Raw genomic sequence first — 72,089 nt, 5'->3', positions numbered from 1 at the left:
GAAGGTATTTAATGAAGCTGTCTGGATAGTGTGTGTCCAGTTCCTCAGACTTGGGAGTTGTTTGGGGTCCCTGGGGGAATGGTCATGGCCCCTTTGTCTCAACATTGCTTTCCCTCCTTTCGCATGCTGGGTTAATGTCCCTCCACTGCATTCTCATGGCATTCAGTCTTAGTGCGCACTTTCCAATGTTCCTGCTCTCTAGAAGATTTCAAATGTCTGAAACTGAAGTGCCTAAAAATCTTATTTTTGTATTTTAAAAATAGAATAAATAGAAACAAATGTCTTGAAAATTCCATAACATCCCCTCAGAGCTATTATAAGGCGGGCTTGGGCATCCCTCCCCTGCAGTGAAAGAATCACCGACATTTTAGCTTTGTGGCTACACATCCGGTATAGTCTGTAAACCTCTCCCTGTGGCAGCAGGGACTCAGACTTTGAGTAGCAAAGAGAGGAAGCTGTCGCAGGAATGGAGCTCACTGGCCCAGCTCTTATTTTGACTTTTTACATTTGGTTTTGTGCTGCCAGACACTGCTGCTAACCTTTGGCCTACAGTAGTTTTGACAAATATGGAGGCTGTTAGTCAAAGGAACTCTGTCTCCCCAAGAACGTGTTGCGACACATTGAACTCAGAGCCATGTCAGTTGAAACAGATCTTGTGCTTTAACAAGTACCTTGGATCCTTGGGAGAATAAACTAGTCATAGCTTTACAGGCCTTTTAGGGAAAGCTACTGCCGGGCGGCATGTTCTCGGCGCTTGGGAACACACAGCGCTGCTGGATGCCAAGAATATAAACAGCCAGAACAATATGTTCGGCATTTAGGAAATACAGCTGGAGCTAGCAAATGTATATGACAGAACTCACTCTGTGGCCAGAGAAATTTCCTCTGCACGTTTCATTCTCCTAAGGAGTAGCCGAACTGGAGGTCCTAACACGCGCTGCCAGCCCCGTGCAGTTTCGGATACGTGCGAATTGAGGGGCATTTATATTGACTTCATTTATGCGTCTCTTGTGTCTTTCACTAGATTCTAGATGTCTTACGGTAGAGGCTCACGTCCGAGCTGCTCTGTAAATCCTGCCACTCCACAAGGAAGGCCATGAACTCAAACAAATTGCTGGTAAGATAGAGCAAATGCTGTGACCAGACAAGCAAGAGTTATCAATTTCAGGATTAAAACGGACCTAACCTTTGGATTCAGAGTACTCTCTTCCTTGCCTCCTCCCCTCCCTACTTTCTCCCTTAAGTACATGTGGCCCTAGGAATCCACTTCCAAAGCTTGACGTTAGCACTTTTATCTGGCACATTTTCAGGGCATCATTAAATTACATTATAAGAATGTACATAGGTCATTTATAATTTTTTAATCTGGATGAAAAGTAATGTTCTAGGACAGGTGTTATTTCTACTCTAGAAATTGCCGCTTAAGAACACGGTTTCATTTTCTTTGCCCCTCATGCAGGATTCCTGCCTGAGACCTTTGGAGCTCCTGTATCAAGAGAATTGTAGTAAAGGGGAACAAAAAGAGTGAGCAGGGTAATGTTCCCTTCTTCCTCTCCATCTTTCAGCTCCTGTTACTAGTGGAAGAGGAAGGAAGTTCATCAGAAGTAGAATGACTTTGCACTGTCCGTAGAGCAGATAAAGTGTTCCTCCCCTGGCACTTTACATATGTTATCTCACTTAATTCCATGACAATTTAACAAAGTAGCTATCATTATTCCCATTTTACAGACAGGGAAACCAAAGGGCTAAAAGAGTAAATAACTGGTTCTAAGTCACAGAGTTACAGACCAGTGTTTGAACCCATCACTGTCTGATTGTGTAGAGCCCACCAGGTTGTACCCTCCCTGTATCCTGCTGAGTCCTTTGCCAACAGTTAGGGTGAACTGCTGCCAGATGCCCAGGAAGTTGTGGTTATGGTTACAGGCCATAATCCTGGGCAAGCATTAAGGAGGAAATGACTTTCTGATAGCTGAATTTGCAAAAACCTATAAAGCCATGGTAACCACACCGCTGATGACAAGGCCCAGGCAGGTATGAGTCCCCTAACCGGCAGTTATGATTCCCCCCCCTCAAATAAAGCAAACTTGAATTCCACACAGGGTTTCTCTATTGCAGCTGCTACGAACCAATAAGCTTTGGGGATCTGTGCTTTCCACTGGACCGGAAAGTGTGTCTGGGGATGAAAAGGAAGGTGAGAAAGAAAGGGGAGGAAGAGAGATCTATGTGTAAGGAATTTAATACATCTTTAAACAAAGAAGAGTTCAAAGAAAACACACCCAGCATGTAAAAGGGAGATGAGAAATGAGTAATGCTTTTAAAAAGTATTTACCTACGGGTGTCTGAGTGGCTCACTCGGTTAAGTGTCTGACTCTTGATTTCCACTCAGGTCATGATCTCAGGGTTGTGAGATCAAGTCCTGCGTCAGGCTCTGTGCTGGGCATGCAGCCTGCTTAAGATTCTCTCTCTCTACTCTGCCCCTCCCTTGCTCCCTGTCTAAAAAAAATAAATAAAAAATAAAAAGTATCTACCAAAATTTTTCACACAGAGAGCTGAACAACTTATTTTCAAAATTACTTCCTCTTCCACATACCATTTCTATATCACTTTCTAGAAATACCACAGTAATCACTGTCTCTGAAAGGACACTACACAAGGCAAGTGGACTGAAGGAAATGCAGGAAATGGTAGAAACACGGAGAAACAGGGCAAACATAATGTGATGAATCTTCTCTTCCGAAAATATAATTACTTTCAGGGTGACAAGATAGCCAGACTGATTTAATGGATTATTAGGAGTCTCGGTCTTACCGTTCTCAATCCTAAATCTATTTTCTGGGTTTGTATATATTGGTGGGGAAATGAAGATCCAGTTAAACCTTTGTTACATTCTCACTATGGAGCAAAAATTGTGGATGTAGCAAAGACTTTTATTCAGAACAAATTTTATTCCTGGACATTGTCTTTCTTCCAAGGCCTGTTTTCCAAAGTACTGCTAACATATGTAGACCACTGCATTGCATCATCCATTAATTCATTAACCACCATTTATGGGATGCCTCAGTGCATCCGATGTTGGGGATATAAAAGCAAATGACACGCTCCATGCCCTCAAGGAGATCGTGTTTAGTAGGGAAGAGAGACAACCAAATAATCACTATATAAAAGTTCAATAGTCAAAAGCTATACAAAGTATGAGCACATCCAGCATGAATAACTATCTTTCAGGCAGAAAAATGTCTTATGCTTTCCATTAGAAAGCACGTTTCCCTTGTTAAGAAAAATAAGTTGCTATCATTCAAATTATTAACCCCAAATTAATCAGTCTCTGTTTGTTGTTGCCTTGTAGCTAGAAAGGCTTTAATTCTCCATTACTGAAATCTACTGACACATAGCCAAGCCCAGTATAATACAATCCTTGGGGGAAATACCACATTTCTCTGGGCATGCAATTGAGAAAACACCATACTTAGAAGCTATGTCATTTTCATTGCATAACAATTTGGGGAAATCACATCAGGCACATATTTAGAAGGTATCCCATGGTAACCGTGAGAAGTTGCCTTGGTCTCACATAGCTGAACATAAAAATTAATCCCAGCTTATCAGATGTCTGGAAGGAACAGGGAGAGTGAAAGTTATCATATCTTCTTTGCATTATTAAATTAAACAGCTCTCTGGGCTTACATGAGCTCTTAGGGAGGAAAAAACCTTTTGTCCCACACTTGGTCCCACGGTTGTAGTAGTAGGTGTTCTTTGTGTTTGATTTTTTTCTGAGCTTTCATGGAATGTGTCTTGCTCATGCTTAGGGGACTATGGTTTAGTGGAGGCCACTCTGAACAAGCAATCCAAGGGCCCTCTCTGCCTTTCAATTTCTTCTGTCTCTGTCTTTCTATAAAATAAATACTGCAGTCAGTGATTCTCTTTCTTCATCACTCAAGTGGATTCTCTGTGCCCAGGCCTCCTATGGGTTTAATGAGGATTCATTGAGTAATGGGGCAAGAAAGCTCGCTGAAGAGAGGCTCTGATATGACTCTGTGGAGGCCCCCCACACGCCACATCAGTTATCTGTTTTCATCCACCAATGTACCCACTTCATTTATAAGGGAAGGAGGGAAGAATAGGTTTGGAGGCACAATCTGAGGGGAGAGAGGAAGTAGAGCATGGGGAGGAGGGGATAGCAACTGATCTCTTTCTGGCATTTTATACTGAATTGGTGTGCTGGCAGTTAGGTGTCTGGGAGCCAAAGGCTGGTGTACCCCTTTAATTAGATACTTGGAAGTGTGGGTGGGGTGGAGGTCAGAAACACAGGCAGGACTTCAAGAGACTGTGGGCAGTGCTCTTCTGGGGAAGAAGTGATAAACTGGGAAACAGAGTTGGGTGGAGGCCACAATTTTTTCCATGTTGAGTGATATCCTAAAGAATCTTCTAGCATGGGAACTGGTTGCCTTGGGATCATTCGTGATTACATTGGTGCTTTCCAAGTGGGCTCCTTGGAGTTGTGAGGAGACTTTGTGGTCAGTGGACAAGAGGGATTAGAACATGGGAGAAACTGGGTGGTCACAACTGTGTAATTGGACTGGTTTATGAACCCACATGAGGCACTTTTGAGGGGCCTTGAGGGACAACTACAGTCACTCTGAAGAGCTCTTTATTCATTCCACCCTGGAATTTATGTACAGTTTCCCAATTTTAAGTGTTGGCTCAATAAAATATAAATATGTTGGCTGAATACAATGTGTCTGCAGGTGAAATTTGGTCCATAAGCTCTCAGTCCATTACTTCTCCATAACTCATTAGAATTTCCTGGAATTTCCAGTTTTTTGATATGCATCCTGGAAGTACCATCAAATTATTTGTCAGATAATGTGGCTGGGACTGCTAGCTAACACCCAGCATCTTTCTTTCTTTGTATCAAAACCAGTATTGTATATGCCATGGCAGTGATGCCAGTTAAAAGGCTAAGTTTTCCACCCTCCCTTGTTGCCAAGAATAGACAGATGACAATTTACTGGCCAATGAGATATAAGAAAAATATCCTGAGAAGCCATCCTTAAAAATTGCTGACTCTGGGTGCCTGGGTGGTACAGTCCGTTAAACATCAGACTTTTGGTTTCAACTCAGGTCATGATCTCAGGGTCATGAGATCAAGGCAGCTTCTGGCTTTGCACTCAGTGCGGAGTCTGCTTGAGATTCTCTTTCCCTCTCCCTCTGCCCCCCTGTTCATGCTCTCTTTCTCTGTAAAATATATAAAACAAATCTTAAAAAAAAAAAAAAAAAGTTGCTGACTCATCTGGGAGGACATTTGTTCCTCTCCTCTTCCTCCTTCCTGACACGGACTGCAGACAAAATAACTAAAACTTGGGCAGCCATCTTGCCTCATTAAGTAACCCACCAGACAGAAGCTATGCATCAAGATGGTGGAGCAGATGGAAAAAGTCTATCTTTAATGACCGGAGACTCTCTCCCTACCTCCAAACTTCTATAACTTAAGTGAAAAAATTATCTTCCTAAACTGTTTTCCTGAGGTTTTTGTTATGTGTAGCCACCTAATTCATGCAAACCATGTGCTATGACTGTTCTGGAAAGTATGGCCTCTTTCTTACACACAGTTTATATTTTAGTTTTAAAAAAACATTATTTACACATTTGTGCAGAAAACATGTAAGAAGTTAAATAATAAAAAGTAGTGTTTGATAATTTAAGACAACAATGTAAGAAACTTCACCTGACGGTAGATTATTGTCAAACATATGGGAAGACCATAAAGGATGTGGGAATTGTACCTTTGGCTGAGGTGGTTTATGTTGGCCTGTTTTAGTAAGTGGGGTTTAGACATGGCAGCAGGGTCTAGAGACATTCGTGACGGCAATGACACAAGTAATGTGAGCATGGTAACAAGAAAGGGGGGTCCGTGTTTGTGAAAAGGTGAGGAAACTCTCAGCACGAGGGGAGTTGTGACAGGAATTAGTGCAAGGTACAATCAGTGAAAGAACCTGACAATGTCTAACCTAGAGCCACCATCTTTCATTTGTGCTACAGTCCTGTGTTGTTTTAGGGACCTCCAGCACATCTTTTCTCAGCTTTTGTCTCCTCAGATTGGAAAGTTGTGGTCTTTTTCTAATTTGCTTTCACAGCTGTCTCTCATACTCAGCCCCTTTCCTGAATGGTACCCAGTTTGCTTGTCTCCAGAGCAGCATATGACTCTTCCTGGGAAGAGCCCTCTTTCCTTAGAACAGGAAGAAGTCACATTTTCAGTGGCCTCCCTGACAACACCCAGCATTTGTTTAGTCTTTTTGGGTAAGCACAAGGTCACGCCCAAGACTCACAACCAGATGATCCTTCTGTCACTAAAGAAATGAAAGTACCAATAACAGACTGGTATTGGCAATGGCCTGGTGGTTCCTGGACAGAGTGTGGTCCACAAGCATCCCACGAAGGTTCTGGGCCTCTTTGACCGCATGCTCTCAGCCCCATTGCACAACCTGCTATGCTCCATTGCTGTGAAGGGGACTCAAGCCAGGCCATAGTTGGTCAGAGGTCCTGCCAGGACAAGGCTACTTGCATTACCCTGAAATTCCTGAAGGAATCTCCTTTGTTGTTGATGGACAACCTGGCCTGTTGCTCGTATTTCTCACTTTCAGGAGCTGCATTCGTAACAGGCAGAAATTGGGTAGAGCTTCATTAACATTCAGTAGCTTTCACGAAGCGAAGGATTGGAAAATGGGCCTCGCTGAATTGCCTTTTGTTAGCAGTGTGGAGATGCGGGCAAAGCGGGCAGTGTGGCTTGTCTTCAGCTCGCCTCCCCCCGGCCCTGGGCTTCTCCCCTTCCCAGCTACTCACTCGCCGGATGGCCCGGCTTTGATGGGCCACGCTGACAGGCCATTTCAGTCATGCAGCTAATGAAAATCATTCTGAGGCTCGACGTGCCAGGTCCTTCAGACTCATATCAGAAACCACTAGCAAATATCACTCCTTCTCTGACCGCCTTCTCTTTTTTTAACCTGTTTGCTTTCAGGAGGCATCTGCAAACAAACAAACAAAAACAAACCCAAAGCTATAAAAGTACTGATGAAAATGCCCAGTTTCATGCCCAGGTTTTCCAAGCCAGCAAGCCAACAGCCAGGAAACAAAAGGAAAAAAAAAAGAACACCTCGACTTCACCTTTCAGGGCATGGATATGTGAGGAAAATTTGGATTGCTGAAAAATCAGACAGTGGTCTATCGGTTACACACACATAAGTCACCCCAGGATGGACTGAGACAGACTGGAGTTACCTGGAAAACACACAAAAAACCCGGCCTGGCCAAAGTCCAAACACTAGAGGGCCCAAACAAAAGGATTCCCAGGGAAGAAGAGGCTGTAATCAAAGTCCTGACAGCACCCAGCCCCGATGAAAAATGACTGTGCAGAATTCCCATTAAGGATATTTGAAACCACGGCTCTTATCTCTCCCCGCCTTCCCTTTTCCTCAGCTGGGGACCTGCAGCCCAGCTCCGGCCTCCAGTCTTACCCTGTGATAGAGGCCAGCCTGTTCACTTAGGTCAGAGCTGGTCGGGGTGCAGGGATTAGGTTACCGCTCCCAGCTGATGGAAAAACAACAGCTTCAAAGCCACCTGCTTTGCCAGTTCCCTCAAAAAGGTCCACACCCAACAAAAACAATTCCGAATTCACCCTACTGATGGGAGCACCTGAAAAAAATGGAATGATTAAAAAAAGAAGAAGGGGGGAAAAAAAGGCCAATATCAAGTTTGAAGAAGGGAGCCTATTAGTAGGCTGGAACGCCTGACAAGATTTTGAGAAAAGATTGACGTAAAGAAAATAGTTAATATATTTTCACGAATTCATAGCCACAATAGTCTTATCTTTGGAGAGCTTTCTTTTCACAGCCACGCAGTGGCTGATTTTTCAAACACTAATTTCCTGTTCCTGGTTCTGTTCCTTGTGGGATTTATTAAAGGAAAGAAGAGTATAATCTTCTAGTTATTATGCAGTGGCCAGATAAATTACCTAAACATCGAAGTGAAAAATTTGCTTAGATTTATTACATACAGACACTTAAATTTTAAACTATAATGGTTGAAAAAGCAGAAATCTATCAGTTACATTCATGGGAATGTACATTAAGCATTCAACACATGGATTTTAAGAAGTAACTACAGGAAGAAAAGGAATATATGAGAACACAAGATTTAAAAGTATTTTCCAAAAGGCACAGCAGAGGTAAATTATCTATGCTAAATGGAAGCACGCTATAATAGGATACATATGAAGTAGGGAAAGTTATCAGATTATCTAAACCCCTGCCCTGAACCACTGAAATGAGAACCCACAGCAACTCTTGCTCACCGATGGAGAACACAAACACAGATTCTTTAAAATGCTTTTGCAGATGGATATTGTAATACGCAGTAGACTAGGCCATGTCACAATAAACAACCCCCACATCTTAGTGATTTAAAACAACAGAGATGTTTTTGCTCATGCTGTATGTCCATCACGGGTCAACGGGACTACTTTGCTTGCTTTGGTTGGCTTAGAACCCAGGCTGATGCCAGTCACAGGCGATTGTCTTTCTTCAAGCGTCTGGGGCGTCTTGCTATCTCTGGCTACCTCCTGGACTAATCACACTGTAGATTCACAACAGATTTCAAGACAGAGCCTAAAGGCAGATGCAAATTCTAAATGCCCAGATCATCGTTTGTCCTGGGAGTCAGCGCCCGACAAAAGTTAAAGCAATTGTGTCTTTCTCTTCTTTTCTTTTTAATACCGCAGTTTTTCTACATTCTGAGGATTATGGTGACAAGGATGATGTGGAAAGTAAAGTGCTTGACCTTTCTTTTTTTCTTTTCTTCAGTCATATTTCTCTCCTAGACCTTGTCCCATTGCCCATGTTTTGCTGACAAAAACAGGACACTGTCTGAACTTTTGGAACCTGTTTTCCAAAGTTTTCGGCAAATTGTTTCTGCCACATTTTCAAGATCCATTATATGCTACCATAATAGAGCCAGGCTCTGGTGCCAACAGATGGAAGAAGGTCTTTTAAAATTTCAAACTAGAAAATCATTGGAATTAATATTTTCTTATCAAAATGAAATAGGAAACGAAGACTACACTCCTTTTTTTTTTCTTTCTTTGGAAGGTGCAGGAAGTTAGGACACATTCAGCAGAGGAAGTCTTAGGACCTGCGAGTTTCTCATCTCCTCAGCACAAAATATGAGAATAAAAAGGGAACTTTGGATTTTCATCAGGCCAATTCAGAAATGGATTTGAGGCATGATATAATGGTAAAGCACTGTATAACATTCACATCAACAAGCTCTTAAAAAACAATTTGTATTGTAAGCGTGATACAGGTTTATTATGGAAAACTAGGAAATGATGAAAGATAAGAAAAAAAAAAGAACCAGTCATACTGCCAGACCCTAGAAATCATAATTGCAGAAATAATTGGTGTTAACTTTCCAACATTTTTCCTGCATCTGCAATTCTTACACGATTGAAAATACACTATAGAGGCTATAATTCTTAGTCCGCAAACTCAGACATACTTGGTATATCAACTTTCTTCTTTTTTCTAAGGCTCCAACTCATTTCTATAGCAAGTCCTTGCTCTCCCCACGAATCAAAATTTAATCTCCATCAACTTGAGGCAATGCTTTTCTTTCTAGGGTGTATCTGAGTTGACAGGGGTCTGTGATAATGTGACATCAAGGGATAGGAGGTGGGCACTTGGTCCTCAAGTAATCATCTACATACATCTCTGCTAAGAAATTTCCTGTCCCTGTTTGCCTTCTTTCTCTTCAGCTTTTAACGCTTCCTCCTAGGAAACAAAATGCCAGGATCCACCAAAATCTAGCTCTTACCAACTCCCAATTTCTTTCCTCTTAAATCCAGTGGTTCCTTTTTTCAGGTACGGGAATAGGCTGGTTATTTGCCTATCGCCTCTCGGCTCCAAACTCACCCCTTCTACACCCTGCTCTGTAATGCTGGGCTTGGAACTCTGAAAGCTGTAGTTCCCAGACTTCTTTGCCGCCTGCCTTTCTGCCAGTCCTGCCAACTGGCAGCAGCAGAGGGAACTGGAAGGCAGGAGGAAGGGAGAAGTGGCTTTCCCCCTGTTTATTGCCAGTCCTGTCAGTGTTGCCCAGGGCTGGCGATTTGTCCACCAGCAGCGGTTGGCTTGGACCTCAGCCCCAGCGTCCTCCAGCACCCAGAATCTGCCACAGGCCCCCTCACAACAGCCAGCAGTGATTGCGCGGTGTTCCAGCCTCCCAGGTCCGAGCACCACCTCCGTGAGGCCCTCCCCTCCAACAGTCCAGTGGTCCCCGCTCCCTGCTCCTACTGCCTCCAGATTATCACCTCGGAGCACTCCTTTGCTCTCTTAGCCCTCTGGCACCTGGAGAGCCAACTTCCAAAGTTAAAATACCTGTGAGAGGTTTTCCTCACAGGACCCCGGCTGATATCTGGGGGAGGGATTCTTCCTTCACTTAATCTTGATGTTTTTCCCTCAGAGGGAATCCCTCTATCAGATGTTGGCCTCCCAAGCATCTGGCAGAGGGGCTCCTTAAAGGGTTCAAGCAACTGACAACACAAAACCTACTTTCTAGCTTTTTCTCTTTCCAACCCAGTCATGCTCTTCTGGGCATAGGAACACAGAACTGACTATGAGCTGGAACGAGGGAGACAGAGTGATGGAAAAAGGGGAAATGGTTACTATGGCAAAAATCCTGGCAAATTGTAATACCTTTAAATAATGCTTTTCCCCTCTTTCCGTAAGCATCCTTGCATTCCTTTTCTTTGTTGAGCCCTGCCCAGATTGCAGACTCGCAAGCAACATAGACATTATTATTTTCAGCCATTAAGCCATTAAGTTCTGGGTAAATTCTTATGCACCTCCACTAACCAATACTGATTCTGTATTACGTGTGTGTGCTTACATAAATAGATCTCAGTAGCCTGTAATGTCTTGGTTTTCGAAGGTTAAAAGTAAGAACCTTCACTAAGATGACTTCCAGTGTGACGGTAGAAACTCCCGAAAAACGTAGTGGATTTAATGCACATAGAGCTGAAGAATCCGCAGCTTACTTTCTGAGGGTTTTTCAACTTTGTTGAGCACCCTGTTAAAATTCGAGTTACAATTTTTTCTTGTCCTGAATTATCAAGCAGTTGAACTATGTTTTCCCCCATGAAAGCTGATTTAAATACACAGGCTTATAAAGGTTATATGAAATTTAGTTCCATGGCTGCTTGAACCTAAAGAAACTCAAGATGGATGGTCTGTGTTAACTCTAAGCAACCATATGTATATGTATGGAACTGAAAAGCAAGTCTGAAATTTTATGTGCCCTTTAAAAGATAAAAATCTTCGGAGGGAAGCATGTTCCTGTCTTCATAAATAGCGCACCAATGGTTTGTGCACAGTCTCATAACAATAATAAATATTCCTCAAAGACAACGACACGTTTGCTCTTGATTTTCATTATTCCACACTGAATAACCACAGGGTTCAACAAAGTCAGAATGACGATGCAGACCAATCTGCAGAGACAAGCTGCAGTCAGTTTGCATTGCCTGCTTAACCCTCCCAGCGTCTGCAAAGTCAGGATTTGGGGTACTGCAAGGCTCGAGTGCATGGTAGGATGGGGGAGAGAGGTGAGAATAAAGGGAATTTAGAGATGTTACAATTGGTCTCAAATATGTACCAGAATGAATAAAGAGTATATTTTCAAAAAATGTTAATAGCTGTATGAAGAGCAAATGTAACAATAAATAAAGGTTAACTCAAGAATTCTATAAACAGGCGTACAAATTTAATTCACTTTACAAGAGGAAAATTAACTCCATACCTTTAGAAGTATAGAATAATTTCTTGAAGCAATTTTAAATGGTAATATGCCGGAATGATGGCTTAATTGCACAAGAATTCTGCTGAATTCATTGGAAGTCCCCCTGAAGAACTCAGTTTGAGAACTGGGGAATTCCATCATTGGTTAGAGGCCATCTTTGTTACTGTTGGAGGTGGGTTCGGTTTGGGGTGACTAACAATAAAAAGGATTCCCAGGTTTGCTAAAACGTCATTTGCAAACAGCCTTTGGAAGGGCAGTCTGGTTGGTGCTATGGGGTTAGAATTGGTGTAGAGTAGATTTCGTGGGCTGGGTGGCCTAGAGAGCAGCTGATTCCCACAGGATGCTCAGACAGGACCGACCACAGCCCCTTAGCTGCTTTGGAATTGCCCTGGACTCTAGGGGTAGAAGGAAAAGCGTTCCTTGGCCTCCCATTCCTGTGCTAGGAGGTTTGGCGCAATCTTATCAAATAGGTGTAATCTTAAACAGAATTACAAGACTAGCTTTAAAATCAGAACCCAGACATTTCTTGAACGAATGAAACACAAAATATATCTTTGGTATTAGAGTGAGATAAAAATAGTTAAAAATTTCTTTTTTTCTTTTTGTACTAACTTATGCAATAATATGTGAGGATCCTAAGTGCACAGCTCAATGAATTTTTGACCCATGAAAACAACACCCACGACAAGAGAGGGCAAGTTTTCTGTTTCGCGGGAGGTAGTGTTGTGCTTCTTCCCAGTCAGTACTCCCAAAGCTAACCACTATTCTGACCTTCAATACATAGATTAGTTTTACTTATTTCTGAACAGGAAAGGTATTTGACATATTTAACATAAATATCAGTAGTCACTCATCTCCCAGAGATGTCACAGCTAGTATATTTCTTTATTTCCCTCATTTACTCGTTTGTTCAAAACACTGTCTAGTACCAACTCTGTCCACCAGGCGTTGAGAATATGATATTGACCCATGAAGCATCAGTGTCAGCCCTTGGGAAACATTATAGTAAGTGGGAGAATACACACGGGTAAGCAGGTGATTATGGTGCTGAGTGGTAAGTGCTACCACAAGAGGAAGTACCAGGGTGTGGAATGTGGATAGGGGACTAGAGGTGGCTAAACAGACAAAGATGAGGACGCAATCATTAAAGAAGCACAGGGAACAGTGGGAACAATGCTCAGGGGTAAAGAGAGCTTTGACTATTTAGGGAACTGAAAGACAAAACATTACCTATGACTAGAAAAGGGAACTGGGGCCAGATCCTGGGGGACTTTGCAGAACACGATTCAGAGTTTCTACTTGGCTTCAAGGGCAATGGGAAGCCGCTGAAGCCTTTCTAGCCAGGGACTGTCATCATCACATTGGTTGTTTGTTTTAAAGCAGCACGTGTAAGAGGAAATAACAGCATGGAAAGAGAAATGGTTTGAAAAACAACTTTGCTTTGAGATTTTTGTGTGGGGTGAAAAACGTGAGCTAGCCCGCCTCCCACCAGACCCAGTTTTTATGACACTGTTTGAGCACAAGTGGCAAGCAAATGTGCAACAAAATATACCCCAGGAAATAGGCTGTGTCTAGAGAGCATGAAGCAATGTTTGGACGCCGTGCTGCTTGATTCCGTCTTAGTAGAAAGCCATCAGTGATAGGAGCAAGTCAAATCGTGGGCGCAGTGTTCACAGACGCAGATGCAGGGCTCCCTTCAAAGTCCCTCTGGTAAGATTTCTCCACTGCACCTGGAATTCTCTATTTCACATGTTAACTTTACCTAAATTGTTTTTTTTTTTAATCTACGTTTCTATGATGATCACCGACAGCCTGAAAAATCCAAGGGGAGAGTGTCAAAACCATCTTCGCTGACTTCTAATTTCTGGGTCCCCTTCTTTGAACCCCATATTTAGATTTCTGTTCTGAATCATGTTTTCAAACACCTGCCCTGACCTCTCAGAGTTCGAATTATCCAAATGGATGTCCAAACTAATTAGATCGACAGGTCATCACCAAAGTCCCCGTCTGCCCTGTCATGAAGACACAGTTTAAGTTGTTAAAGGCCTTGCTTCCTTGACTGCAATAAACTGAAATTTCCCTCTTTCTTAGTTGAATAGAATCCATTATTGGGCTTTTTTACCTTTTACGTCATATTAAAAATCTTTATAGTAGTATTATCATTCAACTTTTGTCATGGTTGAGGTATTTGTATAATACCAATGTGTCTAGAAACCAGTCTTCTTTATTACCCTGCTGACAAATTGTGAACAAACAGTTGGTAGGTAGATATTGTTAGAAACATCCTTGCTATGGAAACAAATTCCAGTATGATTTCATCCTAGTAACTAGTGATTTATAACAAACTCCATTGACGTATATACCTCTTTCCCTAACTGGGTCATAAACCTCTGGAGGACAAGTATGGGCTGAATTGTGCCCCCACCCGAATTCATATATTATAGTCCTAAGCCCCAGTGCCTCAAAATGTGATCTTCTTTGCAAGTATAATTAGTTAAGATGAGCTCATCTGGGTTAGGGTGGACCTCTAATCCAATATGACAGGTGTCCTTAAAAAGGGGAGAAATCTGAATATAGACATACATTCCGGAAGGACTTCATGTGAAGACTGACATTAGGCAGCCTCAAGCCAAAGAACCACCAGAAGTTGGGAGAGAAGCCTGGAACTGATCCTTTTCTGGTGTCTTCTGAGGGAGACTGGTCCTGCTGACACCTTGATTTCAGACTTCTGAACTTCAGAACTGTGAGACAATAAAATTCTGTTGTTCTAAGCTATCCAGTTTATGGCACTTTGTTACTGTAGCCCTGGCAAACTAATACAGCAAGGATTATGGCTCGCTCATTTCTGTGTGCCCCACAGAGAGTCGCGAATGTCAGCTAAACTGTTGTTGTAGTCATAGATCCCAGAAGACCCGAAGTTGAGCCAGTGAAGGCAATGACATGCCTAGAATTGGACTCTGGAAAATTTCTTCTTGTCTTGAGATACACACTGGGACTGACACCAGCTGCTGGTACCTCATGAGCAGACAGGCATATGATCGGAACATCCAACCATGCTCTACCCCACCCCTACTCTGAAAGAAGACCCCAAAGAAGTTCCTTAACGTCCATGATGGGGCTGAAACATCCACAGTGGGATGTTTTACAAGGGTACTCAGCTCCCTCAGTGTCCTGGGAAGCTCGTCCCCCTCAGTTCTTACAGACATATGTGTGGAATCAGATGGATCCTTGACCAGCATTAAAGGAATTTGTACCCTTTGCCTGAGTGCACCATTCATTCAGTCAAAGACCTGGTCCATTGTGACTCATGAGAAAAAGTTAATGAAGCCGATCTGAAATGAGCTCCCACTTAAATTGAAGGGAGGAGCCTTCCGCCCCCGAATGGCATGGGAATATACCACGGCTGGGGGGAGGGGAGGATCTAGATAGGACTAGTTTTCATTTTTTTGTTTTGTGAAGTCTTTTTTTCCACTAAATATGACACAAGTGTTGCTCAGACTGTCTTTGTCTCCACTGCACACCCCAAGGATGAGACCTGTCTTCTCCTGCACTGAAGTTGCCATCTGATTACATCTGATTATTTTTAAGTTCTGAAGTTGGCAACTGATTGGTGGAGATACACACACACACACACACACACACACACACACGTATGTATGTATGTATATATATGTATCTCCACACATACAGACAAGTGTGAAGTGCATGAATCCTAAGTGTGCAGCTCAATGACTTTTATATATATGGATACGCTTGTGCCATGGTCCAGGTCACCAAGATCTAGAACATTTCCAACACCCCAGAAGATGCCTCCGTGTTCTTTCCCAGGCTTTTACATGTATGACTTCCAATTAACCATTAATTATGTTTCTTAAACCTGCTAACAAAGAATGCCTTCTGCACATTTAAGAATCTATAGCACTTCACAAGAAATGTAAAATGTAAAATCAGGCCCAGAGCTTGCCGTGTTGCCTTTGTGTGATGTGCGTGGCGCGGAGTTTGCACCCTGGCTGCCTGTGGCTGCAACCTGCTCTTCGAAGATGGTTTGCGTGGACTGACTGCAAAATGTCTTCTAAAAATTGAACCATAATTTAAAATTCAGGTATTTCACATGAAAACTCAAATTTGGAGAGGGGGAAGGAGCTTCTCCTTAAAAATTGGGAAATTTTGTGCATTCCTTCTTAGAAGAAGTCTCCTGCATCTAGGCAATGGCTGCGCCCCTTGACATGACTGTGAAGAGAGGGGCCCCGCTTCTCTCCACCATTTAAGGCAATGTCCTCGCGTGCGCTCCTGCCCACTGACCTCGTGCATGTGTGTCAGCCACTGGGTCTTTGGGCCAGCTACAACTAGACAAAATGGTAAATGTAAGACGGACTTTTAGTAGACTATTTTCCATGCAGAGGAAAAAAAATACCTTCAGTACTACCCAAATATTTTTTAAGAAAAATGGAATCAGATTTTAAATTAATACATTATTTCTTATAACTTCATGTGGTGATTTATTTTCTGAAAATGGCTATTATTTATTATATACCATTCCAAATAGTTTTACACAAGCGTGCATGCACACACACACGCACACACACAGTGTTGATGTCTCACATCAGCATGCTGGCTAATGTTTAATTTTTCAATATAAACATCATACTGGAAGGCACTCATCTGTGGTGTGACCACAGCTTCAATTTTGTTTTTGTATCTTTTCTGCATAACTAGTTCCATTAGGTTTCAAACTGAAGAGTAAATTGACTCATCTTTTTGTGACTCCGTTTTCCAAAGATGAACTTGAATCACCTTGTCAGATCAATGTTAGACATGCCTGGTGTTGAACATTATTTCTACGTATATCTGAAAATGTTCTGTGAATGGCATTTGAAAGTATTGTCTGTCATAAAAACCTGAATATTTATGAAATAACTGTATTATAAAAGTTCCTCATTCAGATACAGTATAAAAGAAAATTGCCATTTTAAAGGAAAACTACATGGAATATAGCTTTTGAATGGAGAGTGTCTTGGCTTTGCTTTTTTTCTAAGCAACTTTTTCTCCTTTCATGTTTTGTACAAGCTCATAACAATTTTGTTCCAATCTATAAGATTTGTAATGTCACTACGTTCCATTTGTTCTACAACTTAAACACCCACATGTCAATGCTACCTTATCATCAAGGGCTCGTGAGCAGAATTTCTTTCTGAAATGTCAAATTATTGTTATGCAGCTCTAGAGTCATCAGAGGAGGTTAATTTGTAAAATCAATTAACAGACTTGAGAAGCATACAGACAATGAATAACATGGGAGAAAGAAGGTTAATAATACCAAATGCCTTCCGGAATTTATTTAACCATATTCGATAAAATTGTCATTTCACACACAGCCATATGCACACACATATAAACACGTGCACAAGCCACAGTGGCTTTATTTTTAAGTTGATATGAAATACTCTATGTGCTTTTATATACCCTTTGCGTATTACAAGGATAGTCTTTATCTCTGTCAAGTCAATATATCAGCACAATGACTGTTATTCAAACTTTTTAGTTACTGCACGTTGAAATGACATTTTTAAAAAACAAAATCTCTAATGGTAGTTTTAAACATGATTTTGATCCTATTCATCCTCTAGACTAGGAGGGAGAGGGTGATCAGCAAAATGCATGCAAGGTCTATAGCTACAGAACCTATACGTAGACTCCTTCACTGTTGGCATTGCCAAACCAATGGATATTTGCCTCCTCATTATGCCAGAAATCTCAGCATATATCGGATCTCTCCTTCTCATTCCACCCTAGTGCGGATTTCACAGTAAGAACATCCTGCAACCTCTCCAGCCTCCTTCTCCTTCTTCTGCTCCTCTTTACAACCACAATCCTCCAATAAGTTTTCCAAACTAGTTGTCTGTTTCCAACTCCTCTCTGCTCTTGAACGTCATCCTATTAGGTTTTCATCCTGGCCCGCTCCAGTGAAATGGTCTTCAAATCCTGTGATACAAAATCCAATGACCGGGATTCAATACCATTCCCTCTGTACTGGCTTTCCATGACTTCAGCCACCACAACTCTTCTAGTTTTCCTCCTACCACTGGCCCCTCCTTCTCAGTCTCCTTTGCTGGAGGTTCCTCATGTTCTGAGTCTCTACACAGGCCTCAGTCTTCAGACCTGGATCCAAACCCTTTGATATCCTGCCCCATGTCCTTGGGTTCACCTCTCTGCTCCTCGGCCTAAAGACTTTCTCCAGCTCCTTTGGCCTTGAAGGTACAGGGATTGAAAGCCCTCAGCAGTATCCTCAATGAATGAAGACAGAAATTGCTTAATAAATACTGCAGATTCTTGTCTCCTTGGCAGGCCAATTCTGAAGGGTGTTCTATATAGTCCCTCAGAGGGTCCCCAGTGGAATTGAAATCCAGTTGTCTTTGGTGGCAACCAGTTTATAAACACCCTTTATTCCTTTGGTATTTGGTTTTTCTTCTTTCCTTGTTTTCCTTTCCCCTCTTCCTTACCTGTGCTTTCTGGGGTCCCACCTTTCAGTTAATTTGTGTTCATTCAAGTCCTCATTGTAGGGTTATTTTCAGGAGAAATTCAAACTTTAATCTCTTTAATCTTTATTTCTTAGTTAGATCTTTAATTTCTTAGTTAATGTTGGCTCCTTTGGTGCCTGGGGATTCCTAGTACCAGTTCTTTAATATCAACATATTTTGACAACTCCCAAATGTATACACCCAGCCAGGTTCCCACTCATGAATCTGAGACTAGTATTTCCAGCCTTCGATGAGACATCTTTAGTTGGAGTCCAATAGGAAGCTCAAATGTAAACTGTACTGTTTTCTTCCCCTAAATATGTTCTTCTTTTATCTTTCCAATCTCAGTAAATGGCCCCTCATCTGTCAGGTTGCTCAGATCATCCTAGCAGTTGTCCTTGACTCATGCCTTTTTCTCACATCACACATCCAATCTCTCAAGGTGGCTCTACCTTCACAATATATGTAGAAACAGACTGTTTTGGTTTCTTCTTTACCCATTTCACCACCACTGCCCTGGTCCCACCACCATCATTCCTCATCCCCATTATCAAATTGGCTCCTAGCTGGTTTCCAGCTTCCACACTTGGCCCCTTACAAGTGACACAGCCATTGGAATGATCCTGTTGAAACCAAGTCCTACTATGTCACTCCTCAGCTAAAAATCTCACAGAAGCTTTCATCACATGCTCAGAATAGGAGCTGTAAGCCGACAAGACTCTCCATGATCTGGGTTCCTTCATGCCTCTGAGCTCATCTCCTACCACCTTCCTCCACTCTGCTTCAACCACACTGACCCTTTGTTATATCTTTACCACGACAAACACACTCACCTCTCATATCCACTGAGCGTATGATTTCATGAAACCTTCGTTTTTGCCATGCTGTGTGCTCCTGTGCACATCAATGTCTATGATAGCTATTTCTTACTTCGGGTCAAAGTTTCAAAAGAGTATTTGCCTAGACATTCACCTGAATCAGGTTGCCTTTGCTGATGAAGGATTGAGATTTCCATGAATTTATGTTTCAATGTTCTCTGAAGTAATCTATCCAGTATTTACATTGCTACGTACCAAAAACAAAAATGAAAAAAACATAAACTAAGTGTTTCAACTCCTGAGAAATGAGATGGTAATCAATTAGGCTGTTTAGATTACCGGGCACAGCACATTTCTCTTTGGGGTCTTTAATTCATGGGTAAAAAGACTATAGAGGATCTCCCCAAACCGTAAAGTAATTTACCCCAGCAGCGTCTTTCATCACTAATAGGCAGGTAGGAAAAGAAATGCCTGACCATTGGGAGAGCCAGTAGCACATATTATTTGGAGACATATAGGAAAGAGTAACTTTCCTAATTAAAAAAAGTATACAAAAACTTAAGTAGTACTAAAAACTTTCTATTGACCAGTGTCTTGAAATAAGCAGCCTTATTTTATTTTCTCCATGTAACTTTATTTAATCCCTTGTCAGACGTTACTTGTGATTTTCATGATGCTAGCCTTAGAGATGGCACAGTAAATATTGCACAGAAAACTCCCATCGGAAAACGAAGAGGAATGTGCTGATTTGAACAATGTTAGGAGGAAGGCTGAGCCTAGATGTTGGATGTGGGTTGAGTATCGCAAGAGGAAAAAAAAGCTACAAGAGATCAGAATGAGAGCAGAGGTTGGAAGATGAAGTAGGAAGGTGATTAAATATTCTAAAGGGTGATTTTTGTACCATCTTGGAGTTCAGTTGATATAAATAAATGGGAGAGCCTTCAGTGATTATTATTATCATCATTACTGTACTCATCTAGGAAATTATAGCTTATTTGGCACTTTATTCTTCATATTAATGATGTGAAGTTTCATGACAACCCACTAAGAAAATAAAAATGAAAATAATAAATCAGCCCGCGGCACTTAAAAGCCTAATGAAATCCAAACACTTCCCAATAGAAGATGACTCAGTGACACAGAATTGGCAGCTGTTTGTTGTTAGATCATTAGTTTTTACTGGCTTTTTTCCTATTTTAAGAAGACATCTGCAGAACCCTCCTTTCTCCCATAATCTGCTTGGATTTATTTAAAGAGACCTGGAGTGGAGTCATCAATTGGAAAAATAAGCGTAGAAGCATCCTTCAATAGCTTAACTACTTTTTTCCAGTGGGTTTTAAATTATAGCAGTTTTTATTGAAAATGCAGACTAGGCCCATTGAAGCAACTTTCTTTGCCCCAAGAAAATGGGAGAGGAAAAGCTCACCTATCTTAAACTTGTGTCAGGGAGGCACGATCACATTTTAATGACAACTTTGCCATACTGTAAATGGAGTGCAAAAATGCTCTGAGTAAATGCTCGGGGTAACGTCTCATCCCGGCTGGTCTCTAGCAAATGGACACTTCACAAGTGCCTCCTGGTGCTTCTAAAGCTGGGGGTACCTCTTAGTAGGAGGCATCTTGTCTGCTTGAGGGGATTTTCCCCTATAAATTGGCCCCTCAGTGGGTCAGCAAGGACCGACTGCATACGGATAATGGGCCAGCCATACTTAGCTTCTACAACCCACATACACATATTTTAATGTATTGAAATCGATGTTTCTTGCACCAGTTCTGCCCCTAAAGGTAATCTTTAAAAAGATTTACTTTATCGGGAACTTAGAGTATGTCATAAATTATCTTATCGAAGTTGGACAACCACCCTGCAAATGCTAATTTATCTGTGCGATGCTCTTTGCTGAACGCTCTCAGGCATTTTCCTGAGCACTCAGAATATGGCAGTGAGTAAGAGAGCTACAATCCCTCAGTGAACCTCTATTTCAGTAAGATGGCTGAGCAAATTGCAATTAAACCAAACAAATGAAACGATTTTCGATTATGACGAGTGATATGAGACAGAAAATAATAGGGCAGGTCAGGGAAGGCCTCTGTAAAGAGGTACTATTGAAGCTGATCCGAAACAGGCGGTCAGAAACAGGGATGGGAAGAGCCTTCCTGACTTACTGTGAAACCCGTGCAAAGAGGGAAGTGTTAAAATAGGAGGTATTCTTTTTATTTTAGGCAAATAATCTGGCATCTATTGATAGATAAAAGAATGGAAATTCAGAGAAATTAAACAATTCCCTCCAGATTGAACAACTAGCAAGACCTCCAGTCTCCTAAGCCAGCTCTGTCTGTTTCCAACATTCTTTCCACAAAGCTACACCCATTTATCCTGCTGAACATTCACCAGCTTTTTAGATTGTATGGACTAGCTCGGGATCACTTAAATTGAAACGCACCCAGATGCACTCCCTGTCAGCAAAGCAAAAGCTTCCTCATGGCCACTTTGCAGAAGTGCCAATGTTACCCTTTCCAAGTGAGCTGCCGGGGAAGGCTGTCCACCATATGGAGCAGCACGTGAGTTTTCTGTGCCTCCAGTGGGACCGTAGAGTTTATGGTATGAAATGTTGCACTTCACAGTCCAAACTCATCGAGGTTGTGATGTGATAATTTGGGGTTATTAAAAGACATTCATGCTAGTGTTTGCCAGAGAGGAGGGGGTTGGGAAGACAGGAGAAATAGGTAAAGGGGATTAAGAGTTACAGAATTCCAGTTATAAAATAAATAAGTCACAAGGAGGAAAAGTACAGCATAGGGAATACAGTCAATAATATTGTGATAATATTGTACGATGGCAGATGGTAGCTATACTTATGGTGAGCACAGCATAATGCATGAAATTGTTGAATCACTATGTTGTACACTTGAAACTAGCATAACACTATGTCAATTATATTTCAATACAAAAAAAAAGACATTCATGGAAAGGGCTTCAATAGTTATTGAGCACCACTATTTTTCTGCTTATTAAATGAATTATATGTGTTTAATATGTGTATATACTCGTAAATACATAGCCCTCTCAAAATATATAAATATAAATTATATTATAAATATATAAATATAAAAATACTATTTTTATTTTGAATCACAAATGCATGTGCTACCTTTAAAAATGATATATTCAACCATAAAAAAGTCAAAAAATAAGAGATTGAATTCCAATTTATTTTTCAAATCAAAGATTTATTTCTGTTAGTTGAAGATAGGCAAACACCCACTGAGTCTAAAATTATGCCAAATTCTTTATAAATATTAACTTATAAAATCTTCTCAATAGTCCTTCACTGTAACATTTAGAATGTCTGTTTTACAGGTAAAAAAACTAAGACTCCATAAGGTTAAGAAACATGTTCCACATCAGAGAACAAGGCATTACCAGTGCTGGGGTGAGAACTCACGTTTTGTACCTTACCCTGCTGCTCTCCCCAGGGTTTTCAAAAACATTTTCTTTTTTAAGAGGAACCAATAAACTGATGATGCATGTTCATACTCCCATATTTCAAAACATAATCTCCTTTCTGGTTCTTGCCTTATGGATTATAAATATTTCTGCAGAAGCTGTTTTCGGACTGAAGGAAGAAATCATTTGGACCTTTTATCTAAACTTTTACCCATCCTTTGCAATTAATTGCCTAGGACATGCCGACTTTTCTCTCTCATCGGTTGAAAAATGTAAAAATGTCTCTTACTCAATGCTTCTGTGTGTGTGATAGGAAAAGGTGACAAACTGACGTTCCCCTTTCAACCAAATCATTTGAAGGACATGCACCAATATTGTTTCTGCCATCAGAAATACGACACATTTTGTTATATTTTCATGAGGACAGCACTGAAAAATAGGTAGAGTTTCTTCTATCTTGCTGTTAATCTGGAACTAGGATTCTGTGTAGCATGTTTAAGAGAGAAGGATTAGGGGGCATGAAAAAAGGAAAAGATAAAAAGACTTATTTTACAATTTATCAATCTACAAAGCCTGGCATCTCAAATTTTAAAAAAAACAATGAAAAAGCCACACCAATCCTGAATTGCCAAGAATGTGTGTGTGTGTCTGTGTGTGTCCATAGCCACCACTTACACTCCAATACTATAGGATTGCAGATTTCCTTGTTTAAAATTGAAATAAGCCTAGGGATCAGAGAGAATGGGTATATTCTTCTTCGTATTCTGTTCGTAATGAGGATATACATGAGACTGGTCATATCAGAACATGAATATTTTGACACAAGCATTACCGCTATATTTGGCATTGTTGGTCTAGACTAACTGGGATATAATTTTTAAAAAATAAAAGACGTTCTGTAGCAACATTTTGCTCTCATGCAGTAACACCTTCTGAGAAGAAGCAGGTATTTGGCCCACCCAACCTTTACCACCTGCCAACAAATGGATGCTTTATATTCTCATGCATAGGCTCAGCTACACCTTTGAAGAAACAACAAGGATGGAAAACCTAAAAGTGTGATTTAATTTTTTATAAAAAATAGAATGGGCTTCTCCAATGAATGTAACACAAACCCAAAGGCCAAATGTTCTGCTAATTTTTAAAAATGGGTGGGAGGATTGAATAAGCTTTTTTATATCATCGTGGAGAGAAGTGATATATGATATGGGCTGTGGCTGGATGAGAAAAGAGATGCCCAGCTCTGTGTCTTTGGGCAGAGCAGAGTGTAACACTAGCATTGGGTCCCTTGAGTTATTGAGAACAAGAAAACCTATGCTTAGAGCCAAGTGCTTACAGCTTTACGGCAGTAAAAGACAGAATTGTGGACATTTATATTTGAAAGGGAGCTTGCCCTTTCATTTCCCCCATCTCGTTCGAGATTCCCCAAAAGGTGCACTTCCAATTTTTGCTTTAGAGGGCTCAGAGATGGTGTTCACCCCTTACAAGATAGGCCTTTCTTTGGTCATAAAAGAGTTGCTAGAATATTCTTTATTAGTCTGGGTAAAAATGTAATACATTCTCTGTTCCTAGTATTGATGTCCACAGTTAGAAAGAAAAGATTTACATATCCCTCTATAAAACATGATAGCTGCTTTAATATTTGAATATAACCATCATATCTTCTTTAATCTTTCCTTCTCCACAGTAGACCATTTCATTTTTTTTCTAACATTCCTTATCTCACATGCTTCTATATCTCTAACAGTCTCTTTTTCCTTCCCTTAAATGTTCCCTAGTTTGTTAGTATTATTCTAGTGTCTTTGCACTTAGAATTGAACAATATATTCTAGTTAAGCTGAAGGATGCAAGAGGTAGGGATGCTCATGGCTCTATTTTCCCTTCAAGTCTTATTAGCAACAAAGTTAGAGCTAGCCGCACCGAATCTGGACCCTTTGACGAAACGTTTAGGGTCTTCAACTACTAAAGTTTCAGATCCCTGAGATTACTGAAGGGTCACTAGACAGAATGGAGATGTCCAGGATCTTATCCCAGGTGCAAGAAACACCACACGACTATCCTGGGATGATGGGTGGTATTAGGTAGAGATGAACAGAATGGTTTCTCTTAGAGTCTTATTTAGAGTAGAAATTTATAGCTCACACTAATTTCTAATAAAAGATTTTATTTTCCTTTTTTCCAACTTTATGTGGGTTAAAAAATTTCTCCCTAATCTGTATAGAGAAAAACACACACATCTTTCAGCAAGTAAGCAAATGAAATACACAGAGAGGGACTATTAGCCACCAAAAACTTTTAGACGTATAATTATTGAACAAAATGAAAACATTGAACAAAGCATTTTTAGAAAGTGTATAATTCATCTATTTTATCTATCTACATGTGTGTATGTATGCATCTGTGTGCATATGTGTCAATAGTATGTATGTATGTGTGTATGTCTACAGATATATATGTGTATCCTTTTCTTATCAGGAGCACTTAGGCCTCCATGTACTTTGCCCAGAAATAATAGTTAAGAACCTATTAAGCACATAAGCTTCTCACCAAGTTTTTACATGGTGATATCAAGGGGATTTCAGGGCCTGTGTAAGGGTTTCCCTGAACAGATGGAGGAACTAACGCAGACTGCAGTGGGACTGTCAACTTCCAAATCTAAGACCTATAATTCTATTAACTAAAACCTCCAGGCAGGTCTCCAGTACCCAATACTTATATAATTAATTTTTGAAACTAAGTGTTCCGATTTATCTTAAGTTGCCTTCATTTTGTTCATTTCAATCTGGTTGTCTGGCCTATGAAGAGTACTTTGAATTTTAATTCCATTACATGTGGTATTGAATAACTTTCTTTTAAGCTTTGAGTTCTCTGAATGTTTAATAAGCATGTATCCCCATTTAAGGCATCAATAATGCTAAACAGAACAAGGTCAAGTACAATGTCCTGGGTCACTCCATTAGAGCTCTTTTTCTGGCTGACATGGATCTACAACTCCTCCCTTTGTGGTGTACAGATTCAAATAAACCTCAGTGATATCTGGAGAACTGGCAATAAAGTTGACTTGCTGCTAGTCACCTGAGTGTTGACCCTGGAGCTTCTTCAGTCCCTCTTAGTTAAATCAAGATTTGACTCAATGGTCACTTGATTTCCAATGAGAGTGCCAAGACAATTTAATGGGGAAAGACTAGTCTCTTCACACGGGTGCTAGGACAACTGGACATCTGTATACAAAAGAATGAAGTCGACCACCCTCACACTATGTAAAAAAATAATATTATGAAATGAATCAGAGACCTAAATGTAAGAGCTAAATCTATAAAACTGTCAAAAGAAAACACAGGCATAAGTCTTCATGACCTTGGATTAGGCAACGGATTTTTAGAAATGACACAAAGCACAAGAAACAAAAAAATATTGTTTTAATTGGACTTCACCAAAATTAAAAATTCCAAGGAATTTCAAGGAAGATGAAAGACAACCTACAGAATAGGAGAAAATTTTTGTGGATCATTTTGTGAAAAGGAATGAAGTGCTGATACATGGTACTACTTGGATGAGCTTTGAAAACATTATGCTAAGTGAAAGAAACCAGTCACAAAAGACCACACATTGTATTATTCCACTGACATGAAATGTCCAGAAAAGCCAAGTCTGTAGAGACAGAAGTAGATTAGTGGTCTCCTGGGCCTGTGGGGAGGGGAGGATGGGAAATGACTATTAACAGGCACAGGGTTTCTTGTAGGGGTGGTAAAAATGTCCTAAAATTGATGGTGCTGATGGTTGCACAATTCTGTGAATGTATTAAAAACCACTGAACTACACACTCGAAATAGGTGAATTGTATGGTATATGAATTGTATCTCAATATACAGTATATAATTAGAATTTAGAATCCGGGGCAGTGTTTTGTTAAGGAGAAAAAATGGGATGATTGGTTGACAACCATGGAGTCCCTGACAATCCCAGTTTCCAAAGATGGAATAGAAAGAAGCCATTGGCCAGCATCGTTTTTATAATTTTAGAATAGAGAGTTTACAAGCATTTGGGAAAGAAGGTGGTAAGCATTAGGAGCTGTTGTAAGTCTCTGCTCTATCAACACCATTCTTCTTTCAACCGTTTTGGTAGTTTGGGAAAGTTCTGTAGACATAATGTACCCTGATTTCACCTAATAACTGAAACTATTTTAAAGATGAAGCTTTCCTGCTTGAAGAGTATCTCCTTCTAGATAATACTTCCATGAATACCAAAAAGGAGCCACGGATCCTGCTTCATCAGAAGAAATGTTTTATGGCTTCCCTAGTTAATAGGAACATGTGTGGTCTACAAAAGGCTGGTGTGAGACTTGGATCGACATAGGTGCAAGACTTGCATCTCTAACAGATGTCACATTAGTTTCTAGAGTCATTTAGTAGGTAACATCAGCAGTAATGAACAACATTAAAACAGAATATAAATTTGCCTATGATGAGGCCATATAATGCTAACTGCTACCAAACCGCAGTGCCAGAAATCAGCTTCAAGAGACAGAGCACCTCTCTCTTTCTCTCCCTCTCTCTCTCTCTCTCTCTCTCTCCCGTCTCTCTCTTCCCTGACCCCCACCTCTCTCTAATGCTGCTGTATGGATTGAGTGTGAACAAAAAGACAGGGGGAGGAGATAGAGCCGAATACGGCTCTCCACCACAGGGACTAGTGAGTCTAGAACGAGGTGCTGGAGCTGGTTTTCCCTGGCTCACTTGTGCTTGTGTTCATCTTTTCCCAACTCTGTGTTCACTGAAGTCATTCTGGCAGCCTGAAATCATCCATGGTGGGAGGATACATCACAAAAATTGGCAACTGCTACAAATTTGGCCTTTATTTCCCCTGGAGAGCCTGTTGTTAAGCACTTACCAGCATAGCTCTGGCAAGTCTCTCAGTGCTGGCCAACTAATAGTAGTGTGGAACAACAGGACATATTGTCTCTGAATGTCAACAGCAGGCCAGTCACAGCACAAAGACACCAAGATGAGAGCTGTGGTAATACACACCACAGGAAGCAACACCCACATCCACGGTGAAGAACAACACTGACTTAGAGACAAGGTTAAAAGAAAATGTAGCACTGCTTTTAATTAAACAATAACAACATCCAATTTAGAAGCAAGGTACATATTCTGGTGAAATGGCTTATTTAGTTCTTGATACATAATTGTAGGAAGCATTGTATTTGTTAAATGTTCTAAAATTCTTGATTCCTTAGGGACAACTTTGCACAGTTATACAATTCAAGAATCCATGTAACTCTATTCCTTGGAGTTTTTTCCTCTGCTCTGACTCACACACTGGCAGGCATGGCATCAAGAGCAATGTCCCCCAACAAGAGAATTTTCTCATAAAGCATGAGTAAATGAGTGACACAACGTGTGGATTCATAGGAATGGTTAGAATAGAAATGTAAAGTAAATATACTCAAAATAGATTCGTGGGGAGACTGAAAATGAAATTAGGTGGGCATATGCTTATACCTATGTACACTGTAGCCAATTCCAATGGAAAACCAACATCAGTAGAATTGGATTTTGTTCCCCCAAATGCAGTCAGAAACAGCATGATCTGCTTTCTATGGAAGCATCCAGAGGCTTCTCTTATGGAAAGGCAACATCTGTTCTAAGAAGTCCTTTGAAGAAAAACTACATAAACATGTGGGAACAGCGTGTTATATACACTCCCTTGCTTAAAGAGTTGCCAGAGGAAGTAGGGAATCGAGCCCCCAAGACAGAGGCCATTTAGTTACCTTGGCTGGGGCAGCAACACCAATTTCAGCCTCTCTGATGTTTAACACATCAAGAGAATGGAGGGAAATAAGGTTACGACTGGAATCAATCTTGCCACTTTCCTGGCATGATATCAAAGGTTGCTTAGGTATAACTTTGCAAATAAAATATTAAAATTTGGGGGAAGAAATTGGGAGGAAGGATTTAAAAATTTAGTTGAATCTTCCATACACAAACCTGCCCTCATAATTAGCAAAAAAGAAAATTTATCAGGTCCAATATAACATCAAATCTTCTAGGCCAGTGGTTCTCAATCTGGGGTCCTTGGATAGAATTCAGAGAGTCTGTGAACTTGGATTTAAAAAAAAAAGACATCTTTATTTTCAGTAACCTCAAACTGAAATTTATCATTGCCTTCAATTATGAATGTAAGCAACAAGCCATAGTGACTGACTCTTCCTATGACTCATCAGTAACAGAAATCACAGATACTCTTTTATCATATTGCAACAGTTACAGAAATCTCCATATATCACTTACTTTCATGCCACTTTGAAATTGCGATAATGATTCTACTTGCCACTATGTTTTATGATTTAAGCATTGATGCAGAGTCTGCACATATATGGCTACATAAAAAAAATTGGTGTTTTAATGGTTTGAAAATTAGACTTCAATATAATTAGTTTCCTTTGTGATTACATGTAATTCTTTGTGTTTTCTTTTAAGCATTTTGAAACATTATCCAGAGAAAGAGTCCATAGGCTCCATTAGGTGTTACAAGTTGTAAGCTTACCCTTACAAGTTAAGAATCTTTGTAGGCAGAAGCGAAGAGCCATGGGGCAATAGGTCTTTTCCTGAAGGCCATCCTTCCTGTGTGTTGGAAGGGGAAAAAAGGAGGGTCTAACACACCTCTTCAGTTATGATCTCCATTTAAAGTTTGAAGACAAAGATGGTTTATACAATATTTCCACCCTTACAAAGAAAAAAATAAACCACAATGAAATAGGAAGAGTAAGATTCTAAATCTGCAAGGAAGTGAGATGTAGGGAGAATTATAGTAAGACCATTTAAAAAGTGTGAAACCCTTCCTTTTTGGTCTGATCAGATAATCCTGGGGCACAGAGTTCATGTTGGAGATGGAACTGAGGACAGTGAAGCATCAGAGGGCCAAAGCTGTGCGCAAGAAGCCAGGACAACTCTGTGGTTTGTCAACTCTGACATTACGTTACCTTCCTGTATGATCTTGGACGAGTGAAACAATCTTTGGTGATTCAGCGTCTCCATTTTCTTGGCCCCACGTTCCATTCATCTGGCTATGCAGAGGTCCCAAGATAAACAGCTTGCTGAAAGAGAGACAACGTTGACAATTTTTTTTAAAGGAAAGACAATGCCAAGGATCTGCTTCCAAGCCTCCCATGATGGCTCCATTCCTACTTTCAGTTCCCACCCTTTGTCCTGCCTCTATTCCTGGTTTCATTCCCAGCTTGGTTTTCCATTTGCTCTTGGCCCACTGGCTGTGGCAGTCAGAGAACGCAGCTCTATCTCAAAGGCCATCCTGTGCGCAGCACGAAAGAAGGGACATATGCCTTCACTGCCATTTCATCCTTGTGCACCGTTTTTCTCCCTGACACCTTCCTCTCTCTCCCAACAAAACTTACAGTCAGACCATCCAGTGACACTGGCATGCAGCTCCGTGTTTCTAAACTTGGGAAACATAAGAACTCTCTCTAAGAGAAAAAAATTCTCCCTTCCAAATAAATGCATGTCAATTACCAGTGCAGAAGAGTTTTGACTTTATAACATGAAAATCCTACATGACTGCAGAAATAAGAATGCAGTCGTGTGAGAATTCCCCTGGGTCTGCAGATCTCTGAGAAACACCAGTACACAGGCTTGATCGTTCATCCTTCAATGGTTGTTTGATTTTGACAAAAATCAAAGTTTTAAGCAAACTGGGTAAAGCTCAGGTGATGAGATTTCAGGCATCAGAAACTGGGCAGGAAGAAGCAAAGGCAAACTGAATCCTTTTGGACAATCCTAGAATTACATGACATTGTTAATCACTGATTGTGTCTACTGCTAAGACTGGCCTTGGTGAACTTTCTGGCTAAAGTGATTCAGGTAGCCTTTTCACCATATTGAATTGAAAGAGACCAGAGACCTCCTTACTTGCCCCAAGGACATGGCAAATTACAAGGAAAGAGCAAATGTAGTGTTGGCTGTCAAAATCCCTGTTGTGCAAATCTGACATGTAAATGGTTTTTAAAGATAATATTCAGTTTATCCATTGACTCTTGGGAATAACCTCTGACATTATTAACCAGAAATCAACCTTGTCAACCACTGTCCACATTTAAATAATTGGCTTGGAGATTTTTCCTTGAATAATCCAGCCCATCATATTTTCCAATGTGCAGTGCAGCACAGCTAAAATAGTTGTTTTTATAAGTCCACTTCCCTTACATTTACATTTATTTTCCATTTTTAGACATAAAACCAGTTTTTCCCCCACCAAACTAATTTTTATTAATTGGATTTCCATCTGCGTGTCAGGCAGAGGAAAATGTAAGTTTGAGCACAATAGTAAAGCCCTTCCAATCATAGCAAAGGGAAGAAAGAGAGGCCAGAATCAGAAAAACAAGAGTTGACTAAGATAAGACTTCTGATTTTACCGTAATGACTTCTGAACCTGGCTATCTGGGACCCATGCTGATCCAATGACCGTACCTGTAGGAACCATGTACTCATTCCCACCCAGATATACTTCTCCTCCAACCCTAGCCTATGCCCTATTTTAGGGGAAAGGAAAGCTTCCTGCATTCAGGTAACTAAAAGTATCTGGTGGCCAAGACAATGCCTCCCCCCCCCCCCCCACTCACTAGCTGATGGACATAAATCAATAGGGGTAAGGAAAAAGATCATGGGGGCGCCTGGGTGGCACAGCGGTTAAGCGTCTGCCTTCGGCTCAGGGCGTGATCCTGGCGTTATGGGATCGAGCCCCACATCAGGCTCCTCTGCTGTGAGCCTGCTTCTTCCTCTCCCACTCCCCCTGCTTGTGTTCCCTCTCTCGCTGGCTGTCTCTATCTCTGTCGAATAAATAAATAAAATCTTTAAAAAAAAAAAAAAAGATCATGAAGTGGGCCTTTATAGCTTTTAAGAGCCTGAACTGCATGCACCTCCTAATCCCAAGCCAGAGCAAGAGCCTAGCTCCCAGGTGCTCCACTGAATGGACAGGTAGTTATGGCCTTAGCCTTGCCACCAACTCACCAAACAGTCGAGACTCCTGGTGGTAGGCCAGCAGTGCTGAGCCCGAGGTGGGCAAGTCTTGGAGAACTATGGCTTTGAACCAGTTAGAAATGTGGAGCCCTCTTGGCAAGGCATAGGTGAGTGTGTTTTCCATTACTGAAAAATCTACTATCCCCTTGGTATCAAGATGAAGTTGATGTCTGAGTTTGGGCATCAAAAGGCACATGGCCACATTCCTTGAAATGTTTACTCTTGCACCAGAATCAATTCACTTTTGAAACCCAGTTATTTTGGATCAAAGGAATCTTTTTGTGATCTGGAAATGTTTTGGATTCCACGAACTCCCTCCCCCACAAAATGCAATAACCTACATTTACACTTTTTTTTTTCTCCAAGCACCTGAAAGGTAAAACATTTTCTCTAACCACTAATCATTTACTTATAAATAGTGCATTTAATAGGAACTTGAATTTACCTTTTCTGCATTCATTCAGATTCATTGCTCTGAATGCATCAGAACAGATGTTACCAGGGTCCTAACATCAAAGAAACATTTACACCTGTGAGTTTGTTAGGCTTAAATCAAGTTGTGCCAACGGTAAACTGATATGAACCTTCAAAGTTTACTACAAACCTTGGTTCAGCAGACGTTTTATTTTTTTGATAAAAGCACATTTCCTTCCCACATTCTCAACTGTGCCACCAAGCACATATGCATAGTAAGAATTGATACTAGGAAAAAGAGAAGTCTCAGCAGATGGCTCAAACTCAATAACATAGGAAAAGATTTTCCTCGAACAAGCATGGATAGTACCAACCCCTATATACACTGTGTTTCTCCCTGTACATGAACACCTATGCTAAAGTTTAACTTATAAATTAGACACAGGAAGAGATTAACAACAATAACTAATTTAGTTTCTTATACTAAATACTGAAATATACTAAATTATCATATGTGATTAAGTATATTTCTAGATTTTCCATCCTGTTCCATTGGTATATCTGGCTACTTTGAGTTTGATTTCTCTCTTCTCTAACTTCCTTTTCTGTTACAAGAACTAAAGATTCACAATAGTTAAATGTGCAAAGCATTGGGGAAAAAAAGAGGTCGTTACCATCCGTATGCTAAATAATTGCTCCATCAATACAAATTTGGCTATTGAAAAATATGGTGATTTTTCAGCATGGAATGAGCCTCATTTAAAAATCTTAGATCTGTGGTTAAATTATGCTATCCCTGAGATTTTCTAATATATAAATAAGAACCCAAGAAAAGAAATTATTAAGTTCTAATCAGAATTACTCTTTACAACAAAACTCTTTTGGAAGTAAAAGAACCCATTGGTTGTCCACTTATTTTTATGTTGAGTCTTACATGAGTATTTTTATGAATCTGATCTTCTATGAAGACAGCAATATCACTCAAGTTATTTTTAAATTTTTGTCTGCCCACTTAAAACTAGTCCAAAAGCTCTAACTAGCCTTTCTGGAAAGCCCACCTCAACCAGGATCAAAAAACTTGTATACTTTATCTAGAGGGGGTAAGATTTGCCCTGTAAATATCAGTACATCAAGACCAAAGACTCACCTTATTCATCTATGTCAACGAAAAGGATTTGTCAGTTCTCAGAATTTGAAGTTAGTATGTTTTTGGAGTTCTAATGTGAGTCAGTTAGTGTTTGCAATAATTTTATGCTCAGAGAAGTGAAAGGTAGGATGGAGAATCTGGATCAGAGAAAACAACATTATGCTAAATCAAGTATAAGGAATCATTTTAAATAGTATTCTTAGAGTGCCCACAACTAGATATTTCTCAGTAGAAAAAAGTCATAAAAATGGACATGAGACTCTTGGACGGTCATTTATGAAGGATTTCTTTCAGCAATTTCCAAATTTGTCTTTGGATTAACCGTCCTCGAAATTAGGCAAATTCCACACAATGAAAAGAAGAGATCTCAGACGATCTTGTATGTAACTGAGAGGCAGGGGAATGTTTTCAGGCAGCAGGAATAATTTTTCCTTGACTGCTAATATCGGCTTGCTAAACCTTACACACATCCCCAGGGTGCTGGGGTTTGTAAACATTACTTGATGATGACATACTGAATAATATGAAAATGTGTCTCTCATCCACACCCAAACCCCCCAAAGAACATTTCATATTTTCAGACTGTGGTCAGCATGCTTTTTGGGGACTATTTGTAGTTCTTTAACGGAAAGTTAAATGGGTTCTTTATTAAAAATGAATTCCTGGGCTATCGTTGCAGGAAACAAGATGGCCATAAACCACATGGTCAAGTTTGAAGTCAAATGCTATAGCAACTGAGGTTGTTTCTCACATGTCTGATAGGAAATGTCACAAATTCTAAGGACAAATTATTTACTGAAATGAGCATGTAAGTAGCCAGACAGGTATTTCTTTGCTTTTGCAGACCTAAAAACTTCAAACACTTTTAGGAATCAAGAATAAAACTGTAACATTTCTGTCCGTTCTTGATATTCAATAACACTTGTTCACCTTTTTAGCAACACAGAATATAGAGTTTGATAATGAGAAAAAAATGCAATACTTCTAAGAGAGTAAGTTTAAATGCATCTGAAATAAAAATTATTAGTTTGACAGGTTCGGTACTTTTCTGTTGACCAAACTCAATAGGACCGCCGCAAGCAGAGGATATATGATAGGAGAAGAAGCCCCACTTGACCTCAGAAGAACCTCTCCCTCTGTAAGAAGATACTTACAAAGCCCTTGTGACTCATGAGAATTACATACATAAACGAGCATCTTCAGTGTAAAACTATGAGCAGACCTACTCCCAAATCAAACAACGAATGAAACAGTGAGGCTACATTTCAAAAAAAGGGAGAAAGAAAGAAGAGAGAAAAGAGAAGAAAACTTTGATGTTGTCATAAAAAGAAGTTGTATACATTTATTCCTTTACTGTCTGATTCTTGTTTCTCTGTATATGGTCACTATGGAAAGATGGACGTAATGACAAACAGGAAAATGGACCCAACACTTGGACATCAATCCCAGGAAGATAACTACTAAAGGATGATACAAAAAAGAAGTTATCAATTAAATAGAAATGATAATGAAGTTCCTTGGTCCTTATGCAATAAACTTTTTAAATGGTATAAATTAATTAAAGGGTATTTACAAAGTCATATTACCTTAAATCATCAATTTTTTCCTCGAAAAATTGTTTTTATTTTTGCCTATCCAGAATGCTCATCAAAACCAAAAGCACAATTATTTCAAGAAAAAGCCCTTCTAGTTACAGATTCTTTAAAAAAAAATTGCAGAGGTCTTTGCTGAAGTAGGAAAGCTTCACATTAGACTACATGCTAGTAAGAGCAAAGGCCTTACTGTGTTCACTGCTGTATCGTGGCATCCAGAACAGTTCTCAATAAGTACAAGACATTTATAGCAGTCCTCCCTTGTACAGAAGTAATAAAGAGCAAAATGGTACATTTTTCTCCAAATTCTTATAGTTAGCAAGAAACAGTGCTTATTGGCGGGAAGAAATTGGAATGCAGTCTAAGGCATTTGGAAGGTGGCGTGGGTTCAGGGCTAGTGTGCACTTAATTCACCGACTGTGAACGGGTGGGTCCTCTCTTCCTGCCGCTGATGTATAGATCAGAGCCAGTTTCTGGGGCCTGCAACAGGCGCAGCTTCAGAAGGCCCTGTCCTTAGAAGACCCACGCCTGGTGTAATGCTCTGCCATCACCCCGCTGAAATTCCTTACTTAGGAACAAGGAGACCTGCATTATTTTATTATACTGGGTCCTGAGAATTAGGCAGCCGGTCCTGCTGCACAGAGCTTCTATAAACCTTGAGTCGCAAGAGAAGGATACTGTATGACTGATGGACAGTCCAACACACAGAAGATAGCTTAGGAGGAATTCAGCAAAAGCCTATGTACTTGAAAAGTTCACAATACTATCAGCCTGTCTTGTTTCTTTACATTTTTCTTGTCCCCTCAAAAACGTTTATCTAAGGACTTGAGCTATCACGGTGCATTTATGTGTCATCTTTGTGGCTGGCAAAGATGACAAATGACAAGTGACAAAAATCATCACTGAATTCCAAAGTCCCAATAGTCTCTTAGCAGGGCAAGTTTTTCTTTTGCAGCTCTCCAGAACCACTCACCCACCCCACTAAGCATTTTAAAAGATTTTAATTTCACTTGGTAGGTCACTCTTTGTAATGCAAAAATCATAGTACTCAAGGGAACTGTAAAGTCAGCTTCTTTAAAAAAATGAAAGTCACATACTGGGGATTTACAAGCCTCTAAAGCCTGAAGGCTGTAGCGGGACTCTGTTGTAGACATTCCAGACACACCGCCAGCACTTGTATTATACTTCCTGTATACTACACGGTTCACGGAAAATGTCCTTCAATACATTAAGACATACCATTTGCCATGACTTGAGTTCTTTACACTTCAGATTTTATCACTGAAGGAATATTACAGCCTCTTACATTTAAATCTTAAAGACATTTACAGTGCGGTAGTTTGGAGTTAAATCTACATCTTTACTCTTCTGTCACAAGATATAAGGTTGGACTAATCTATTTTGGATTGTAGTGAAAGGGCACATGGCACAGTTAAACTCACTCACTGGGTCATGAGTGTATTTCAAGCAAATTATAAATCATGTTTAATATCATCATCATTTGTATGATATGTTTGCAAACCTAAAACTGTCCCAGAAAGAAGAAAATCCAGAAGACTATTCTGAAAGTGTATCAGTTTAATTAAAACTAGAACCAGATATATTTGGGAAAAAGTAGATTTCAGAAATAATTTCATCAAATCCATAAACAGGCCCCGGGTTTGGGTTTGGGTTTGGAGGTGGTTGTCTTGGGACAGACATTTCCCATCTACTCCAGTAGGAAAACTCTGCTTTCGTTGTTTCCTTGATCACAAACTTCAATCTTGATTGTTAATTCTAAGTCCTGCAAGTTGAGGGAAACTTCTCTGCCCAATGCCATGTTAGAGACTTCACATCTACATTTTAATTCCTATGGTATTCTGAAGAACCCTTATCTGTTCAAGCCCCTGTCCCACGCCTCTGCCTGGCGTCTATAATTGGACCTCAGTCATGCCACTTCTCTGTTCTCGTTTTCACATCTCTCCACTTTCCATTCTCCTGTCGCCTCAGCACATCTCAAGAGCGATGTCTGCAGGAGCCACACTGCCATTCTCTGACCTGTCAAGTGTTGCCCTGTCTGGAGGGCACCCCCTCTTGTACATATCCAAGATCTTCTCTTGGGCAACTGGTTTGTCATTCTTCTTCCATGAATACTGTCTACATTTATATTCTTGCTCTGAATTCCTTCCTTGGGAGAAGAGTGAGAGCATGGCAGGTGGAATATACTTTTGAAACAAGGAAAAGAGCTAGAAGTGTGTAGCAGGTAAGGGGAAGGAATGGGCTGGTGTGACTGGATTATAAAGTGGAGGTTGAGGGATGCCTGGGTGGCTCAGTCGGTTAAGTTTAAGTGTCTGACTCTTCGCTTCAGCTCATGTCTAAATCTCAGGGTTGTGAGATCGAGCCCTGCATTGGGGTCCGCACTCAGCTAGGAGTCTGCTTCCTCCTTCTCTCTCGCCCTCTGCCCCTCACCCCACTTGCACTTTCTCTCTAATAAGTAAATAAATGAACAAATCTTAAAATGAAAAAGTGGAGGTTGAGAAAAAGGGGCAGAGGAGGCCAAAAGAAGAGTTAGAATCAGATTATGATTATTTTTTAAAGATTTTATTTATTTATTTGACAGAGATAGAAACAGCCAGCGAGAGAGGGAACACAAGCAGGGGGAGTGGGAGAAGAAGAAGCAGGCTCATAGTGGAGGAGCCTGATGTGGGGCTTGATCCCATAACGCCGGGATCACACCCTGAGCTGAAGGCAGACGCTTAACCGCTGTGCCACCCAGGCACCCCTACAATCAGATTATTAAGGCTGTAAAGTATAATTCTTCTTATAGGCAGTAGTAGCCAGTGAAAGACTTGTAGCATGGGAGGGACCTGATCAGATTTGTGCTTCAGACAGGTCACTCTGGTGGCAGTAGGTTGAGGATGGATTGGATGGTGAAGAGGCAAAAAAGAGAAGAAGAATATATCACAATAGGATACCAGCTAAGTCAAGAGTTTAAAAGATAGCAAGGGGAATGGCCATGTGAAGTCAGGGATATGGAGAAAAAACATTCCAGGCAGAAGAAACAGCAGTACAAATGCCTTGGGGTAAAAACATGCCTGCCATATTGGAAGAACGTATTTTCTTCCAGTATGACTTCCAGTTGACTGGGTCATTGAGAATGAAAGGGAGAGGGGCAGGAGATGAAGACTGGGAGATTGAATGGCCAGGGCCAAAGAAGGCAGGACCATATAAATCCTCATAAAGATTTTGGATTTTGCTTCTATGTGTTTGAGGAAGCCATTGGACGGTTTTGGGCAATGGACTGAGATGTTTATATTTAAATTTTTAGAAGCATCACTGTCACTGCTGTGTAGACAATTGTGGGCAGGGAAACAGTTAGTGCTATTGCAGTATTCCAAATGGAACATCAGAACTGGTGGCTTGGACAAGGGTATGGTGGTGGAGGTCATGGGAAGAGCTCCCATGACCAAATGACAGGATTCGGTGACGTGTTGGATATGGAGTGTGGAAGAGAAGAAGGAATCAAGGATGACCTCAAGAGCGAGCAATTATCATTGGCAGTAGATAAGGCTCTGACGAAAACACAGAAAGCAATGTGACAGCAACACAGGAGATGTAACTTGTACTAACCGATGTTCAGTAACTGCCAGGTAATTGAATAAATGAGAGCTACGTGCTGGTCGACATCTCTACCTAATTGTAAGGCTATGCCTCACACTATCGAAGGAATGAATGAATCTTTCTTTCTTCAATAGTGGCCATAGCACCCACTTTTCCCTGCCGCAAATTCCCTGAGCATCATATATCTTCTGGTCCTTGAAACAGTGGCCCCAAATCCCCTCTCCTCACTGCCTTGAGCAGAATCTGGGATGATTTACTCCAATTTGCCGTATCTGGGACTGGACTTCAAAATGTTGTTTCCTTCTGGAGTGCCCTTTATTCTAACCAGAATAAGCCGTGTTGTCAAGGTGTTTATAACCTTAATTTTCTTAAAATAAATGGGTACGAATGTATTTTTTAAAGGACGGGTCATGTTTTAGTTTTATATTAAGTCACACACATGGATTTCAGTGAAAAACGGTTTCCTCAAAGTTATAGAAAGAGCCTTTGTTACAAGTTCAAATTGGAACTTTTTTTTCACTAGCAGATGAGAGCTCTGTGTTGCAGCCAGGATCCAGCTGTGCAAGTTTTCAACAGCTGGAATTATAATAAGCTTCATTCTATGAAAATGAGCTCATTACCCTTTAGTTCGTGCTGATGCTCAATGAATCCATAAAGTGCTTCTGCAGGTTTGAGGAGAATTTCATGAAAGTGCATAAAGAATGTTTAAAACAAAATTTTAGGTCTGGCGATATTAAAATGAGAGTATCTTTTTGCTCCTCCTCAATTCTGAAGTCAGGTCTCAAAGTTGGGCAAATGAAAAATGTTAGTATGTATATGCTAAAGAAATACTCAGCTACATTTAGCATATTAAATATGCAACATTGAAATTAGCATTTTAACCAATATTATATTATAAGCCAATATTAAAATAATAAAAGAAATCACGAAGCTCAATAATTAGAGTAGTTATATTTTTATCACAGCAGTTATATTTTTAAGCTTGCCAGACAGTATGTGGTGCATTACCTCATCCTTTAAAACATGCATCTTAAATCATGTAGAAAAATGAAAAACTAGCACAATTAGTTTTAGGGTTTTTTTTTGTTTTCTTTCTGGTGCTAATATTTCTGTAATGCGATCACATCCCATCCTTAGGGTTGATTTCATTATGTCTTCAGATTAAGTTTCTGAGAACTTAAGTTATAACAAAGTAATTTAAATATGTAAAGCTATTGGGGGGGGAGGTCTGGTCTTAAAAATGTATTAGAAGCAGGAACAAAGAGTGAAAGATCAATTTTTGGTCTGAATTTAAGTATGTCTCAATATTTTTGGTCAGACGTTTGAGTCATTTAGGAAATAAGAGGGAATAAAAGAGTAAACTTACTAGGTCCTACCATTTAAAACTATCCACTTCTCAGTCAAAACATTTTCAATGTTCCATTTTTATATTCCTTTGAAGTGAATTCCAAAAAGCCTCACTGGAGAGACAGAGGACAGTGGACCCATAATTAAAAAAATAATGACTGTGAAATTCAACCTCTAGAGTATTTTTAGTGTGAACTTCCCTCTGTGAAAATTGTAGAAAATTACAAATAACTCAGTTGGATTTTGATCAGCTGGGAGTGTTCTAATCAGCCCAAACTGATACCTTCCACCAAAGTCCAAAGCTTCCATTCACTATTAAATCACTGAATGCAGATCTATTCACTTGAGGATGTAACCTTCAAATGAATGCACTTTTGTAAATGCCACTTAAGAGGATCCTTCTAAAAGCCACAGTGAGATGCCACACTGGTCTTCTTGTTAGGTTTTCCCAAAGCCGATTTCCTCAGAGGGAAGGGAAGAGTGTTGTCTGGCATCAAAACCAAAGAAATTCCTGGGGTTTTAATCCCAAACTCTACCTCTGACCACATTCAACCTGTAAATTTCCTCTGCAAGATTTCACAACGTGGAATAATGTCTTCACTTGTGTGCGCCGCGCAGAGCATAAAGTCCCTCTGTAGCAGGATAGCATATTAGACTATGTGAAGGGAAGGAGATTCTTAAACAATTTTGAGCCCCACAACTAATTGGCCAGCCCCACCCCTGAGGGAATGTATTATTAAACATTATGTCTTAGATCTACTTTACATGCTACAGAAGTGACTCCTATTCTGGAATATTCAGCTCTGATTCCAGTACCTGGATGCTATGTGATTCAGAGAAAAGCCTTACTGTTACCTTATTTTATTCTTGATTTATTAAAACATCAGACCTGTTTTTTGTGAGGCAAACTAAAATTTAGGCATCCTTAGAACAAGCAGGCCATGGGAACACTGAGTTATAAGGACAACACTTACTGTTGTTATGTTGCCTGTGATGGTAACTGCCAGATACTTAGGAGAGGTGGGAGAAATTCTCAGACACAGAAAGTCTTTATAGCGTTACCTGCACTAATTTAGATTATAATAACACAGCAGAAATGTCTTGCTAATGACCACCTGCTGACATTGCTAGCTTGCTAATCAAACAGTATCTTTTATGTGGTTTGCATGCAGCCATTTAAAGAAAAAATTATAGAAAAATCCATTAGTATTTGGTCTAAAAGAAATCTTTCTATTTGGAATGTGAAACATACTCATTTTTCAAAATACTATATATTATGTGTACAATCTCCTCTGAGAACTTGGACTCTTAAATCAGCTTGGAAAGATGTTAAGAGACATAGACCTCTCAGCTAATGGTTTGAGGGTCTCACCTTTATTCCCTGAACTTGTTTTGTAAGCTATCCTAATGTGTGAAATGTACAAGACATGGGGAAGAAACCCACAACCCCATTCCAAAAACAAGATTCAATCCCTTCATTAATAAACTACTTATTAATTAAATCTATCTTTACTGGGAAGTTACCACATGTCATCAACTTTTACTAGGCATTTAAAATATAGATTTTTTTTTAAAGGTTTTATTTATTTATTTGACAGAGAGACAGCCAGCGAGAGAGGGAACACAAGCAGGGGGAGTGGGAGAGGAAGAAGCAGGCTCATAGCGGAGGACCCTGATGTGGGGCTCGATCCCAGAACACCAGGATCACGCCCTGAGCCGAAGGCAGACACTTAACGACTGAGCCACCCAGGCACCCCTAAAATATAGATTCGAATTAAACACAATCACAGCTGTCATGGAGCTTAGAGTTTAATGGGAGATGATATATAATAACTAATTAATTATTAGCATGATATATGTCATGGTGGAGCCAGACAGGGACTATGGGACAATGCAATGGGCTAGGAGACCTAAATTAGCAAATGTCTTCAAGGACTGCTCTGAGGAAAGAGCCCTAAGTAAGGGCTAAAGTTCAAATTAATCAGGGGAAAGTGTTGAGAATGGGAGATGGTGGGAGGAGAGGTGTAGGATGAAGCCAGAGGCATAGTAGGGATTTAAGGGTATATGTATATATATATATATATACACACACACACACACAGGGTATACATATACATAAGGGTATATATATATATACACACACATACATATATATGTACATATATATGCATATTAATATATAAATATATATTCTAGAATGAATAGAAATAGATATAGATATAGATATGATCACACAGCAAGGGAAAATATAGGTAAGGGGGATAAAGTTAATTAGATATGGAATGTCAGTGAGAAGACCACTGAAAATTCTCAATGAGAGATGCTCCTGGCTTAGTCCAGGTACATAAAATTCCATCTCAAGATGGTTGGAAAAAGGCTTGATTTTTTTCTGAGGTAAGTGAGAGCTTGGGGACACTGAGTAGATGTGAGACAGTAAGGAAACAGAGATACCCACCTGTAAGCAAATTCCCAACAATTGCAAGTTGGAGTATTAAGAATAAAACTTGTTCTTTTTCAGTTTTGGCTCAAATTGGCACTGCTATTAACTGCCCTCCTGAAAGAAGAGGAACTTGCTATCTTGACAAAAATTGCAGCCAACAGTTTTGATTAAAGAAAGCAATATTTATTTTGATCGAACAACTTTGTGTTTTATTTCAGTCTTGTCTTTGATCCGACTCCTGTCAGAACCTTTCTTTTGCCAGAGGCCTTGAATCTTACAGGAGGCAACATCTGCAATTTGAAACAAAGTGGGCTAGTTTGGGCTAGTAGTTACCTCTGAGTGGCTCTCCAAAAGAGGGGTGCCTCTATAGTAAATGCTCCCCTCCCTGCCCAGCTCTCACCCAGCCGGCATCCATCCAATATCTTCTTTTTTTTTTTTTTTTTTTAAGATTTTGTTTATTTATTTGACAGAGATAGAGACAGCCAGTGAGAGGGAACACAAGCAGGGGGAGTGGGAGAGGAAGAAGCAGGCTCATAGCGGAGGAGCCTGACGTGGGGCTCGATCCCATAACACCGGGATCACACCCTGAGCCGAAGGCAGACGCTTAACCGCTGTGCTACCCAGGCGCCCCCAACAATATCTTCTAATGCCACTTCTAACCTATGTTTACGTCAAAGCTACGGGTGATCAAAATGATTGATAGCTATGAAACAAACCCACTAGAATACAAGTTCTGTAAGGGATTTTTTAATGTTTTCTTCCCCCACTGTGTGCTCGAGAACCTAGACACTCAACAAATAGTCACTGAAATAATGCGAAAACAAATGTTGGCTAAGAAATGTTGACATAATTTCAGAGATTTCATCTTTTGTCCAACATCCAGGGCTTACTGAACTAAGAAAGCACATTCTTTTTACTTTGCTCTTTAGACCCTCCTCAGCGTAGCCCCATTTCATGTGTTTTTACTCTAGTCGACCTAGGCTATTCCTGACTCTCCTCTTACGACATGGTTGTAGGTTTTGTTTGTATACCTTTTCTTATTTTGTTCCCTCAACATGGAGTTGTGCTTTTTGTCTCACACCTGTCACCCCCTGTTCTACCATCAATATGCTCCCTACCCTTTTAGGACCAGCTCAAAGACTGGCTCTTTCAGGGAGCTTTTCCAAGGAGTGTCTCCGCATATCTAGACACACTCACTCCTCCTCTTAAGAACCTAAGGCACTTTGTCTCTCACTGTGTTTCCTTGAGTCTGCCTTTTCTTAAAGTAACTTATGTCCTTATTCTATCCTATTGTATAATTCAGTATTTGCCGAGGAAAACCAAACCTCTCCAGATATTTCCAATAGAGGGAATTTAATAGAGGGGGTTTAGTAGGTATGTGATGAAAGAGTCGACAAAACAAATAGGTTTATGAGGCAAGCCAGAGATGAGCAATAGCAGAAAGCCCTTCGTGCACTTAGGGCCGGTGAGAAAATGAGAGAAGGTGGCAGAGGTGGTATTGCCAGGATCCAGAGCCAACTGGTCAAATGCATGGCTGGGTTCACAGGGAGTGCAACTGTGTTCTAGAAGCCGTAGCATTAGAGGTGACACAGCAGCAGCCAGATTTGCCGCCCAGTGTCATCCAGTTCTTCTCCCCTTGACCAGGTCCCTGGTGCCTTCCATTAGCCAGATCTACCTGGAAACCAGCTGACAAGGGAGCCTAAGAAATGTATCTTCGTGCATACACAGAAGAGCAGGGGAAGGTGGGGATGAATATGAGAACAAACAGGAAAATAAGCTGATCACTATTTCATCAGAAAAAAAGAGGCTGTGTGACAGTAGAGACCTTTATCGTTCACGTCGACAGCAGCAGGATGCCTTACACAAAATCGTGATTCAATCGTGTTATTATATTCCACTTCTAAAAAGGACAGTATGATTCTGTGCAAAGATGATAGTAAGAATTTAGATATGAAGTGTTATTTAGCTTTCGCTTCTTTCTGCATGTCCACTCATGGTCAAAATAATTTAAAAATATACAAAGCCTATTATTTACAGTAAAATGTCATTATGAACGTGGCACTCCACCTCTGCTAGTCCTGGCTTTCTCTTTTTCTTCTGAGACTCTCCTAGGTTGTTTGATTCACCAAAGCAGAGGTTCTAGATTTTGTTCAGGGCTTGAAACCCTGTGAAAAATCTGATGAAACTGTCAATTCTCTGCTGGGCGTGGGGTGGGGAGGAGAATATACATTTGTACGTGTAGTCTGTGGCGTACACAGTATCTGAGTGTTTGCATAGCCCAGAGCCTGCCCGTGGTCTCCTACTTCGCAGACAGCTGGAAGTCTTGATATTCACCTTCTAATCAAATGACATTTAGAAAACTGCACACAGCATAACCTGCTGAACTACCCTGGGTTCCTCAGTGCGGACACCTCTAAGTAACCCAAACAGGCGACAATAGTTTGAAAAGACATGGTCTAGAGGCTCAATAGGTTCTCAACTGGGGTCACTTTGCTTCTCAAAAGACATTAGGCTATGTCTGGAGGCATTTTTCATTTTCATGGCAGGTATGGGCGTGCTGCTGGCATCTAGCTGGGAAAGTCTATGCAGAGTTGCTGAATATCCTACACCGCACAGGACAGCCCCCATTACAAAGAACTACCCAGTCCTAAAGGGCAGTCGTGTTGTGGCTGAGAAAGCCTATTTTAGAGCAAGAGCAATTATATGCTTCTACTGGGTTCAAAAAGATCATAATAGTTTACAATGCAAGAGATACCTTCCATTCCTCTAAGAAGCTATTATGTGCCCCTCAAAACAGGCACTTACATGTTGTCTACATGCTTAATTAATCAGATTTCACCTGTCTCTGAGTTCTAAGGTTCTTAATCTTTCATGTCAGGATGCCTGGGTGGCTCAGTTGGTGAAGCATCTGCCTTCCACTCAGGTCGTGATCCCAGGGTCCTGGGATCGAGTCCCACATCCGGCTCCCTGCTCAGTGGGAAGCCTGCTTCACCTTCTGCTTGTGCTCCCTCTCTCTCTCTGACAAATATATAAAATCTTTAAGAAAAAATCTTTCATGTCAACTCTGCCACTGTACTTTTGTGTCTAGTCTACAGCTTATTCATGGGCGAACAATGAACATCTAGTATGCTTAGAGAAAAACCATGCTTCAGGCCAAGAAGGCAGACATTCAGGAAAACATATACCAAATAACAAAAAAGATATACTCCAAATCTTAACTCTACAAAGATTAAGAATATGAACTCAAAGTACCCCAGAGTATCCAAGTACAAGTCTACTTTGTTCTTTTTCCCAGACAGGTATGTGTCAAAAGCCCCAGACTAAATACTCCCAGACCTCAAGCCACACTCCTATAATTCCACATCAATGGTAATGAGTTTCCAAAGCTGTTTCAAGGTAGGGCCCTTGGGTAAACTGGACCCAGGAAACCTATTCTGGCATTCTATTTTGGAACAGGTTTACACTACAGGTCTAGGCTTATCCTAGGGGAGTGGTTTTTCTGCTGGTGGTATATCTGATGCACACACCTACTGAATCAGGCCCCATGTCGGCCCTGTCAGGTGGAGAACCACAGTTCTAGAGAGTATAAACTCCCATAGGGGATCTTGTCCAGAAAAGAACCTGGAACGCAATAGAGCTTCTCTTCTAGGGAAGGCCAACAGACAAGATTCCATCCATGCTCTACTGGAGCTCTTACACTTTGGTTATGCCTTGGAAACCTCAGAAATTCTAGAGCTGCCAGGCAGGTACCTACAAACCCAGGGTCCCAGCTAGACCCTGTGTCAGACCAACTACGGAGGACCCATGCTTTTGACTTACCCTAGCTACAGGTCCCTGGCCCACCAGAGCACCAGACCACCCTGAGACCCAAGTTACAAGCAGACTCTCACTACCCCAGGCTCCAGGCTCACCCTTGTGCCAGATCAGCCTCAGACTGGTGCTTGCAATTCCAGACTCTGAGAAGGTCCCAGCACCAGATTCGTTCCCATGGACCCAGGTGCTGGGCCCTGTGGACCCAAGGTCCACGTTGGCACAGGTGGACCCAGGTCCAAGAGCCATCACTACAGACTCAAGCACCAGGCCCACCTTAGTAACCCAGGGTCCAGGCAGGCCCACCCCCACCCCCAGTCCATGGGCTGTGGAATGAAGCCCACATCCTTTAGCCTAGCACTACCTAAAACTCTGACATCTGGCCTCCACATACCTTTTCTAACTTTACTTCCCTATTTCTCTTCCAATACCACGTGCTCCTATTATTTATAAGTTTCTAGGTCTGTGTTTTTAATAATATTTCCTCCTTCATCTGAAATGCCCAACTCTAAATATCTTAAATGCACCTATTTTTGAAATGCCCCTCTTTCAAGAAGACTGACTTCATCCCACAGTCAAAAATACTCTTCTTTCAGAATACCCTCTGAACTTGCTGTTTCTCTGAAAGTACTTTTCACCTCCATCCCTCCTGCATCGTAACAGTACATGTCCTTTATGGCTGATCCATTTCGGTGTCCCCCCAAAGCCTACCAGCATGGTGCTTTTTACAAGGTGGGTGTCCCCCACGTTTTGGTGAAGTCCTCAAGTAAAATATTGCAGCAAGCCTGGTGCTCTGCGTCCACGTCTTCAGGTTTATCTGCTGAGGTAAGTACATCTTGGTAGAATGGGATTTGAAAGAATAAAATGTTGTGATAACTGAAAATCAAGATGAAAACTATCATGAAGAATGTAGTATGTCGTGTGGGCAGCAGGGAAGTTCTCTCACATAACCCACTATTACTGGTTTGCATCAACTTGGCTAGGCTATCATTCAATCAATTACTCAATCAAACACTAATGTGGGTGCTGCTGTGACTGTATGTCACAGATGTGATTGTCTGTAATCAATCCATGTTAAGCAACGAGATTACCTTCAATAGTCTAGGTGGGCCTGATTCAATCAGCTGCAAGGTCTTAAGAGCAGGACTGAGGCTCCCCTGAAGAAGAAGAAATTCCACTCATGGAGAAGAGTGCAGCTTCAGCTCAGGCCTGCCCTTCCTGATGACTGCCCTGTGGTTAGGGGACTTGCCTGGCCAGCTTCCACAATCCTATATAATCCGATTTTTTGTGATCAATCAGTCAATCCTTCCTACCGGTTCTGTTTCTGCGACGGAACCCTGACTGATCACCCATTATGAAACATTTTACCCCAAGATTTTAAAGGGCAGTTGGTGATTTTATATGTATGTATGTGTGTGTGTGTATATTTCACAGATATATATGTATATACATACATACATGCACACACAGTACAGATTAAAGCAATATGAGATACCTGTTTTGCCTAACAAATAAGCAAGTTTGAAAATTTATAATAATGCTCAGTGTCATTGAGAGTACGATGAGTTAGACCCTATTCGACTGTTAATAAGAATGTGAACTGATGCAGCCTTCCTGAAAAGCAGTTTGGCCTAAAAAAGTCCCAGGCTCTTTCATCTCAGAATCTCTTACACTCACAAAGATTTGTGTACAGGTATTTGCAGTTCAGTTTTACTTATAATGAGGAAAATTTACAAGTCACTTAAGTGTCAAATGATAACGATATGGCTTTGTCCTTATAATGGACTTCATGCAGAAATTAAAATAGTCTTGAAGAAAATTTAGTGATGTGAAAAAATGCTCAGGATATAATACTTAGTAAGTGGACTATAAAAATATGTTGTATCAACCAGGATTTGACCAGACAAGCAGAACCAGTACACATATGAAGAGATTTATTACAAGGATTGGCTGACGTGACTGTAAGTCTGAAATCCACAGGGCAGGCTGTCAGGAAGGGGTAATCACAGGCATGCGGGAGCCCATGGACGGATGCTGTTGGTCGCAGGCGGGGTCTTCCAGGCTCTCTCTTTTGAAAGCCTACTTGGAAGTCCTTTCACCTGATTAAATCAGACCACCCAGATAATTCAGAGTGATCTCCTGTCCTCAAGACTAATTAGAGACCTTCATTTCCACTCAGGGCACATCTTAGTGCTCGATTGCCTCAGTGGAGATGAGAGCCTAGCCAAGTTGACACATGAAAAGCCATCAACACATACATACAATTGACCCCCGTTTTGTAGGAAATAAATGTAAAAATTAAAACAAACACAGAAAACGAGGCTGAAGAGAAATATCCCAAAATGGTGAAAATATTTATTTCTGTATAGTATTACGTTGATAGAAGATTTGATTGTTTCTTGTATCATCCTGCCTGTCTCAAAAATTTTAAATAAACATATACCATACGGCTACTTGAGTCAGAAAATATAGGATTTTTTAAATGTTAACACATTAAATATTAAAGGACATAAAAGCAAATAAAGAATAAATTGTCACTTATTTAATCAATACCTTTTACTATAAAAGCTGCTATTATCTAAATAAGGTATTTGATTGAAAGGCATCGTTCATCATCTTATGGACAATGAATCTTAAAACTTGGAAAGCCTCACCTGACACGGGACAGAACTGCAGAAGGTCTTACAGGAAGGGACATGCGGGAGTCTAGGACTCAACTGGTTTCCCCTGGAAGGAGACATCTCTCACATGGTCTCCTACTGACCCAGGCGATGTGAAGTTTCCAGATGATTTGGTTTCCCGTTACTTAACTGTTGATACCTTGACGAAATCTAGTGTAGTACGTCAGTATTATCCTGTGTGTTGTGAGTGTAATGAGTAAGAAGAGGAAGATAGATTTTCTCTAATGCAAACAAAATATTTTTCTCATAGTATAATTACTGTCATACAAGCCAGCTTCAATTTCTCAGTGAACTCAAGATTACAAAAAGTCACAGCTGGAAGAGATTTTAGACCAACTCCCTCTTTTGACAGAGGAGAAAGCCAAGGGTTTATGAGGAGTGAGGTGATTTGCTCAAGGTCACCCCAATGAGTTGGGACAGAGGACTGTCATACAAACCTCCTGTGTGGTTTTACTCAGTCACCCTGTCTTCTTACGATGACTTGTTTGGGTCAGAAAAATCACTAACCCTCATGAAAGCATAAGAGTAACAAGATAAAAATATTGTTGAACCTAATAATTTTCCTTAATTCTAGTTATTTAATTTATGTAATTGTATTCATTGTGTTCAAAACTGTGCTGTCCAACATCGTAGCCACCAGCCACATGTGGCTAATGTGCACTTGAAATGTCTCTAGCATGGCTGAGGAACTAAATTGTTAAAATTTAATTTTAATTAATTTAAATTTAAATTTACAAACTTACCCTTGATTAAATTATTATAATTAAATGAGCACAATTCATAATAAATTAAATAAGTTAAACAATTTAAAGTTAAGTTTGGAACAACGTGGATTTATGATCTACTTTTGTAACGGTACTTTTATGAAATCTAAATGGAGATCACGTATTTCCAGTGAAAATTGGTATGGCCTGCAAGTATAAAATACACACAGGATTTCAAAGACTTAGTACAGAGTAAGGGAGCATAAAATACCTCATTAATTACTTTTATATTGATTACATGACAAAATGATAATATTTTGGATATGTTGGGTTAAATAAATGTTACTAAAATTAAGCTCACCTGCTTCCTTTTTACTTTTTTGCAGGTGGCTACTAGAAAATTTTTAATTACATAAAACGATCCCCATTATATTTCTATTGGAGAGAGCTAATATAGAACCTCAATTTTTTTTCAGATTTGTAATAAAGTTTACCTAAATATCTCTCTTATACTTTTAATTACATTGGAGCACATATGAGCACACTGTTGCTGCTACTCATTCTGGATCCTTCTTTGTTAGTTTCTGAAACCTATCAATCAGAGATGACCACCTGCAATTTGGAATGTTGGCTTTATGATGTATTTCTGGTGAAACAGGCACTTTTAGGAAATTTTAGGGATTTGAGAGTAAAAAAGTAGTTGAAGGAAATTGTCCTTATCCAGGGGATCTGTGTTGCTCCTCTGTTATTATACCATCTTGAAATCACTGATATAAATCCTAAAGATATGTTTTTAATTAGTGTTTGAACCACAGGCGTTGTTTTATTGATGAAGATGTGGAGGCTCTGAGGCTCCAATAGGATGTTTCCCTTGAGGAGTGTACTCCTTAACACCACCTTACCTTTTCGGTCTGGGTAACTGTAACTTCAACATTGAACTGATGCTAGGTTTCTTGGCATGATTTCATTTTCATAATCTCTTTATCCATGGCATGTTACGCATACAGTATGTCCCTCCTAATTGGCAGACAAATGTTTCTCTTACTGGGCTTTGGTTTCTCTTGCTGGAAAAGAGCAGGCTCCCTCTGACATGTCCTCCCATCAGTATATCATCAACCTCCATTTCAGGTGCTCTGAAGGACGTCTTGACTGCCTCCCTATTTGGCACTCAGATGTTCTTGGGACATCTGTTATGGGCTAACTTGTGTCCCCCCAAGATCCATTTGTTAAAATCCTAACCCTTAGCACCTCAAATGTGACTATACTTGAAGATAGGGTCTTTAAAGACATAAATTAAGGAAAAATGGGGTCAGATGAGTGGATCCTAATCTAATGACTGGTGTCATTATAAGAAGAGATTAGGACACAGACATGCACACACAGAGGTGAGACCATAAGAGGACACAGTGAGAAGGTGGCCATCCCATCTTCAAGCCAAGTAGAGAGGGAGATCTCAGAAGAAACCCAACCTGCCAAGACCTTGATCTTGGACCTCCAGCTTCCAGAACTGTGAGAAAATGAATTTCTGTTGTTAAAGCCATCCAATGTGTGGTATTTGTTATGGCCACCTGAGCAGATAGCACAGCATCCTTCTCAATCACCCTTGATTAAGCAGCCCTTCTCTAGACAACCATCAAATGCCATTCTGTTGGATGTTACTCTCATCTGTCCTTAAAGAAGTGGTCCTCCACCTGCCCTAAGGCATTACCCGTGTGTTCCTCAGTTTCCTCCATAGTGAAATTCATAAGTGCCATGGAGTCTACTTTTTAAAGTCAGACCATCCCATATATTTCCTCCAAATTTGATGAAAACCTCTCTAAGCCAGTTTTTCATCATGGGTTAAGCAAACAGAAGAGTAACTTAATGTTTACAGATTATGCTTAGAGTTTAAATCAGTTTTAGGGAATTTGAGAAGCAGTGGATGAAGTAAAAGGAGCGAGGCCCATGCAGGATTATTGATCCAGGTTGAAATTGGACTGTGTACTTATTCCTTCAGTGGCTTTGGGGAAGATGATAATCCTCCTGCGTCTTTGTTTCCTCATCTTTAAATTAGAGCTACTAGTTCCTACCTCAAAGGGTTACTTTGAGAATTAAATGAGATAACTTACGCCAGGTTCATGGCAAATAGTACCACATAATAAATATTAATCCCTTTGCCCCTAAGGGAATGAAAGTTCCTTTGAAATATGACTACAGATCCTTTTTAAAAACAACAACAAAAGTGTTTTATAGTTAAACAAGGGGGAGGAAGAACATCTGTTTATGGTGTCCTTTGGTGAAAGAACATTCATTTGTATTCTAGGGCAATGATTTAGCTCTAATTCTCCAGACGCTTCAATGTAGTTAGTTGGAAATGCATCATCATTTAGCCTCTCTGGAAGGGAGGGGGGTCCCTGGCGAGCTCTTGGAATAAGGGCCTCAGAGCAACCATTCTCAAATTCTGAGTTCACTTTACCACATGACTGAGTTCTGGAAGGCTTGTTTTCTTCTTTCCTTTCCTCTTGATCAAAATAATAATGGTAATTCTTGTTTCACTCAGAAGAAAATTTATGCTTAAGAAATTACTTATGGGACGTTCCAAATATTATACCTAGAATACTCATATTGTACATTTACACACACACTTGCATCTACCTACCAATGAGATGTACCTATTGCAATGGGAAATTTTCCACTCTTATATTAGATTCAATTCCACAGACACATGGGCACTGGCTGTAGGCAAGTTTCTCTCACACTTCTGAGCAGAGAGGAGACAAACAACTAAACTGGACCCAGTCCTTGCTCTCAAGTCCTGGCCACGATACCGCCATTAAAAATGGAATTTGAACTCAACACCTCACAAGATTCTGAAGTGCACACTAAATGGGGTAGAACAGTGGCTTGCCCCTCACACCTCTTCTCTAGGTAACTGCTACTGACAAGACTGCTTAGTCCCCTCAGTTTCATTGCTCTTGGGAACCTGTCCAGGTTGTGCGGATAATCTCTTGTTAAACTTCGTCTCCTCACTTGGCGCCGGACTCCCTGCTAATGGGACAAAATTTGGATGTTCAGCCCTCCATGCTGTGCTGCTCAGATGAAGGGGTCTGCTTTAAATCCACACACTCTTCATAAAAGAAAATAAATTAGACTATCCAGATATTTTAAACAATAACATATCAGTAAGGTGATGTTCCACCAACACAAATGACAGGAACATCAAGTTCATTTATATTTTTTCCACCAACTTTTCCAAAATTCAAAGTGACCCCAAAAGCATAATACAATTAGAATATATTCCTATTAAATGTCAATATTTTACATTTCCTCCCAAAGACGTTAGACCAGAAATAAAATATTTTTATAAGAAACGCCTCTTAAAGGTATTAACTAGGTACTATGGGTGATACAGAGCTAGCTGAAAGGATTGCTGTACTTGAATCGGTGAGAATGTCTTTGGAGACCATATTAGTAGCGTGCTAGGGCTTCCATCACAAAACACCACAGGCTGGGCGGCTTAGAGAACAGAAATATATTCTCTCACTGTTCTGTAGGCCGGAAGTCCCATATCAAAGTGTCAGCAGGCTGGGTTTCTTCTGAAGACTCTTCTTAGCTTGAAGCTGCTTTATCCCTATGTCATCATGTGGTCACCTCTAGCTCTGTGTGTGTGTCCTAACATCCTCTTCACATAGGGACACCAGTCATATGAGATTAGGGTCCACCCATTTGACTGCGTTTAATCTTAATTACATCTTTAAAGGCCCTATCCCCCAATATATAGTCACATTCTGAGGTACTTGGGGTTAAGACTGTAACATATAAATTTTGCGGGGACACGGTTTAGTCCATAACAAACACTCAGGGTGGATCTTTGGACTTGCCTCATCAGTGAGGACATTGTTGATCTGACATTCTGGGCCATCTTCATCCCTTGTTCAACAGTCATTCAGATTGACCACACGGGGTGCCAGTGTGGTGATGACTACATTCTGGGCATTTGGGTGATATGGGCAGAACCAAATCAGACTGTGGTTCTCCCCCTGCCCCCCAACTACCCTGTATTCCTGCCTTAGCCAAAGTAGGTGTTTCAGAAGGCACCTGAAGGGTCTCTATAAAGAAGGAACAGGTGAAGCTGGAAGAAGAACAAACTTTACTTTGATAATATACATCAAAGGCAGTTGCATTCTGCAGAACAGAGACTAGAGACCAAAGGAAAAATGTGAAACCTCTCCATGTACACTTTTGTTTTTCAACAATTTAAAAGAATTTGGAAACCCTGTATTAGAATGTAGACTTTCCTGTCACATGGTAGAAAAATGGCATGCCCGTCAGGGACAGGGCCTCTTTCTTTCTTGTATCTATCCATCTGCCCTGAGACGCATCCCTCCTCAGACCCAGAATGGACCTTAGAGCCCATGCAGTCCCACCTGTTTAATCCTATAGGTGAAGAAGCTGAGACTCCAGAAGCTCGCCCAAAATCACAAACGTGGAGCCAAGTCAAGGCTGCACTTTGCATTCACAGCTCCAGGCCAGCGCCCTTCCCACCGTATCTTATTGCCTCTTGCTCTGAAATGCTCTGGTCCTGATGACTGTTTCTGGGGCGTTTTGTTGTTAAACTATCAGCATACTGCCCCCATTGCATTGTATATATGTATGCTTATTTTAATACAGTACAGCATAATTATACACATACTATATGTAATCTACACTGCCCTCATATTTTATATTTATTTTATATACAGACAGTTTAATATATAATGATATATATCATACAATAATACAATTATATTATATTGTATGTATATATTGCATTAGACATATGGTGCCACTGTTTCGTCAGACTCTGCCTGTGTCAGGGGCTGCCTCTCAGCCCAGCGCCCTCTCCAGCTCCTCATTAACTTCCCTCTGCCCACCCCCACCAAAAGAGATTGCTGGATGATCATACAATTTTCTCCCTGTAGTCCTAGGAAAACCACGCCTGGCTCCTTTGTCAAGGCCTTTGCTTGTCCATAATGCTTTGCATCTGTTCTCCTCTTTGCTTTCCCTGTGTCTCTAGATTCTACCGATGACCTGGTAGTCCTAACTGATTGCCTGTATTGAACACCCCTCCTCCCCGCAGCTTCCCCTGAACTCAGGCATGCTCTCCTAGTATTTCTATATTCCCCTGGGCTTCTGACCTGCACTTTCCCTGAGGCTCTCTCTTCCTGTATGCACTGCCCTAGAATCTTGCTGTGGTACAGAAGTCTTATTTGAGGCAATTTTATAATAAATCACCTTAGCACATAAGAGAAAGTCAAGGAAGTCTGGCTGAAGACGCTTCTTCATGTTCTTTAATCCTAAGTCCCTTTTTCCAAGCACAAAACCGATAACAATATACTTCCGTTGTAGTTTTTCATACTTTCTAATTTTATTTCTTCCTTTTTCATTTGAAGCACTATCCCAGTTTCTCCTAACCCAATGGACCCAACCCAACAATTATCCTCTGGGTCCTCTATCCTTTGGTTTCATCCAATAACCAAGAGTTGTGATCATAAAATCATCGGATCACTGTAGCACATGGTCCCTGCCAACTATAAATGCCTTAATGAATTCATGGTTTAGGTGTTTGAAAATTCAGCTAGTCTTGTGTGACATGATTTCCATTTAGTCATGCTGAAAGCCCACTTGGTTTTAGCACAAGCTATGTTTACTGAAACATAAGAATCATGACACCGACCTCCAGAAGATCTAAACATGAGCATGGATCCCGGCTTACTTCAATCAGCCCTAAAGTGGTAGTCTATTTAAATTTCTCATAAAAACCATGCAGACATTTATTTTGGTCATTTTTCAAGATCTGAGTTTTTGGCACAAAAAAAAGACATTCTGAGAATAAGAAATTCAAGGAGCTATTAATAACACATCTCACCCAAAACTCTCTTGAAATGCTTTTATACTTTTCCACTAATCATGAGACATGGCAGTATTCAGGCTCAAGCTGAGAGTTAGCGGGCAGAGCATAGAATAAGCACCATTGGCTGGGAGGCCCTTCGTCCAGGCAACGTGGTTTTGCTGTGCTTTGACCCCTGTAAGAAGTTGTGCACTATACTCTACTGGCTTAAAGTTAAGTCTAAGGACTTTGCCTACATTGAAAAAGTTTAATACAGTGGAAAATACTTACTACTACGAAATGAAAAGCGAAATGACCCTGATTCACCTGTTCATTCCTTTGAGATATTTTCTTAAGCATATGATCCCAGTTATATTTTCCTACAAATTACCAAATAACCACAGAGGTGAGTGTGTGGTCTCCTGTACGCAGACCACCTGGGAGCAAGTCTTGCCGCTCATTTGTTGATTTAACTTCTCTGTGTCTCCATTTTTTTATTTGTAAAATGGAGATAATACTAACACCCTCTTTTTCATTGGTGTGAGGATTAATGAGTCAATACGGGGCTAGAGCTTAGAATCATTTCTGGCACTGGTAAGCACTATATATACAAAAATTAATTGACATACGTAATTTAATGGACAGTCTTACATATGAGCTCTAATGAAGACTCTTACTGTCTTATTATTCTCTCGTTGCATGAATATGAAATTATTCGCACAGACTACAAATTATCCTCACGTGTACTAAAAGTAATTTAAGGAATTAAAGTAGTATGGAATGATCTAATATTCTACATTTGGCCTTCCCAATAAAACAAAACATTTAAAACAAGTGGCAAAAATTATACAAGATGGATTATTGGGGTTCTAGACCTTGGAGAGTTGGGGAGAGAAAGAGTGAGTCAAGAGGAATTCAGGCAATTAAGGACACTGTTTGTCAGTAGCTACCAACAAACTCAGGGGGTCTGTTTACAATATGTAACCTCAGACTACACCGCCACACGTTCTGGGGGACGGTTGGTTTCTCAAAGCCAGATTTCATGAAACCAGCAGAGGAACTTCCATGGAAAGGCTGTTTGGGGCTAAGGCTATTGAGTAACACCAACCTTTTATTTGGAAATACATTTGGGAAAGTCCCTGATTCATAAAATTAGAGGAACCACAGTCTGCCTACTTATTATTTTAAAGTCTGTTCTGGAGGGGAATCAAATCAAAGAGGACGTATTTTTATTAGACAAGATTCTAGAATTTGTTGCTGATCAGGGACCTTTAAAAAAGTCACAGGATTGAAGGTTCAACTTGAACTTCTTTTTTTTCTCATCTGCTTTTCCAAGCGCGTGCATTTTTGAACCACTCAAACAGATCACATCAAAAAAGATATTGAAGAAATTTGTTCTCCTTCATCATAGATGGCTTTTACAGAAAACACAGTTAAAATCAGTTTTTCAAAGTGGATTTGGTGCTAAATGTACCGAGGGTATAAAAAGTATTTTGCTGAAATTTTTACAAACAGAATGTTAAGTAGGTGCTGTGTAGTAATCAATTTAAAAACTTATTTTTTAGGTAGTAAGAAGGTAATTGGCCTTTTCAAAATACTAAATCATTTTAATAACTGTTCAAAGATCTGGTCTGGGAATTCAGGAAGCCAAATATCTCCCTATTCAACATTATGTAGAATAAACACCTGAAAAAAATTAACACAAATTTTACTTTCCATTTAGAAGTATACATTCTCCTCTGCATGACCCCCTTCAGATGCCAGATCGGGGCTTCATTCTTCTTCTTGGAGCTAGCTAGTCACTAGACTTTGAGCATTTGAATATTTCTGTGCTACAATCTTTTCATCCGTAAAACAATTATTTCCGTAATCTATTCTATATAATAAATAAGAGAGGTTACAAATGGCTTTGAACTGTTCAAATGAAACAATGTTTCCTAAATATATGATCATTATTATAGGATATCAGAACAAGGAGGTACGATCAAAGTCCTAGGAGAGTCTCCGGACCATGTATCCAACATCTTCTGTGTGCTCTGAAACTTTGTGTGCATTGTTTCTAAACATTCTGGAACAGGAAAGATTGTTATTTGTACGTAAATACATACTTATATATTTATACCCCTCTTTTTTCCTTTAAGGATGCTGGAATAAGGGACTGGGGGGATGTGGGTAGGCAAGCCTGGAAAAGCTCAGAGCAAGTTAAATAAATCTGCATTACAAATAGAGAGACTGAGAGCTATGGTAAGGAGCTGGGAAGATTTACAACCCATACCTGGTGAGGAGCAAGAGAAGAGAAAGATGATTTTTTTTTTAAATGTGAGAATAAAATGCAGTGGACAGTGTAATGTAAACCACTCCTTTCATTTCCCATACAAATTTTGAGTAAAATCACTCTACTGAAGTGGTTTGGTCTGAGTGGAGACTTCACCACGGATGTGAAGAAGTGTTGAGTTGACACCCTGGGCGTGAACAGATGGTGTGCAGGGGCACTGGTGCTCATGGGCTACACTACAGCACCTCTGAAGCTAAGCATTGACCTGATATCATAGATGAAAAATCTGAGGCTCTGAAAGACTGCCTTATGCTCTCATATCACCTAAGGAGCAGAGTTGGAATTTGAATCAAGGTCTCTCCTGCTTCAAGGTCTATGTTCTTCCTGATGATTATTTCCTACCCACTGAGAGATAAGGTCCCCCACACTGAGAACTTATTAATTTGTCTTCCACTCCCCAAAGCCAAAGAGTGCCTGGCACATGGTAAATGTTCAATGCCACATTTGGCACTAATTGCAGGTGCCTGTAACGCATGGCGATGCTAGACTGAGGAGGGTTGTCCTGCTGCTTTGCTTTCCACTGTATTCTCAGCCCTTAGCCCAGGACCTGGCACCCAAGAGCTGCCAAGGAAATGCTTAATGAATGAGTTCTTGAATCAGTAATATCTAGCCCACAATGTCTTTCAATTCTGAATCTTTTTTTTTTTTTTTGTAGTCCATTATTAAGGTGATGACTTTCTAATGAGATAGTCTAGAATGGTAGCTATTCAGGTTTTTAATGACATTACAGCTATGCTTAGATTGACAACATTTTCATCTGCAATCTACCCATTTCCACAATTCACATCTCATGACAGACCTACTGAAGACACATGGCTCAGTATCACACCCAAAGTCCCTCATCAGCATATCCAGCAACTTTGAGCATTCTGAGCAAGAAGGATCTAGCAATAGATTCTGAAGTCTTCATGATCCAGTTATCTCAAAGTGCCCCATTTTTTGCACAAACATTACATTTCCAGATCAAGATGTGTGAGTTTTTGCAGGATGCTTCACAGATTCTAACATGGGGCTCTTGCATTTGATTGCATGATTCATTTCAAAGAAAAGATTTCTCATTTCAGCCCATGGCTTAGAGCCCTAGATGTTATCTCAGCATGGACGTGTAGAACATAAGTGCCATTTCCAGCATCGTGTAGCACAGCAGGGCATGGGTAGCTTGCTGACAGATAAGCTTCCCTAGGAGCAAGACTTGAAATAAAACCTTTCAGAGTTTAAACCTAAGAGCTAGTTTTGCTTACCCTTGAGGAGTTAATGAGATGCATCCTATCGTGTTGATTTGTCTGCTCCCATAACGCCATGTACCACTTCTAATAGAATTTGCCAGAGGTGTAATTTCATAATTATCTGTATGATGCTGAGATGAATGTCTACCTCCCTGCACAAGACTATCAGTGGCCTGACTCTAAGCTGTCATTATTGGTTGGTTGTTTTCTTCACCATTGTATCCCCAAAGCCTAGTACAGAGCTTAAGGACTCAATAAACATTGTTGGGTGGATCAGATGAAAACCTCTACACTTGTAAACGGACAGGGTCTGTTTCCTAAAAGAAGCATGAAAGCAGCAGTTCTTAACATTGCTTCAAACTTAGTCCTAAACCAACAGAATCAGGATCATTGAAAATACTCGATTGAAAGCAGAGTCCTGGGTTCTGAATCAGAATCTCTAGGGGCTGTGGCCTGGTGATTTACCCTTTTAATACATACTCCAGGGGAAATCCTAGGTGTGCTAAAATTTGGAAACTCACTGTTACCGAGTTTTTTTATTTGATGGCACAGTGCACTTTAAAGGGAAGATTTTCATTTTAAATCTGTGATTTAGAGCCCCAGTCTTATTCAGTGCCTATAAATTGAAGGCCAATGCCACCAGAGAAAGACAAGGCTTCACTCAACACTGATGGCACTGGAAACCTGCTTCCACCACGTGTTCCTTCTGTCTGTTTCACTTTAAGATAGCATGAATTCTAACAAAAAGCTGTGCTTGAGATTCTGGAATTCTCAGTCTTTGGGGACAGACATGCAATGCTTTCCATCATTCAAGAAGCACCTGGGACAAATTGTTCCGAGCCAAGTGTGTATGTTTGATGTGAAAAGCACACCTCTAATTAATCATCTTGTTCCCAGCTGGCATGCTCTCCCCGGAATTGCTGCAAGCAGGACTGAAGGCCCATTCCCACCTGTTTTCCAGGCACATAGGATTTGTATAAATGGCCCACTAATTTTGTCCCTGAACTTCTTTTCCTAATTTGGTTCATTTGTTTATTTTTGTCAGATTGTGAACTAGACACTTCACAATCAGGTAGCTGTAATGGGCAAAATGTTGACTCATTTTGTTAGACATCGAGAGAGGGGGAAAGTGTTTCCTTTCTTGAATTTGAATTATGAAAGGTAGGGGTGTTTCAAAACAGAAAAATAACCATACTGCTTATAATTTGTGCTCCCGAAAATGCTGGTTAATAGCCAGACCAAGTCAAATAACACCTTGTTCCCACTTGCTAGCAGTGAATTTCCAGCAGGATGGCTTTACAGAGTAAATCTCATGCAGTCTTCTATTCTCCTTTACCTGTTTGGCTGTATTTTGAGAGCATGTCTCGTTTTTTGAAAAGGCTGTTTAAAAAAAAAAAAAGAAAGAAAGAAAAAAGAAAGAAAGAAAAGGTTGTTTTCATCCATCATGTTCTTCCTTATTTAAAGACCAAAATAATTTTTGTTTTTTCTTCTCAGATCTTAAACGAAGCAAATGATTACTATTGCATGGAGAACTCTTTACACTTTAATGAATTCTTTATCTTAGAGTAACATGTTGTGTTTTATGCTTCAAAAGTGGTGGCAAAAAATGAACCTTAAAGTCAAATGCATCCAAATGTCCTCTGTACTTAAGGTAGGTTTAAACGCTGCCATTCATCTTCGTGCTAAAAAAACCCAAAAACAGTGCAACCTTTTGTAGAATTTATAGTTCATTGTCTGTCAAGCCTATTTGAATTTTCTGGAAGTCTCCCTTGCATTAACTATCCTGAGGACTCTAGCAAGAGCTTTCCTTGTAGGAGAGATCATCCTCCACTGACTGGCCTAGTTTTCCAGCCCCATGAATACTTGGGATGAGAAATCTCCTTTTTCTGGAAGCATTGTGCATAGAATGGGTGCCAGCCATAGATAAAATGTTCCCGAAAGTGTGAACAGAGCCTTAGTTATATTACAACATCTCTGCCTCCCAATCAGGTGTCAAACCTGGCAAGGAAACTTTACTAGAATGAACACATTCTCCGGTATGACTAGGCTAAAGGAAACCAGCTGTCACAGCTAACTTACCAAGTCCCAGATGTAGTTGCTGTTGAAAACCAGGGAGATGTCTGTAGGTGGGTAGTTAGTCCAGTTTAGAGGGAATAAAATGACTGGGGCAAGTGTCTACCTCTTTTCTAATAGAACAAGGAATTTGCGCCACTGATATGAAAGAAGAAAAAATCCACATAAATACCTGAATAATTTAGAACTTTTTTCTCATGACTTTAGATGGAAAGGTAAAGACACAACCTTAAATGTGGAGGTAATAACAGACCCAAATTAGCACTTCACAGCCACACACAAACACAAAGTGAACCAACACTTGGTTACCTGCGGCCAATATAAGCACAGACTATCCCTTTACCTCCAAAATAACCTTTCCCAGTTTCCTGCCCGGGCCTTCATCCCTGGTGGCAACTTGCTACATGAGAGGCTCTCAAAATATGAGCCCTATATGAGCGGCAGCAGTAGCTCCTGGGAACTTGCAAGAAATAGAAAATTTCAAGTCCTTCCCCAAACCCCACAGAACCCACAGCTCTGGGGTAAGGCATGGTGACCTGTGTTTAAAGGAGCCCACCAGACGGGGTGCATGTGTGGCTCAGTCAGTTAAACGTCCAACTCTTGGTTTTGGCTCAGGTCATGATCTCAGGGTCTTGAGATCTAGTCATGTGTCGGGCTCTGCGCTGAGCATGGAGTCTGCTTGAGATTCTGTCTCTACTTCTTCCTCTGACCTGGCTAGTAGAGTGGGCTCGCTCTCTCTCAAAGAAAAAAAAAAAAAAAGCCCACCAGGTGATTCTGATGTTCGCTCAAATGTAAGAACTACAGTGCCAGGCCATGTGTTGCTCTCACCTTAATTACACTTCGCTTCCTCTACATTTAGGAATTTCTCATTGTAGGAGTAGGAAAGGGGGAGCTTGTCCACCAGTTAGGTGGCTAAGAGAGAGGCTCACAATCTACCCACTTTGGCTCTTAAGGGTTGCAAAATGTAAACATTTTGCTGCATCTCCCTCCTTATTTTATTAATTTCTCCACATGATTTTGATGCCAAATAGATGCTTCCCTGAATTCATAGATTCCCTACATTCTGTATTTTATAACTAGCAATGATAATTTCTACTCATCCAATTCAGTAAGATTTTGTCTATTTCTTTCCAGTAGTTCCCACATAACAAATTCTTAGAATGACATTTCTATTATGATCTCAAAATATTCCTCCCATCACCCAGCCGTTGATTTTATTACATACGTATTTACAGCAATAGTTCTTGATTTTTGGCATCATATTAGAATCATATAGGGGAGCTTTAAAGAAAAATCTCAATTCCTGGAATGTATTCCAGATTAATTAAATCAAAATATCCAGGAGTGGGCATCAGTTTTTTTTGTTTGTGTTTCTGCTTCTGTTTTTTTTTAATTTAGAGCTCCTAATTGATTTTGATGTGCAGCTAGGGATCAGAACCACTGTATTATAGCCTATATATGTATCCTATTTTGACATCTTTATTATTCTCAGAAATTCAATTCAGGATCTGGTTGCACAAACACCTGTGTATCAAGCACTTTTTAATCCACTAAACACTTTAAAAATCCATATACTTGTTCAGGCAAAGAAAATAACTAAACATTTTTTTCTTAGAATTCAATATCCACAGAAGTTGACAATGCCTTATCTCAATGATGGTAGCCTCCTGAAAATATGATTTTTTTTAAAGTAAAATTCAGTATTAAGAGAAGAGAAATAAAACCAGTCATAGAAACAAAATTTGGGGTTCTCTTATATTTACAACTTGTTTCTGATGCAGATTAGTTTCAAAGGACTATCTCAGAAAGCTGAGTGCTACAGTGTGAATACATTCCTCTCAAATAATGTAAAAAAAAAAAAACCAGAGCAATAAGCTATGTGAGAATAGAATCTCAAACTCAAAGTAAAAAATAGCAGCTGCTTATCTGAGAGTTGACAGATATCTACTCTCTGACACTTCTACAAGGGCTTCAGTCACTTTTATGATGTATTTTTAAAAAATACAATGGAAAAGAGCTTTCATTCTTACCAATGCATTTACACTACATAAAATCATGGATAATCGTGCCCAGAGGAACTCAAATACATAAAATGCAGAAACTTCAAACTTAATCATACCATGCAGCGAAGAACAAGCAAGCAGCAAAAGAGTCATGTTTTCCACAGAAGAACAAATCTGACTCCAGTGGATTTATATTAAGAAACCAATACGTTCAAAAGAAATGAAGGAACACAAAGCATTTTCATAGAAATATGAAATTTATGCTTACTGAGCATACAGGATACTCTCATAATTATTCAGCCTGCTTTGGGTTCAAAGGAGAAATATAAAGAATCCCAGAGGCACTTGCCTTAGCTCTTAATTTCACTGTCTACTTCAGGGGTCAAGAGGTGTTTTCAGTAAAGAGGCAGACAGCAAATATTTTCTGTTTTGCAGATCATACAGTCTCTGTTCATACGACACAACTTTGCCGTGTTATCACAAAAGCAGTCACAGACAATATGAAAACAGACGAGCATGGCTGTGGTCCAGTAAAACGTGTTTTCAAAAACAGGAAGCTAGCCAGATGTGGTCTAGAGAGAGTCATTTGCAGACCCCTGGTCTAGTACATCGTGTCTGTGTGTGACCACCGCAACTCCTTTGCCTTGAGAGCCCCTGCCTCTGCCCACACTGACATGTTGGTGTGGCCTTGGGATCTGTCAACAGCCCTTGAGTCTTCTCACACTTGTGCATTCGTCCAAGGTAATCTCATCCATTTCATGTTTTATGCTGATGAGTCTAAAATCATGACCACTAGCATCAACCAGTCCCATGAGATCTAGGCTCTTGTAACCTGAAGGCTCGCTCCTAGAGCCCCGTGCCGCCTCTGTACCATTTAGATGTTCCATTGGCAACTCTACCTCAACTCTAACACCACTGTCTTCCGCAGAAAACCTGCTCCTTATTTGGACTTTCTGCATGAAGAATGGTACGTCTATCCACCCAGCTATCCAAGCTGACCACCTGAGAATTAGAGAAAGCCCACATGGCAGCGGCGAGGTGGAATGTGGCAGATGTGTACTACGAGCTACTTTTGATGCATCAAAAGCCATAAACTACAACCACATACGGCAACGTGGCTAGGTCTCAAAACACAGGGCTTAAAGTGCCGTTGAACCTGCCGAAGGTAGAACATATTGCTGTGATTTGATGACATTTGTACAATTTAAAACATTCAATAATAAAAATAATACTGTATATTTTCCAAAGATATACAACAATCCTGGTTCATAAACTAAATGTACTAAAGTGGCAGCCTTCTGAGTAAAGATTGGGGAAAAAAATAATAATAACAGTGAAATAAGAGAAGTTTGCCAGTACAATGACAACAGTATGCCATCATGATGAACTCAACTCTGCGCTTAGAAGAAATCTTTTTAAATAGAAGAAGTATAATACATGGCTGCAAATAAGATGTGCTATTAAAATGGGTAAAATGAATGATTGTATTAGCCAATAGTTATGTTTAAAAATTTCACATGCTTGAGGTTACGTAACAATGGAAATCTTAACGATGTAGGTCTTGATATGTTTCAGTTATATAGCATAAACTTTTGTTCACCACATTAATCATTCAATTATTTTACCACAAACAGAGGTTTCTGGAGTTTCCTAAAAAGGCTTGGTGTTGGCCTGCTTCCTGATGTGGATTTCTTTAAATCTCCTACCGTAATGAGCTGTCCAGACATGGTGTGGCATATCAAAACCCAGTAACACAACCCACCAGGCGTTACTCAAGCAGATGCATCCATGACATCACTGCACAAGGCTTCTTTAGATATATCACATGAAAGTTTATAAGCAGAAACTTGAGAGGAGTAGGTGGTAGGTTTCATTTTTTAAAAATTTTTTATTATGTTATGTCACCATACAGTATATCCTTAGTTTTTGATGTAGTGTTCCATGATTCATTACTTGCGTATAACACCCAGTGCTCCATGCAGTACGTGCCCTCCTTACTACCCATCACCGGCCTATCCCCATCCCCTACCCCCCTCCCCTCTGAAGCCCTCAGTTTGTTTCCCAGAGCCCATAGTCTCTCTAGGTGGTTGGTTTCAATTTAGGAACTTATTGCTTGATCAAAATATAAATATATTACTTTTTATTTCTACAAGAATAATTCAAAGTGAAAACACCACCAGTTGCTGCTAAACAGAGCCTAAGCCTACTGAAAGGTGATCAACTGGCCAGTCTCTCATATATGCCTTGATGAAACTTCCATATATTCTGTTAAGCAATCAAACTCCTGAAAACTAGTCAGGTACTAAGGCTTTCTGGTTAAGGGTGAATATACTGGATGTGAGAATAAGCCACACCTTTTTCAATACAAGCATGAAAAACAGGAAAAGGGCTTTATTTTATCTTATTTTATACAGAGAGTATAGACTTTTTAACTGGTTACTCACCTTTCCACTTTCCCATTGGTACAGTGGCCTCACATAGTGGCATCGTATAGAGGGACAGACCTACATGTATTGCTCCGGCTCTTCAAAATCAGTTTAATTCTATTTCTCTCAAATGATAAGCAGCTGCAAACCCAACATCAGAAGCGTTCTTGGAAAAAAACTGTAATGCGGGCAAAGACCCTTTCGAGGCTCCTGTATGTTCCCGTCCCTTTCTCTTCATAACTTTCTTGCCCCCACCCACCTGCCACACGAGGTCCTCATTCCGTCTGCCAGCTGATTCTGGGCGTGCCTCCCTCCTGTCATTCAGAAAACTTCTGTGTTCTGGCTCAAGAGACAGCGTGCGCCACAACGCTTTAGAAACGGTAGCACACATTACAAGGCCTTTGGCATTACCCACAGCGTTCAATATTAAGGAGAGTCAAACAGATGCTAATTTTTTTTAAATAATAGAACATTTAATTTGCGGAAGTAAGAATAAATTATTGATAATGGGCCCGCTGGTCTTTTATTTCTTTTATTTCCAGATAACTTGGCAGTGATTGACGATAAGCTGATGTGTTACTGCCCTTGCTGGCAACGTCTGCATTTTCACAGAAGGCAGCGTACTCTGACCCTACGGAATGTAAAGATATCCATATCTAATGGTAAAATTCCAACCCCCGTGCAAGTCTGAAAGAGACTTTTGGCCACGAGGGAAGAGTCGGAGTGCAGATCATCCTGGAAACACCATCGAAGACAGCCACATGCCACACGGTCCTGGCTACCACCAAGCTCAGCCCAGGTTCTATAAATATTGACCTGGCATTCGAGAAAAAGTCCAAAAATAAATGGTGACTCTATAAATTCTAATTTTGAGTGTGTTGACAAGTTTCTGTGACTCTATATCCTATTTCGAACAGTTAACACTTTGTCTCTAATTCCTGTCTTGTAAGATTTTATGATATGGGGACTTTGCCATTAAAAATAATCTAGGTGAACATAGATGAAATTATGATGATTTTAAGCAATTTGTATGTTTTACATCTTCCATTGAAGTTTGTTACGCTGTTTGGATTTTTTTATTGTTATTTAATGATGAGTCTAAAATTGTTCATGTTTTGAAATCTCTTTGGAAATGGCAAGCTATGAACAATTGGCCTTCATCCAAACTTTTGGAACAATCACACATGTTGACTCACTGGGATCTAGTTACATCCAGTCTGGATTTCAAACTATAAATTCAAGCCAATTTCCTCAACCTAAAGTGCTATGTCACCATATTTGGGCAAGGACTGTAGTGGTTCTATTATAAGCTTCTGGACTGAAAAGTGAAGTGGAAGCAAATTTTTTTCTCTATACAAAGTTAAATCACCATGTTATGGATGGTACACATTAAATAAACAAGTTCATTTTAATGTAATAAAATGTTATAGTTAGGAGGCTTTCTGAAAATGATATATATGTTTCTTCCTCTCGCTTGAACCTCTCATTGATGTTCTTCATAAAAGTGATCCAAGATCTCCACTGGACCTTAGATGAAGATGGGCAACCCTTGCTTATGTCAACTTAATTCTGGAAACAATTCTAGGTCTATGTTGGGTCCCCTTTTACATCTGAGTCTCAATTCTCAGGGCAGATGTACAGGCTCAAAGTAAAGTTAGTTATGCTAGGAGGCAGAAGGAAGAACAGAAGCTGAGCGTCATTAGATATCTTTGACTTAGAGATACTCCCTTGGACCTTCTCTGATATGATTCCATTATAAGAATTTTCTCAGCAATTTATTCAGTGAGTATTTATTAAGTCCCTTCGGTATGTCATGCACTGAACTGGGTGCTGGTAGGTTAGTGGGAAACAAAATAAATATCATCTCTACCCACCTGGAGCTTATAATCTAGTATCAGAAACTAACATTAAGCAAATAATCACATAAATATCCATTTAAGTTACAATAAACATCATAAATAAAGTACTATTAGATTACGCAATGGGGGATATACTCTGGTCTGAGGAATCAGGAAAGAAATTGAATTTAACCTGGAGTTTGGTGATAGCCAAAGAGAAAAGAGAAGATTGTATCAGGCAGGGCACATTCCAAGATCTGGTCAGTAATGAGCTTGAGTTTTCTGGGGACTAAAAAAACGCCATAGGGGTGAAGAGTAATGGGTGATGGTGAGCATAGGAAAAATTGATGTTGGTGATGTAAGCAGATGCTAGTTACTCAGGACTTCACGGATCATGTTCAGAATGTAGGTCTTTATCCCAAGACCGTGGGGAAAAAGTTTTAAGGAGGAGTTCCACCCAAATCATTATTTTAAGATCTGGCTGCTGTGTATGAGAATGAACGAGTAGGAGCCAAAAGGATACAGTGACTATGTTAATATAATATCTGTAGGCAGAAGATAAGGGTGGCCAGGACTAAGGGATGATTAAGAGGAATGGATGAGTGTGAAATACATTTAGGTGTTTCAATTCAAGAGCTTAGTTGGGAATGGAGAGGAGGTAAATGAGAAGAAAGTAGCAAAGATGACTCTAACTCCCCAAGTTTCTGAAATGAGCAACAGCAGGAAGAACAGGTCTCTTTATTGAACTTTGACCAGAACTGTAACTGCAGGAGTGGTTAATTTCAATGTTGTACATTAGCATTTTCAAACACATCTGAAATAGTGAGCAGATAGATCAGATAGTGAGCATGGGACTCAAAATTATGGGCGTAAAATTCCCAAGAAGTTCTGGGCTGGAGAATCATATTTGGGACTCACTCCTTTGAGAACTTGGGACTCGTGGGGTGTGATTAGAAAGCTAATTTATCACCATCTTCCATTGTCCCTGTAAAATACTTGTAATGAGGGTAGTTCTACCCATCAGTGGATGAAGACATGGATCAGTACTGTCTTAAGATGTCTTTGTGCTTCTCTAGGCTTAAAAGGTGTTTGACCCTGAGTCTTCCCTGGCCACATCTGTGGATTCCTTCAAGAGCTCCCATTAGTGGGAACTTCCCTCACCCCTGGGTTGTCTGTTCCCTCCTCTACAGCCCCTGAGTAACCTAGCAGACCACCTCCATGTTGTCCTTTTTGGCCAATATCTAAAACATGCCCAAGCTATTCTTTCTTGAGAGTTACCCATCTCTGATCCATGTGTATTTTAGATCAGGGCACAAATACCATAGACTGGGTGACTTAAATAACAGAATTTTATTTCCTCACAGTTCTGGAAATTGGAAGTCTGAGATCAGGTTGCCAGCATGGTGGGGTTCTGGTGAGATCTCTCTGACTTACAGATGGCCACCTTCTTGCTGTATCCTCACATGGCAGAGAGAGAGAGAGATCTCCACAGCCCTTATCAGATTAGGAACCCACCACTAACATCACTTAATTTTACCTCCTAAAGACGTAATTTCAGATACAGTCACATTGGGGGTTGGGGCTTCAACATGAATTTGAGGGTGTTTCCTGAATGGGAAACACACACAGCCATTTCCCAGACAAACTAATAGCCATCTCTCCTTTTCTCCTTTCAGGGGCGCAGTCACCAAACTGCTAATAAATTTCCAAGGGGATTCAGACACATGTTTATGGTGTCTTCCAATTCACAAAATAAATTTGATAAATGCAAAATTATAAAGTAATTTTCAGCCTCACGAATAATTGATAACATGTAAATGACTGCAAAATGGTATCATTTGTACTAATACATCAGCAAAGATTGTAAAAAATTAAAAATGCCTAGTGTGGATGAGGTTACGTAGAAAGACGCATATTTGTTTTAAGATTTTATTTATTTATTTGAGAGAGATTGAGAGCACACAAGCGGACGGGAGGGGCAGAGGGATAAGCAGGCTCCCCACTGAGCCCGATGCAGGGCTCGATCCCAGGACCCAAAGATCATGACCTGAGCTAAAGTCAGACACTTAACCATGGAGCCACCAGGCACCCTGAAAGAGGCATTCTTAGAGCTTTCAGAGGAACTATAAATTGATAGAACATTTTGGTTGGCGAAACCCAAGAAAATGTTGAACTGACATAACTTTGGCCCAATTCTCAGAATTTAATGTCCAACATTACTTACATATGAGCTCAAATATATATGTTTGGATATGGATAGATGATAGATAGATCTTTGCTGCTACCCTACTATTTGTAATAGAACTAAAAAGAAATTATCTATGGCAAAATTATGGCAGAAAACAGAATCAACTCAGGTCATTCAAATTCATAAAGGGACTAACTTGCAAAGTGCCAGGATGGATAGGGAGGTGGTGTTCTGTAGCTGGCTCACACCAGCTCCCAAGAGCTGGCTGTGCACAATTCTTCCCAATATTGCATTCAGTAATTTCAAGTTGGTATCTTGAAATCAGTCACTGTGGAAGTATTTACACCTACAGAAATTGACAAACACCAAACATTTCGTCACCCACCCCTGGTTTGGGGGAACAGCAAGAGATGCGAGGCAGCAGGTGAGCAGGAGCACGGAGCCATTATCACGTCTAGGCAAAGGCAGGTAATATGTTAGCAGAACTGGAGCAGAGGCCGTCCACTGGCAATGACCTTTATGGAAGAGCTCAGTCACTTCCAGAACATTCAGTTCTGGAGGAAGGGAGAGAAGAAAGGAGTGGAAGGGAGTGGAAAAAAAGACCATGACTTCTTTTCACACACCCAAATCCCATTGGCTAAGTCCCATCAGTGGCTAAGGGTCAGCCTCCCGTGGACAGAGAACTGAAGGTAAGAACAGAGCGTGATCTGTGAGGAGGGCAAACAGAAACTAACCAGTTCGTTATTTAAATATCTGTCAAGATGGAATGAATTATGTATTTGGGAACATGTGTTAAAATGAAAGACTATAAAGACGCAAAGAAGAATGAGGCAGGTCTCTGTGTAATGACATGAAGCTTCAATAATGTGTCGTTAAACATGGTAAAAAGAAAGTTACAGAAATGGATGCATTTTTATCCCATTCTGGAAAAAAAAATACAAATAAATACCCTTCTTTTCATAGGCCAAACGAAGTGGCTAGAAAAGTAGATATGCCACACTCTGAAAGTGATTACCTTTGGAAGATGGGGTGAATCAAGGAGAAATGGGGACTTGCACTTTTGACTTTCAATGTGATTTCAAATGTGTCGAATTTATGAACACGTAGTATCTTTCTAATATATTTGAACAAAGCCGTCTGTTAGTCCAAAGTGTATGACCTCAGGCTTGGCTATGCTTTCATGTGTGTCATCTAAAATGCATGATTATTTTCTTCAGCTACACACCTGACAATTCTGCAAATTGTTCTATGGAACATGAAGGGGTCTGCGCATCTCACTGCTATCTGAAAATCGGTGCAGACATGGAGGGAATGATCACCAGCCACGAGGCATGGGTCAACTCCTATAGGGACATTCTATGGGACTCACGTGCACATTTTCAGTGAAGAGGCGGAGGTGTTCCCAGGGCAAATACCTAAATCCAAAGCATCTTGAGGCACCATAGCAATTGCCTTTAAATTCTGAAGCACCATGATAGGTTTCTATGTATTCATTTTGTTTCCAATTAACAGAAGCAGGAAATACAATGATAATTAGTGATATCTCAGTAATCCATCCCTGGAACTTTCTGGCAAGGTGTTTAGAAAATTATGCTTTTTGAAAAATAATTCCCCCAAATACAACATTATTTTACTACCTAAAAAAAAAAAACGAATCCTTTATTCCTAATATTGAGTACACATAAATCATTCCAAGTAGGGCTCTTTTTCTTATAAAGCTTGATTTTTTTTTCATAGAAAAGAAGACCCATGTACTGCTTATTAGATATATGAGGAAAAACAGTCTTTTCAAAGCCAACAATACTTGCAAACTCAAATATATTTAGATTTCTGGGATGGCGGAATTATAATCAACACGGAAAAGAAAACATCACCAAAACATTCTCTTGACCAAAATACACACTCCACCCTTCAGCCACTTCCTCATGCGAGCAGGTGGACGTAAAACTATGTACCCTGTCTCATTTGCTCGTTACTTGTCAACTAGTCATAGCTCATTAGAGGCATCCAGGTCGAGTTTGCCCACACATGTCAATTAGATACATTGTTAACAGATGTTACGGACACCTATGATAATTTTGTTATCCTCCTATCACCTGGAGCATCATGAAAATGAAATCGTTTCTTTGGAGATTTGTTGCTAAAAGGCTCCATGTGCATTTTAATGCAGCTATGCAACATATCTCCTAAATAAGTCAGACAAAATGAAAATAAAATCTATGGGCAACATTTAGAAGAGCTGGAAAGAAATGGAATAAAAAACGGTACTTAAAAAGGAATAAAAGTCCCTCAATTTTATACTAGTTAATGATGACAATAAAGACATTAAATCTTGGAGCAAGCATGAGAGTGACTTCACCAGTTCGGCGGCTACTAAAAATCTCTTTTCTTACCTTACAGTCAAATAGATGGTCAGCACAAACATGGAAAGGCTTTAAAATATGATTGCTTTTTGGAGGGGTAGGAAACGGAGGATGTGGGTGGGAAAGGGTAAGTAGGCCCAGGGCGTATTTATAGTAAGTATATATGCTTAAAACGTATTTCATATCATTGGGAAATCTATTAAATTCTCAGACTGATGGTTTTAATGTTCTCAGTGGATTCAAAAGATGTTAGGTATTCTGTACTTATACTCCCTGGTGAAATGGCATATTACCTAGTACTTCATTACTTTTTTTTTTTTTAAAGATTTTTTATTTATTCGACAGAGATAGAGACAGCCAGCGAGAGAGGGAACACAAGTAGGGGGAGTGGGAGAGGAAG

The sequence above is a fragment of the Ursus americanus genome, chromosome 1 (assembly GCF_024610735.1).
Source record: "Ursus americanus isolate L20-20 chromosome 1, mUrsAme1.1.p, whole genome shotgun sequence".
NCBI lineage: Eukaryota > Metazoa > Chordata > Mammalia > Carnivora > Ursidae > Ursus > Ursus americanus.
This window is presented reverse-complemented; position numbering follows the sequence as displayed.